We start from the raw sequence: 72,089 nt of genomic DNA, 5'->3' as shown, positions 1-72,089 counted from the left end.
CCATGGCGGCTTTAAAGGGGGGAAAGGAAGCAGTAACCAGTGACCTTCAACTTAAAGTCACAATAAAATAAAGAAGAAAGCATTGTTCAACCACTTAACCGTATTTGACACTTTTTAAGATATTGTTCGTATATATTTATACATTCATACAAAGAATAAATGATGTCCATTATTGGTATCAGACAAAAATATCTATTAAACAAATATATATCATGTAAAATAAGTAACTGCATAAGTATTCACCCCCATCAAGTCAGTACTTAGTAGATCCATCTTTGTCTGCAATCACAGTACTGAGACTGTGTGGATATATCTCAATCAAGCTTGCAAATCTGGACACTGCAATTTTTTTTTCCATTCGTCTTCCAAGCACTCTTGGATTGAGGTCTTGGCTCTGGCTTGGTCGCTCCAGAACATTCACCTTGTTGTCTTTAACCTCTTAAGCCCTAGCTGGACCAAATTTGGTCCTACTTGCCTTGATCCAAACAAACTTGCTCTGAGCACTCTATTTTTGCACAAAAATAGCCATGTTACACATCAAATTAAACAGGAGTAGCTCAGCTACAAGCCAAAATAAACCATTTTTACCTACACTATATCCAACTCAAAAAGGTGTAGTGCTACGTAGCCAGACACTTCCGCCTCCTATGGGATGGTGCCTGGTACTACAGACACAAACATGGTCTTTTTTGAAAGCTCAGCCTCTAGTGAAAATTGTAGTCATTTTTGTGCTGTTTCCATATGTTTCAACAGTTTCTTTTAGTTTTCTGTACTTTATTTGTGTTGTTTTTTTGTGAAACTGGAAATAAATCTGCTCCTCTTGGTGTCAAACTTTAGTTCCTTTGTAAGATTTACTTTGAAAGGGAACTATGTGGAGCTCTGAGGGATTTTTTGGGAGGGGGATTCTATGATGCAGTGACCACCTATAATGGCATATGAGTAAAAAAAGTTTGATACCTTTTTTTTTTTTTTTTTTTTTTCAAATGGCAGAGATAGTGCCAAATTGTGCCCAAATGGCACAAAGAGGGGATTTCGCCTGGTTATTTTTTTTTACTAAAATCTCTCTCATTTTGTCCTGATAACCCTCTAGTGGCATGAAATTTGAAAATTTGAAAGAGTTAATGTCAAAATGTGGTGCTTTGGCCTACTGGAGAGTTTTGGACTTTAACTGCATTATTTCTATGAGACATACAGTGCCTAACAAATTTATTAGACCGACCTAACCCTAACCGAAGTAAGGTTTATGCCACAGCTGCCCTAAATTAACAGCATTGGTAATTACCAAAATCATTTTTTTATGTTTCTGCAATGGTTAATACACAAATATGTAGAAGCTCTTTAACCCAAATGATATTTTTAATGCTAAAATACAATTATTGTTGTTATCCATGAATTTTCAAATGTACTGATTTACACACAAAAAAATGAAAAAATAGTAAAGCACATTATTATTTCTTGATTTATATGTCAAATTATAGTTATTTACTTGCATTCCTGAAGAGAAAAATGAGTTTTAGTGGTTGAATGTTATGCTTGATTAATTTCTGACTTCTTAGAGAAGCCCAGTGAGCCGGCTCAAATTTGGGTGAATTCAGTTTGAAATTCCTCATTCCTGTTCAAAATGGTAAAACGTGGAGAGCTCACTGAAAATGAAAGAGCCGGCATTAAAGCACTTCATGATGCTGGATGGTCTCTGAAACAAATACGACAGGTGGTCTAATAAATTTGTTAAGCAGCATATTTGCTTAAAAAATAGGCGAAAATGAAATTTTTCATTTGCCCACTTGATTCTCTCTGATCCAGTAACATATATACACATATTTACACTTCTGAATACATTTCACAAGTGTCCTCTTCATAATGGTACCTTGATCATTCAAATAGACCTTGTATTTACTGAGTTATACTCATTTAAAGATGGGCTGGAAATTTCGAGCAGTAGCCACAGTAGCCACTTCTGTGTAGCTTTCGCTGTATGCTTTGGGTCACAACCTTTCTGGGAAACAAATGTTCTAGCCATAGATGAAGTAGTTGGGTGTAAGGCCGCCTTTAGACTTTCAGCCGTTGTCTCTGTTGACTATCACATCCTCTCCATCTCTAGACTGCCTCTACCACGTGTGAATGCTACATTTCCTGTCCTTGTTGTGTTATTCTTTGAAAACATGTGCAGTCAATGTGTCACGCCAATCCTGTAGACACGTGGCAGCCATCATGTATATGTGTATGTGCAATGAACAACAAATATAACTCCAGCCCAAGAACAAACTGTTAAATCTGTTATTATTTGTTGTGTGTGAAGTCTAACATTTTCAGAGTTAAGATTTAAAAAACTGTAATGTTTGCAGGTTGTTTCCTTCATCTCACTGAGTTTAGTAAAAGAATCATCTCAGTGCAGAGTCAGGTGTGAGAGACTAATTGTTCCTGATTCAGACCAGGTGTGGGAAGCTTAATCGTGCATGTGTTCAAGCACTCTTTGCTGACTCAGTTTCACCATTAGATGGCTCATTCAGTGTTTTCTCTGTGTGTCTGAGTCTGCAGAAGCATTAAAATAACCTGTCTGCATGATCTGCTCACTATTTCTAACTTCTCTTGATTGAGGATTGTTAGCCCTTGGTGTGTTTTTTTTTTCTAACCCAGACTTCTGTGTTTCTCTTTTTTCTGGCAGTCCTGGCAGCCACTGTGTTTAGTTTCAGAGTGTTCAGGGTGTTCTTGGTCTCTCTGGTTTCTAGCCAGCTGCTTGGCAGCAGTAGTTAAGTTTTCTCTTCTCTCAGAGTTTTAGTAAAACAAGGTTGTTTTGGTATTTGTTATTTTGATACATTTTCCTTTTCCCTAACTTACCAATCTTGGATCATTTAAAACGTCCTTTTCCACTCCCAGCCCTCCGGTGCAACTCCTTCTGCTTTGCCTTTATTAAATCAATTAGTTTGGTCTGATTTTCAATGTGAAAGCTGGTGTGCAAATATTTGATAAAATTAAAGTAGGCTTTTATAACGTCTTCATATGTATTTGTTGATGCCATAATTGTACTTCTACCACAGCTTCTCCAGAGCTTTGCATTCTCTTCAAACTTTGAACATTCACTCTAACATGGTGATGAACTACTTAGAATCTGGAGTTTCAAAGTCAACTGTAAATGTTTAATGGCCTTTTTTTTTCTTTTTTTTTTTTTTTTGTCTGTTTGCTTTTTGCTTTTGATATGATATGTCAAGGACATTTTGTGAGCTTTTCATCAATGTATGCACAATATTCACTCCGATCCAAGAATAAATTATATTGCTTTTGGCATTAGGATCAAAGGTCAAGGGCCTTGGGTCTCATGATGCTTTTTTTGCTTGTGAAAACAATACCACTGAGGCATTTCATTGGATTTTATTCAACCTTAAAGGGGACATATTACGCACAAAAATCACTTTTTCACGCTTTTCTAACAAAAATATGTGCCCCTGGCCTGTCTACAATCCCTTCAAGTACCAGAAAAATCAATTCCTTACCCCCTCTCTTTCTCCACCATTCAGAAAATGTGTGCAGAAACAAGCCATTCTCAGATGTTCCCCTCATGATGTCATGCGGAGAGTTAGCCCTGCCCCCAGGTTTGGTTGGCCCTCCCCGCTTGGAAGAAAGTTCTTCCCTCTTCTCCTAATCAGGAGAATCAGGAGAGCCACATCCTTAACCCCTTAAAGCCTGTAAACACAAATAATAGCCAAAATATTCTAATTTTTTGGAACTGAAATATTCATTTAACTTTCTACTGAAATTTAAAAAATCCAAATTACCATAAAATTTAACAATTATATTTTTAATATCTCATTGTATTCATTAGGCGTTTTTGGTAACTGATGATCCACTTGAGGGCATTTTTATCATTTATCAGATTTTATTCAGAAGTTTTTTTGAGTAATTTGCTGAGCATATTAATTATAGAGGTATCATAAAAGTACGTATCAAATATGCGACAACAGGCGTTAAGGGGTTAAGCCACATCTTTTTCTTGAGAGGGGCGGAGTCAGACAGCTCAGTAACATTTAAAGTCACAGAAACAGCTCATTCTGAGCAGGGCTGAAACAGAGGGGTTTTTGGGACGTGCAAAAAATTTTGAGTGTTTTTTTTGTTTGTTTGTTTGTTTTCAGAAACAGACCTCACAGGCATGTTTTGGGGACCCCTGAGACCAATATAAACATGTCTTAAAGGGGTAAAATACATCCTCTTTAACACAAATATTCACCCTGACTCAATGAATTGAATAGATTTTGAAGGCAATATGATAAAGGTCTAGATCAGATAGATGAGCAAACAGTTTCTTTAGATTCCGAGCTGCCTCCCAGTATATATCTCTATGTCTGTGTGGCTTCTTTGTTTTTAGTCTGTACTCTCAGTAAAACCCAAAGTCAAACTTTTAAGACTTAGAGAAGATGTTTAATGTACCAGGTTGCCTCCAGTTTACCTTGCCTAACACCTCATCTTTCTTTCTATACTCCCCGACTGGCTCTAAATCAACAGCCTCTGTAAGAAACTCGACTTCTAAAACCCAACTCCGAGGAGAGTGTCAGATGGGGAGGGAGTCACCCGTTAAGACCACCAGACAATGAGATTATCCAAAGGCAATTAAACTTGGGGGCCTTGTCTTGAGAAGTCTCCAATCCAACCCGGCTCCCTTTTCATCCTTACCTTTCCTTCCCCTCCTCGGCACCCCATTGTTGTGTGATTAACTCCCGAGCACCAGCGGGGGAGTCCACATTCCCATTAACCAGATCTGTAGCGGGGACAAAACATTTACTAATCACCAATCACAACTAGGAGCAAGGCACTCAAGTCTGTGCCAGCTCTATAATGTGAGTGATGTGCTGCCAGCTCCTTCTGAGACTCTGTTCCTTTTCTGTTAAAGCTGCACTCAACACTTCATAAGGAGGTGCTCAAATGAATTTTAGCTTCAGTTGCCATGGCGCTGTAGCTTACAAACCCCTGGTTTACGCCGTGAACATGAAATTGGCACTTTATTTCTACAATATGATTTATTCTAAGAGCTACGGGGACAATAACTAAAGCACAGACAAGATAATTCTATTTGAACGCTAACACATCACTATGTTCACATTTTACTGAGTAGGCTGTGTTTTGTTCTCACATCTGTATTAGACAGATGGGAAGACTTATTCTTTCTTTTTGAATAAGTTTCCAGCACAGCTTCTGCGTCAAACTTTTCTTTGTTTACATAAAAGTTCTCTTTTTCCTCACATATATTCAGAATTTAACAAAAATTGATGGGTGAGTCAGACATAGACAATTCTGTGACAAGTCTGAATTTGTCAGTGAGATATCTGCTTGTTTTCACACTTATATTTATTTTTTTCTGATCTGTGTTCTGGATTATTATTATTATTTATTATTTTTTATGATTGCACAATCACCAAAAGTCTGATCTTTGCTCACATGGTGACAGTTCCAACCTGACACGTAACTGGCTTTGACCGCGCAGAAACCACCTTATAATTTCAAAATGGACAACATGGATGTTGATGTTGGCTCTAGTCATCAGTTTTTAAATTGTTTGCATTTGCATTGCCTGTGAAATAAATCTTTCCCAAGCCGTAGTTCTTTTGCAGACTGACTAAGATCGTCCTACAGGATGCTCCTATGTTTCGATGCATTCATTTTACCCATTACCTTTGCAAGCCATCAAGGGCCAGCAGCTGAGAAGCATCCCCACAGCATGATGCTGCCACCATCGTGCTTCACAGTGGGGAAGGTGTGTTTGTGGTGATTTACAGAGTTTGGTGTCCACCAAACCGCTCTTACTCTGATGGCCAAAAAGCACCACCAAAGAACTTTATAGCCCAGGGCGATTCAATTACAAATTCAGTTGGGCCAATTTTTAAAATCAAGAAACATAGCTGGGCATGTTTGGTGCTCAGAAAGTAGCTGGTAATGTCAAATTTGGAACCAATACAGATAAATTTGATGAAAATAAAATGAAATTCTGTAAAAAATTTGGCCACTTCTTACCCAGGCATAGGCTGCATAAAAACTAAACTTGCACACTTGTAGCTACAGTTGAAAAGGACATGTTTTATACTCGGTACTTTGGGGCTACTTCTGTCGATTTGAAATTCTGTGGGAATTTATGAAAACTTCAAAACCAGTTGCCCTCTGCATTTCTGGCATGACCACAGGCTGGGCCACTTGGGGGTTGGTTCTGGGCCGCATGTGGCCCCCGGGCCTCTAATTGAATAGGCCTGCACCAGCCCCACGTTATAACCATGCTAGGTATAATCATTATATAAGAGATATGCCACACACACACATGACAATAGTATCACCTATGACGTAACATTAACTAATGCCCTGTAAATTCACATTTGTGGCAGAGCTGCAGAGGTGGTTGGACACATAACATCATTTATCACTGACACAACTGTGCCTTTACAGTCTGCAAGTTAAAACAGAAATTTGAACTTATATGTTTAGCTAACCAGCAGTGCAGTTGTTAGCTTGTTTAGCCTACTCACCATAATGTGCTTTCTTAAGCTTGATGTATTGTTGAAGCTTGAGATTTCCACCGTTTTAGGTAGACACAGGAGGCAGCGCATTATGTGGCTGTTGTTCCTCATCATTTGAAAGGCAAAGAGTCTTGATGCTGGAAGAGGGATGAACATGCTCCTCTGAGGGAGACGCAGGTATTACATCTCCAGCCATTATCTCCAACTGTTGATAATTAAGGGGGAGGGGTCACTCCTCTGTTTACTCTGTGGTGCTGAGGATTTTACCTCAAGCTGCTGTGAGAGTTCAGCTGAGTGCAAAAAAATACTAAATAAAAAATGAATGATAATAATAATTTCTTGAATTTATACAGAGCCTTTCAAGAAACCCAAGGATGCTTTACAAGAAAACGTAGACAAGGACAAACTATGTGAGGGGAAGGAAGAGTGTAAGGGGTGGTTTAGTGAAGACTGTATGCTGTGGTGAACAGGTGGTGCTTGAGACATTTTTTTGAAAATGTCCAGAGATGGAGCGCTACAGATGTCTGCAGGAAGAATGTTCCAGAGGGTGGGAGCTGCAGCACTGCAGGTTCAGAGTTTGGTTTTGGGTACGGAAAGTAGGCCAGTGTCTGAAGACCGAAGGTTGTGGGATTGTATGTATGGATGGAGGAGATCAGAAAGGTACTGAGGAGCCAGGACATGGAGAGATTTTTTTGTGAGGAGGAGGATTTTGTAGTTGATACGGGACTTGATAGGGAGCCAGTGAAGGTGGATGAGGGTTGGAGTGATGTGTTGCCAGGGTCTAGTGCGGGTGAGAACTCTAGCAGCAGAGTTTTGGATGTACTGAAGCCTGTCCAGGGTTTTGCTGGGTACCCCAGACAGGACACCATTACAGAAGTCAAGGCGGGAGGTTATTAAAGCATGAATTAGTGTTTCAGCCACAGAATCAGGGAGTGATGGTCTGAGTCTGGAGATGTTCTTGAGATGATAGAAGGCGGATTTGGTGACAGATTTTATGAAATGGAGTAGAAGTATCATTTTTTAATCACAAATGTAACGGAGTAGGAGTAAAAAGTACTCTGCTCAATAACTACTCTCAGATTAAAAAAAAAAAACCAAAACATTAAAGTCCATGTAACGGAGTAAATGTAACACGTTACTACCCACCTCTGATGACAATAAATCTATACATCAGTGATCACCACATTCCATACTGCCAATAACTGATGAGCTCACACTGCTGTGACTTATATTCATCTAAGGCCTCATTTGTATTTCAAAACGTGCGTTTGTTAATCCAAATAACAGGGTAATGAGAGTTTTAAACTACATCAATTTAGCTGGAGCATTCTTAATTATGATATGTAATGAAAATCATAATTGATGAATTGACTAGTAGCTTAGTAATGAATCACTTTCCATGCACATTTTATGCCAATTTCATTTTGACTAAGAATAAACCCTAATTATCTACATTAGTGGAAGTCAATGCCTTAATATTTAATAAATCCTGGATAATCCCATAGCAATCAATTTAGATCAAAATCACTCTCCTCCAAAGGTACAAATGCTCTGCAAACTCATCCACTGCAACCCATAATGATGTCTATTTATATGCGGGAGCTTTGTCAAACTGCAGGATGGGTAATTACTTTATTTACTTCTAATCATGTCAATGAACCATTGTGCAAGGGTTAGACTGGCTGCGCTCATTATTATTATTTTTTTCTTTTCAGTATCATGTTATGAACTGAAGTCTGACAAAAGCTGACTTTGAAGGGATTGACCAGTGTACAATGCGACAGCTCTGCATTACATTCACATTGTCAGGGGATCCTCTAACTGACTGTGACATCATTTTTTAAATCACATTCATCAGCGTGGGCTTGCAGACAATGCTAAACAGTTTTGCATGGATTGGTAAAGTCATGTCAGCATTTGGGTGAGACAGAGCAGGAAAACGAATTAGTTTTGTCTACGACTGCAGCAGCAATCCTTGATTAAATGCAAAGAAAATGCCTTCAGTTTATTGTCGTCCAGTGATTTTCTGTTTGGCACTATTTATGCAGCTAATGTTTCAGTCAATAATTATTGAATTTACTTTGGTTATTGATTGGGAGGTTTTGCAACACTGCCAGAATTCATTTGAACAATATCTAAAGCAAACATGCTCAAGCTGCAACCCACTATTATCTGCTAATGATCTTATTGCTTTATCCACACTATAGGAAAATATGGAATAATCATTTATTTAGTTTAACACAAAACAGACTGAAATCCTTTAATTTCTCTACTATATAGGTAGACAATTTAAAGTTAAATTACTCTTTATTTTCCAAACAAATGAAATATACAATGCCTAAAATTTATATTTGACATACCCATATTCAACTTTTGAGATGGTCTCTGAAGCCTAAGTAACTGATATGAACTTTGCTTTGGTCAAATAAAATGTAAGTCATCAGATGAGTTTTCTGACCCTGTATTTTTCTCAAATCAGAATCAAATCATTTATTGTCATTATAAAAAGGTAAAACGAAATTGTTTATAAATGTTATGGGTGTTACCATTAATATAAACTCTAGTGCCTCCAGCAAGAAAAATAAGGACCGATCATAGAAAGATTTAAGCTCAGAAGCCGTGGATTGAGATAACAGGGGAAGAGCAGGTATTATGATAATAACACTGATTGTGACATAAGAGTGCAGAATTACAATGAACTGTCAGAGTTTGTGTTTTCAGATGAAGGTGGACCATGACCAAAGAAATGTGACTTATTTAACATGTTGTGGGTTGTTGGAAACTCTAGGAATGCCCCTTTAAGAGTCAGGGACTGGTTAATAAAATCACTATTGATTATCAATTTTCTTCATTTTCACTGCCCAGTTAAGATAATGATGAATCACTGCTGCTCTAAAACACAACAAAATTCTGAAGGTTGGGTGTACTTATCTATCTGAGAATAATACCCTAAACTTGTTGTCCAATGATTTTGTCCAATTTTCTCCAATTTTAAGATTATTTTCTGAATATTCTACAGGGTTTCAGGACCAATACTAATGAGCAGTGTCTTCACTTATCATCTAATTATCTCATTCCTGCATCAAAATGTGCCCATGAGAAGTTAAAACTCCACTTTCCTTTAAACTTAAACTCACTGAAGTACTTACACTTTACACATTATTATGAACTTAATTAGCGTTTTAACATCAGTGCTGAAACTTGTGCTCAATCCTGCAGCCATTTCCGTCCCAGAGGAGGTTTAAAGCTAAAGATCCTCTGACTGGGATCCTCAACGTCTGCATACATTTCCTAACCCTGTACTTTTTTGTGACTGACTTCCTGCCATTCAAGAAGAAGCAGAAAAGGTGGAGCGCTGCTTGTGGTAGGCTTCCTATTGAAATGGAAATGGGAAATGTCAAATCCTTCTTAAAAAAAGCCTAAATGCCAGCAACACATGAGAGGGCTTTCAGGTGACATACACTTTGTAGTGTCGCCATATTGGAGGTCCTCATCTGTAAGCCAGCAGCAGCTGTCATGTCAGTGATGGATGACAGTTCTCCACAATAAGGCTAACTGCACAGAATAGGCACGCTGAAATTATGAGCCTCTGACTCATTTGTTTGTGTTCTTTAGAAAACTAGATTAGGGGGGAGAAATGTTGCAACATGCAAGAGGAAGATGGGAGTCGTGGTGTCCTTTTTGTCACCTTAACTTGGTGCTTTCCTGGAGTGCTAGATTCAAGCTGTGTGATTCTTTTTGTATACCAGTGTTATTCAACCTTTTCCACTCAGGAGCCACTTTTAGAAATATTTTTGCAACAGCCACAGTGACAAAAAAAAAAAAAAAAAAAAAAAAAAAAAAAAAGGACTTTTTTCTTCTCTGGAAACCGTTTGCATGTATGAATAGAGACAGTTGTAATTTAAAGGAAATAAACAGTGATAGTGCTATTAGGAATGAGAATTGTTCATTATTAAATTATATGACTGTAATGAGTTCTTGCTAATATCATTATGGACATTTTTCTTTATTTGGTGAAAAGACTATATTATTTTACATTTTAAACAGAGATGAAGCCTAGCGTTAGTTTACGCAAGACACGGTAGTCAGCTGATGGCCAGCTGATCCCAGTTATCACCTACCAGCTCCCATAGCCAATCACAGCTCTTCCTCTAAACTAAGAGATGTATTTAGATCCATACCATGGCCTTGGTGAATACTCAATTCTGATTGGCTCTTGAAATTCCACTTGTGTCCAACCTCTGATATATGGACGCCATTTGAACTTCACAAGTAGTTCTGGTCAAAAAATCATTACACTGTTCCAAATTAATGTGCAGCAGCCATTAGATGGTAGGAGTAACTATAGCAACCTGAGACAGTCATATTTTCTGAGCAGGCAGCACAGCGTCGCCAGCCTAAGGACCCTATGGACCGGCATTTACCGCCACTTAACTGACACATAAAATAACAGTCTCCAGGTTTAAGACCAGTTATGTAAAATGATCTTAATCTCCTATAACCTTGTTTCCAGGCTCACCTTAACTCTGAGAGGTGTACATCATAAAAAAACTCACTTCCCTCCTGTTCTAACTGCTATAAACTATTGTCAGAAGATTTAAATGACATAAAACGAAAGAATTTAAGCCATTATTTTTTGCAGAGCCAAAGGAAACACTTCTGATAAACCGGCATGATAATATCTGATAAATATTGACGTGTCTCTAACGGAGAATCAGCACCTGCAGGGCATGTACAGCTCCGTTTCACGTCTGCGACCTCGTAATGCAGAAGGAGGAATTATTCTGTTTATTCAAACAGCTGGTCTGCTAGAATTAAGCTTTCTTTCAGATGACTGTTCATGTTAACGTACAGGTTTATAGTCTGATGACTCTCCGTCTCCCTCGTCTTCATGCCTTTTCACTGATAAATCCGTTCAGAAAGTGCGCTGAGCGGACTAGGTTTTTTGTTCCATTGTGACTTCGTATCTATGGCCCGTCCTATTTACTGGAGTACTGAAAAAAATTTAATTCCCTAAGAACGTTATGAGATTGGAATGGCTATTCCAGTTATTAGTCAAGCCCTCAGGTGCTGCTCGAGGAAATGAATTGTTATTTAAGTAAAACTTTCTATTTTGATCACAGAACATATGAAATTGAAAATTAGTAGTTTTATTAATTCTTTTCGTTGGCAAGTGACAATGGTATAAGCAGGTTAATGCCCTTCTAGGTGTCCAATTATCAAGGATAAATGGACTCTGCGGAAGCAACCGTCTGACACACAGCATCAGGCCTCCACGTCGTTGATTAATCCCTTATAACTGGACACCTCGTCAGGCATGGACTTCTCACTAATCCCTGCTTGCATTAATGCTGATGCACCACACTGCTGCGGGCAACGCTTAACCTCCTCCACCCCAGCCCCCTCCTTCATAACATAAAGCACCCTCATATTCAGATTTATGCCACTATGGATACATTTCTTTTGAAATTGTCTTCATTACACGTTGTCACAAATGTTTCTATCCTATATGGGGGTTTCTAGCCATGTGCTCAATTGAAAGTCAAAGCATGCTGCCTGGCTAACCCAGGGAGCATCTTTAGAGCAGAGCCATCTCCGGCAAGTAAAACTGTATCTCCATTTTGCAATAAAATGGTTAAATGTATGACCAGTGTTCCTGAGTGAACTGCTGCCACTCTTGTTTAAAACCACATACTGCCTTAGATAAAAGGAGACTCTGTGCAGCTCTTTAACTTGATCTCTTCAAAGCTGTCATCACAGTCAATCATGTGATGCTCGTAACAAAGCTTGACAAAATGCATACAGTTGGTTCAAGAGGTACAGTATCTAAGGGGCAGATAGCAGTGTGTAGCACTGGGAAATAGAGAATCAGAATTTTTTACATTTACAAATGGTGTTCCACAAGGTTCTGTTCATGGTCCTTTTCAATTGTTATTATATAATAATTCTGTTTCTATGAAACAATCTTGTATTGCACTGCTGAAAGGGCACAGTCTGCTATATATTCTGAATGCAATGAAAACACAATTCATGCTGGTTTTTGAAAGCTAAAACATTGATTTTGAGAGTCACATCAGCACTTCTAATGGTGGCACCAATAATGAAAGATGACAAATATTTCTGCATGTGGATTGACGAGAAGATGACATTAGATAAAAAAATAAATCATTTTTCCTCCTGGATTTTTTTGTATTGTGCCCCCTACCTTTACAAGCCTTCCAGAGCAGGCTGCTAAGAAGCACCCCCACAGCATGATGCTGCCACCACTGTGCTTAACAGTGGGGATAGTGTGTTTCTGGTGATGTGCAGTGTTTGGTGTCTGCCAAACAGAGCTTGCCCGATGGCAAATAAAAATCATTTTGGTCTCATCAGACCAAAGAACTTTCCTCCACTTGACCATGGAGTCTCCCACATGCCTTTTAGGTGAACTCTCATCCAGATATTTAATCTGGTAAACAGTTGTTGTATGCAGAGTCTCTCTCATCTCAGCTCTTGAAGCTTTTAACACAAAGTAGTCATAGGTGGCCTGTCTCAGTAGTCTCCTACTTGCATGCTCACTCAGTTTGTAAGGACGTCCGTATCTAGGCAGATTTAGACATGTGCCATATTCCGTCCATTCCTTGATGATCGATTTGACTGAACTCCAGTTGTTCAGTGGCTTAATTTTTTTTGTATCCATCCCCTAACTTACACTTTGCGAAAACTTTTCCCTGAGTCGCTTGGAGTGTTCTTTTGAGATCATGGTGTAATGGTAGCCAGGAATACTAATTAACCAGGGACCAGATCTTCCAGACACAGTTGTCTTTATACTACATTCACTTGAGACACATTCACTTATTGTGAGACTGCTAGCACCATTTGGCTGGACCTCTGTTGAATTAGGTCAGTGACTTTGAAGGGGGTGAATATTTATGCAATCACTATATTTACGTCACATATTTTATTATGTAATCAAATTGCTTTGTAGAAATTGTACTGCCTACACTGAGGGCTGGCTCTGCCTACAGCATCCTTTTGTAGATTCTGGTCTCTAAACTAGCTGCTAAATTCCAAAAGTTGAAGGTGACGATTGGCTTTCTTTGAAAAACAAATATTGCTTATTAGGAGACAAGAAAAGCAAAGCACACATTTTAAATGTACTTCTGGATGCTTTGTGTTTGCATATAATTAAAGGAACAGAAATCTCTGAGGGACATTCATGATGACACCACCTGCTGTTGCTAAGAGTCTCATGATGGAACTGCAAGCCTCCAGTCATGGCTATTGACACACTTTCAACCAATTAGGCATCTTGAATGAAACTGCCCCTATACTCTATTGATTTTATCAAACATTCACACTGGTGTTCCAAAATAAAACCAGCAAGAGGTGAAATGTGTCAAATATATGCAGGTAATGAAAATATATGCTTCTCGGCTGATTAAATCCAGATTAAACTGAAGCAAAGGCAGCAGATTGGCGTCTATCTGGTGCACTGCTACTTTAACGAATGGAAAACCGACCTGAAACCAATTAAGCTTCTCAGTAGTATGACTGTCTTCCCTCTGGGGGTCTTTGTGCTGCAATAAGTTCCTAATTGCTTGGGCCCCAGTCTTTTTATCTCCCTTTTTATCTTTATATTGCAATGTTAATGTTAATTTGCAGGAAGTGCAGTTGATTAATGAGTGACTTTAATCAAGGTTGGAAATCATGGGATGCTCTTCCAAACTATGGCTATCGCTAATTTTTATTTGAATTTAAATAAGTAAGGGAAAAAAAAAACACAATTACACAGGCCTTTCTGTTCCCGAGTGAATTTCCTGGGAGAAATAAAAGCACAAGTGAGCCTTCCTTTTAAGGATAAATCAATGAAAATGTTTCCTTTGTGAAATCAGACTTTAAAAGAAACAGCAATGATGTATAGCTAGTGATATTAAATCCCAGCGGTGTCATTATTCGAGGGTACCTAGATAACCGATGTCTCTGATTTCCAAGCAAGTGGAATCCTCCGCTATCAGATACAATAAAAAAAAGACAGGAGGAAGAGGCAGTTAAGCTCCAGTCTTTGCTTCATGTCATAATCCTTCCGATCTGAAATCCAAAGTGTGATTTTCTCCTCACACTCCCAGAATTTCCTCTCAGAAAATTACCATTTACCAATTACACGGTGTCAGGAGTGATTCATATCTCTTTAATGAGAAATGACAGTAGATAGAAGAGAGCCACCTCGGGTTTGATTTCATTCTCAGTGGGGTGGGATGATCTGTTGACAGAACTACCCAGCAGACGGAGACGGAGGGAGAGGGAGCCGTCAGCAGTCTTTCAGTCGTGTCCTCACAATACAATGGGGAGCAAGAGGGCACCAAAAGAAGGTGGAGAAAAGCTTTCAATCAATTAAACCGCACCGCGCCTATGGAGAGATACTGTAAACGTGGCTACTGCAGAATAGTGACTTCATTCTACTGTAAGCATGTTGTCTGTTTTCAGTTTTAACACTTGGAATTTTTTCCTGCTTTAATGTAGACATTTTCTCTAAGAGTGACATAAAAAGTTTTTGGTCCTGTTTATGGGAGATTGTTCTTTGTGTATAATGTTTAAATCCACGTGTATACATGGTGCATATGATAGGATTACAGACAGCAGATCCACAGCAGGGTTAAATCCTCCCTGGCTGACTGATGGAGTGTTTTGTATTGAGACTGACAGGGTTCAATCGTAGAGGCGTCAAATCGTTCAATATCTCACGATTCGATTTGAAAGAGAATTAATTTTAGACTCAAATGACTCAAGATTCAGAATATATTCCATGTTTGATATAAAGAGGTGAATTTTTATCAAGACCAGTCTACTGTGCAATACAGAGCTGCAGATTTTTATTGTACTTTAAAAAGGACCCCGGGATGCAATCACAGTTATGTATTTTTTAATATGAATGATATTGGAAGGCTTAGTCACAACCAGTGAAGCTGAATGGAAATCAGTAGGGGAAGCACAAGCAAGATCATGGAAAACTGTGGATAAACCAAGGCAAACTGTTCTGAACCAAACCGGACTGCTTTGCAGAAACTGACCATACAGGAATAGTGTGTGACACAAGGCTTTGGATGTAGGCTTTTAATCTGTACCTGCTGCAGTTTTACCATGAGCTTAAAGGTTCTTTTTAGGTTTTTTGTTATTTTTGAATGTGGCATTATTTTGGGACACAAAAGTGGCTAAAGTATGTTTTTTTTTTTAATTTGTTGAATGGTTGGCACATTTATAAAAAGCAAACAAACAAAAAAAAAAAAGGCATTCTAATAGGGTCTCTCTGTGCAGAAATCACTTCTTTCCCCTCATCTAGAATTCTCAGCTCTAGCATGACATGCAAATGACATTATGCCACTCTCTCTTTTTTCCTATCCTCTTGAAGTCATTGTTTCATGGGAACACATCCGGCAACTAACCTGGGACTAGCTGTGACCTTTTGTATGAGCACTCTGCTTTTCAGTGAGTCACTTTATACATGCACTCCTGCATATCCGTGAGTCATTGTGTACATGCACTCCTGCATATCAGTGAGTCACTTTGCACATGCACTCCTGCATATCGGTGAGTCACTTTGCATATGCACTCCTACATATTGGTGAGTCATTGTGTACATACACTCCTGCATACCAGTGAGTCATTCTGTACATGCACTCCTGCATATCAGTGAGTCATTTTGCACATGCACTCCTGCATATCAGTGAGTCATTCTGTACATGCACTCCTGCATATCAGTCAGTCATTTTGTACATGCACTCCTGCATATCAGTCAGTCATTCTGTACATGCACTCCTGCATATCAGTCAGTCATTCTGTACATGCACTCCTGCATATCAGTCAGTCATTTTGTACATGCACTCCTGCATATCAGTCAGTCATTTTGTACATGCACTCCTGCATATCAGTCAGTCATTTTGCACATGCACTCCTGCATATCAGTCAGTCATTTTGTACGTGCACTCCTGCATATCAGTCAGTCATTTTGTACATGCACTCCTGCATATCAGTCAGTCATTCTGTACATGCACTCCTGCATATCAGTCAGTCATTCTGTACATGCACTCCTGCATATCAGTCAGTCATTTTGTACATGCACTCCTGCATATCAGTGAGTCATTCTGTACATGCACTCCTGCATATCAGTGAGTCATTCCTTACATGCACTCCTGCATATCAGTCAGTCATTTTGCACATGCACTCCTGCATATCAGTGAGTCATTCTGTACATGCACTCCTGCATATCAGTCAGTCATTTTGTACATGCACTCCTGCATATCAGTCAGTCATTCTGTACATGCACTCCTGCATATCAGTCAGTCATTTTGTACATGCACTCCTGCATATCAGTCAGTCATTTTGTACATGCACTCCTGCATATCAGTCAGTCATTTTGTACATGCACTCCTGCATATCAGTCAGTCATTCTGTACATGCACTCCTGCATATCAGTCAGTCATTTTGTACATGCACTCCTGCATATTAGATATTTTTTCTTAGTAGTTCTATATTTAAGAGTGTTATTGAGAGGTCATTGACTCATAAAGCTTTATATCTTTTAGGTTTTGAAATAGAGGTTTTCTGTGGTTCAGTATTTGATGATTTTTTTGTATCCTTTTCATTTAAAAATTGGCCTCTTTCAAGTCAATAATAAGTTTTTAAAAAAGTATACGTCTGAGAGTAGCCTCCATTGTTCTGTTTCAGGGTGACTCAATGCTTTGACCAGTCCCATTTCACTAGGCTTGTGTTTTATATTCTACTCTCACAGTCCCTGGGTCAGTAGAAAAGTAATATTTCAGGAGTAGAGAGTCTCTGGGGGGTGGGTAGAAACTGGGATCCAGAAACTAATACTGGGAGAGGGTTGCTGCAATCAAAACCCCAGAGAAGTACATGACTTCCTTAAAGAAATTCCCAGCTTCCTGGATAGGTTCCTGTGGTCAGAAAGAGCCATCTAACGCTTAATCAGTGAGTTAGCAATCAGAGGGTGCCTACAGTGTATGTGTGGTGGAGATGGTATTGAGTGTGTTGGTCGATAAAAGGCGATAGATGGAGTTTAACCCTGATTCATCCGGGTAAATTGACCAACAGCACATTCTTATGTTCAGCATCAGCCTGAGGTGAGAGCTGCTGGGGAGCTGCTTTATGAACACAAGCATTCACATCATAAAAGTGCTTGATACAACAGCCGTCCACCGCGCTGCCCTCTGTGCAGCTCCACATGAACAGCTCATTGGCGTGTTGCTCTTGTGTGTTTGTGTGTAAATTTATACCAATTCTCCAGGAGCTGACTCCTGCCGTGCGCTCTAGCCTTGACTCTTGATTGCTACAATCAGTTTTTTTTTTCTCAAGCTAGATGGACGCACAGCTTGCACACTCACATAAGCTGCACTTTTCTCCAGTCTCTGTGTAAGGAACAGAGGGAGAGAGAGGGCTGTTGTGTTTAAAGACAGGAGAAGATTATGATTATCACAGATGTCGATGTCAAGGGTGAAGATAAGCAGAGCAGGATGGTGACATGTTGGAACAGCACTGCAAATCACTCTGTAGAAGACATGTGGTGTTTGCTTATCTTGGTTGATCTTGTTTAGCTATATCATGTATGTAAACTTAGCCTATAATCTCTTTAAGTTCTGCATTTAAATGAGACAGAAGATCTCCTGTCAAAGCTGTGAAAGCGTCAAAATAAAACCTAAAACATTTGGCAGTGCATATGACACTCACAGCAACGTCTGCTTTTGCTTAAACCTTCAAATGTTGCAAGTTCTTGAACACTCTTTAAATGCTTTACCTCTGGCTTCACATTAGATGAATTCAGGCCACATTTTGCGGTCAATTTGACCCCACATCTTGACTGTCATAACCTAACATGCAAGACAGACTGTTTCAATATTTATGGCATGGGAAATTCATGGCACCCATCTGGGTAACAGTGTTAAAGTTGGCAGCTATTATTAATTAAGTCTTAGTCTGTAGATTTAAATGCCTTTTAGTTTTAGTCACGTTTTATAATTTTCAACCTTTAGATTTGTCGAGTCTAAGTCGATAAAAACTCAAATATTTTTAAGTCCAGGTTTAGTTATTTAAAGGTCCTTAGATTTAACTTTAAGTCAAGATAGTTACTTACAGTAAATAATTTAGTTAGCCAAATTGTGATATTAAGATACAAAAAAAAACAAAACAAAAGTGGGTCACAAAACTCTTTTCAGCAGGTCACAAATGTATGCCAGGATAAAGAAATGAGGCAGAAATTTTATAAACAATATCCCTAGGTGGAAATAGAGTACCAAATTTCCATTCTGTCTCTGGAAAATGGAGTACAATACGATATGATACAGTACGATACATTTCATTGTCCCCTTAGGGAAATTTGTCTTGGACTCAAAGATCTGCACAGAATAAGCTGCCAGTAAATAACACAGAAGTAATAGACTAGAACAAAAAGATGCAATCACATAATCCACACATATTGCACATACTCATATTGTACAAGACTCTCATAGAAATTGTTATAAAAGAAAAATGCTGGCAGTAAATAAAAATGACAAAGAATAAAATACAGCAAGATAAGATAAGGCAAAAAAGATAAGATAACACCATGACATTATTGCACCATCCGGCTAGATCTCAGCAGCAGGAGTCCGGGTTGCAAGCAGGGCAGCGCCACTGGAATTTCAAGAATAAGATGTATGCATTCATGTCTGTTACTTATAATGTACTTTTAAGTATGCTTGCTTTGCTTGTCTCTTTGTTCAGTATGTTTTATCAGTCTAGGGTCCAAAATGTTTACTCAACAAATGTGAGTGGTGAACATTTTTTTTTTTTTTTTTTAAATCTGGTCTCAGTTTCTCTTAAGGTGGTCATGGTTGGTCCTGTTGCTCAACCAGTTAAGAGCCACTGATCTAGATTCCCTATCACTAAAGGATTCAGGGAATCTGGAGATGTTAATTTTGACAGCACTTTAAAAATTAGTTTAAGTTATAGTCTTTTGCCAAAAATATCCTTAAGTTTTAGTCATAATTTAGTCATCTAAATTGTTTTAGTTTTAGTCTAGTTTTAATTGATGCAAGTTCCCAACATTTTAGTTGATGAATATACAGTAAATTTAGTCGACTGATTGGATCTCTCTCCAACTTACCCCACCACCACGCAGCAAAAGCAGTTGTGATTGGATCTCCCCCGTATCTCATCACACCTTTCCACACAGCCAAAGTAGTTGTGACTGGATAGATGCCTAACTTGCCCCTACTTTCTACATGACGAAATTAGGTCTGATTGGATAAAGTCTCTGTCAAACATTTTCGTCTCGTTTTTATTTGTTGACTAAAGTGTCAGTTAATTTCATTTTAGTTTTTTGTCCATGTGCACTTGTTTTTATTAGTTACTGTCTCATTTTCGTCAGGGGAAAAAGGCTATTAACGAAAAGTATAACGAAAATAATTAGTCAACAAAATTAACACTGGTACACAAGGGATAAGTTGAAGGTCGATATCAGATGCTTGGGATCATTGGGCCCTCAGGCGGCACTGCATTAAAACCAGGCATGATTATGTACTGTAAATCACTGCAGGGGCTCAGAAACACTTCCAGAGATCATTGCCTGTCAACACAGTTGGCCATGCCATCCACAAATGTAAGTTAAAGCAGGATCACGTAAAGAAGAAGCCGTGTGTGAACGCAATCCAGAAATGCCACTGTCTTCTCTGGGCCAAAGCTCATTTAAAATGGACTGAGGGAAAACGGATAACTGTTCTGTGGTCACATTAATCAAAATGTGAAATTTTATCAGTGGTTTACGATAAACTACGAGAGGGGCCATCCAGCTTGTTATCATTACCCAGTTCGAAAGCCTGCATCTCTGATGATGTGGGGTTGCATTAGTGCCTGTGGTGTGGGCAGTTTAGACATCAGGAAAGTCACTGTCAATGACGATAAGTAGATAGAGGTTTTAGAGCAACATTTACTTCCTTCCAGATGTCTCTTTCAGGGAAGGCCTTGGGTATTTCAGCAAGACAAATCCAAACCACATACTGCATTCATCACAACAGCATGGCTTCACAGTAGAAGAGTCTGGGTGCTGAGCTGGCCTGCCTGCAGTCCAGACCTTTCATCATCATTGAACATTTGGAGCATCATAAAAGTAAAAATCTGACAAAGAGGACCCAGGACTGCTAAGCAGCTACAATTCTCCATCCTCAGATATGACACCCTGCTGAAAGCGAGTGTTTAAACCCTATCTTACACCATGTGGAATAACATCATGACATCTACAGATCTAAAACATGACGCTGCACAGAAGTGTTGGCTTACTGTAGTAAAAAAGCTGAAGGCTCTAATGTCCAGGGTTTGTTTAAGATATTTTAAAATGGTATTATGCATGAAAATCTTATTTTACCAAACTTCCTTTTTTCCAGGTTCCTAAAACACTTGATTTTTGCCTTCCTTTTAAACAACAAAGAAAATTACAAGTTGAAAGATGAATGACATGAATGAAGGCAAAACTGCTGCTGAGCTGATCCTTTTATGCTTCCTTTAACAACTTGTTTCAGCTGAATTTGAACGAATTAAAATCTTTGTGGGGGAAAGACTCACTGAAGCACTCATGCTGTGATTTTGATACTGGAATATTTTAGAGTCAGGATCTTTGTCAGTCAGTTGACACATGCACTGTAGAGTTACTGTTTCATTTTATGGATCATGACTGGCCACATTCTGGCTAGCTGTCTACAAGCTTTGAAATATGTCTAACATAAAATATTTACTGAGCTGTCCATTGGCTTGAAAACAAGGAATAATCTTGTTTTATGTAGCGATCAGACGCTCTGTGTCAGTCCAGTGTAAAGCTGTACATCTATGAAAGTAACGGGGTGAAGATGGAGGCTGGGGGAGGGCTGTGACAGCCTGCAGGGTGACAGATTTTCTAGGGCTTGGGGTATTTACTGGATGAAAAGAATTTGTGCTGCTGGCCAAGAGTGTATATCAGCATGGCATCGTTGATTTGTATCTCAGTTTTGTGAATTCTAGCTGTGGCAGAGAGGAGTTTGGGCATGTCCTCCAATACGGAGCACATCAGTTACATGGTCACCATGACAACATGGCCATTTTTTTATACCAACATGCAACAGAATGAAGCTCCATGAGAGAGGATGCTGCTGTCAGTTCAACGTGATAATTTGACAGCTCTTGGCAAAATCATGCTTCTTTGTTTCATGTTTGTGTTCTCAGAGAATTGTACTAATTAACCTCACAGAGGAGATCAGAGTTAATGAAGTGATGAAACACTTCTGAAACGATCAAAGTTTTTAATTTAATACGTATTTACAGAACATGACATTAACGGACAAATGGGGAATTAGCACACAAGTAGGTATCAATCTTCATTACCGAGGACAAAAAAAATACTAACTTTAACAACCAATAAATGACAATGAAGAAATACAATAAGGTGCATTGTTAAGAATTGTTTCTAACTCATCCATAAATCTTCCTCAGTTATGTAAAACTCAAGGCAGAGACAAAGAGAAATGAACTTTAACAGTCATTATCATCTTCACAATCATGCATACAATCCACAAACTATTCTCTAAAAAATTATGAAAAAAAAAAAAAACAGAAAAACAGTAACATCTTCTAAATGTAGCCTGGTGAAATTTCATGTTCTCTTTTGCAACTTGGACCCTTATAATAATTAACTGATGGATTTCTATTCATTAAATCTGTTGTTTGTTATTGATCATTTGTAAATTTGTTTGCAAAATCTGATGAGTGAAAGGGGAGTAAAAAGTACTTGCTCCTGGCTCTTATCATTTATAAAAAAAAAGTTTTTTTTTTTTTTTTTTTTTTTTTTTTCAAATCTTTAAAACCCATCTACTTCCACTTTTAGTCCAAGATCTTGGACTAAATCAAAGGCATGCTGAAGATTTGCAAAAGCTTATGTAGGTGTTGGTGCACAGCAGTAAATAACCATATTAGGATAAAAACAAAATGAGGGATTGGGAATATTCTGTCCAAGGCAATTAATATGGATGGTAACGGACAGAGGGCCCAATTCATAGTACCTCAAGGAACCACCTGCTACTTGAACAGCCTGGGTTCTACCAGTCATTTAGTTAGCAAATCAATGGACAGTACACTCGGAAAACCTAGTGGCTTTAAACCAGTCCAATAAGGCAGTGGTTCTCAACCTTGGGGTCGGGACCCCCTTGGGGGTTGTGAGACACTAGGATAGGGTCTCCAGATTCCATAAAAACTATGAAAATTTGTTTTAATTCCACTGTTGCCACTTTACACCAATTTGCGAACTTTTAACCTGTTTCTTAATTGTTCCCCTCAATTTTTAACGTTTTTGCCATTAAACACTTATTTTGGCCATTTTAAACAATTTCTACCACTTTTTTTTGCCTTTTTTTGCCACTTCTAAACCAATTCTTGCCACATAAGCCAAATGTTGCCTCTGCTGACCCATTATTGCCACTATTTACCCCATTCTACCACTTTTAATGCCAGATTTTTCCCATTTTAACCACATTTCACTGTCTGATAGGCCCATTTTTGCCAGTTTGACCATTTTCTGCCAATATCTGCCTATTGTTTCTTTGTCAGTTAGCACTATTTTGTCAGTTTATAGCAATTTTTCTTCCCATTTCACCAGATGTCCACCCATTTTTGCCAATTTAAAGCCTTTTCAGCCACTTTTTAATCCCCCTTTACCACTATTTATGCTGCCACTGTAACCCATTTTTGCCTTTTGTCGGTTATTTTTTGCCATTCTTATGTAATTGTTGCCACTTCTAACCCATTTCCGCTACTTTCAATCCAATTTCACCACCTTTTCCACCATTTTTTTTGCCATTATTAACCCATTTGTTCCATTTTACAACTTTTAAGGCAGAAGTAGTCAAACTATTTTTTTGTCTGAAACCTGACTGGAAATTAGATAATAGAAAGTTGGAAACCATTTTTTTTTTTTTTTTATAACTTGATCATTAATCAAAGTTTCAAGCAATTTGGACAACACTTATTTAGTTGGTTCAGTTTAGCCGGTTTCAACATGGATTGAAACATGGGACACATTGATGCTGACAGCCCCTGCAAAAACTGATCACATACAGACTCAGATGACTTTCTGATTAAGCGCAAGTTTCATCATGAATTTCTCGAACTCAGTGTTAAAGTGTTGATTAAACTCTGGAGACAAGTAACTTCAGATAAGAAACGACTGAATCAGTGTGTGTTGTTTTGAACCTAAGTCCCCTGTAAAGCTGATAATTTGATTAAAATACTGAAAAAGAAGTGAAATAAACAAAGCACAACAGTGTGATTACCACCTCGTCATTTTCTGCCTTGGGCCCCCTTTCACAGGTCAGCATTAGATTAGCTGAGCTGTATGTGTCGTCTACTGTGAAATAGGTGGATTTAAATTATCACTATATTGAACTGCAGTCATAAATCTATCACCCTGTAGGATTTCAGCTGCTTTGTGTCAAATGGCCTTCTTTTGGTTTATGAAATTATCAAGCATGATGTGCTGGTGTGAAGTTTAATACCAGCGACCTTGGCTTACCTTATTTGAACCTCCAGTATGGCGATCGATGAATGACAGCAGGCCTGCGTCTAATACAAACATGTCACAAGCACATAAATCAACCCTGAGACCCTAAGGAACCTCATGGATTATGTTCCTATAATGTTCTATAAAAGGTCTTTATGACAGACTCACAAAAGCACATTTATATGTTCTTTTAATTCCAGGGATGTTGTCACCGTCCCACTGGAAAAGGTATTGCCGGCTCTGGCGTTGACTGCGTGCTTGTCTGCATTTGGACACAATGCTGTTCAGAAAGATGGAATATAAATGCTAATGCTAATGTACATTATGTTCCCAAGGATTAAGATGTGGCCCACCGACTTGATTTCGGAGCCCTGAGGATTTGTGTGACAATACCAACTTCATGAAACTCCGAGAGGATAAATAATCCCTGTCAGCTGTACACACTGTAGAGAGGAAGGAAAAAGAGCCGGTGTTTAAATGCAAACAGCAGCCTGTACTTCTGATATATTGGCTCTTTATTCAAAAACTAAACAAAACTTTGGATTTTTTTTCTGTCATTTGCAGGTTGGCTGATTCTTATTCCATAGGAAACAAACTTTCTTTCAGCCTGTTTTAGAGATCCAGGTTATTTGTCTTGACTGGGTGATATGAGTCAAATAAGAGCCAGATTGGTGCAGGATTGCAGATGTTACCAGACCATTGTAGTGAATGGGGAAAGAAGGAAGGTCGATACTGGTCGATTTTTATTAGAACCCTCACCTTTGGTCAGGAGGTTTGGGTAATGTCCAAAAGAATGAGGACACAGGTTCAAGTGGTCTAAATAAAATTGCTCAGTGGGGGGTTTAGACTTGACCTAAGAGAAAGGGTGAGAACCTTGGACATCTGGTGGGAGCTGCTGCTCCTTAATCTCTAAATGAGCCAGTTGAGGTTGTGGCTAGGATGGTGGCCTCACAGTGGAGGTCTTCCAGGCCTATGGGGGAATTATATATCTCATCTGGCCTGGGAATGACTCGGAATCCCCTTGGGAAGAGCGTAGAAATGTCACTTGGGAGAGGATGTCTGGGCTGACTTGTTTAGCCTGCTGCCACCGGGACCCAGCCCAACAACTCTTTATTTGGTACCATTTTTCCTTTTTTATGTCTTTAAAAACAACAACAAACAAAAAGGAAATCACCTCTCCATCAGGTTGCTGCTTCCTGTCATTTAGGACAGTTTAAACAGTCTATGTAGCAGTTTAATGGTGACAAACACTTATTTTTCATTATATTTCTTACTGTAGGTTTTCTTTTGTCCCCCAACCTGGATTTTTAGGGGGTCTGTGTGTGTGTGCCTGCAACTGGTGGCCCTCGAACCATATCTGGTACAGCAGCAATACAACCCCAGGCTGAGGAGAGGAGGGAGGGCGGTGCTATCACTGAAAAACTGATCTCTGCATCTACCCTGTTTTTCTTGATGTCCAATGATGTTTTCTTGAGTGCTGTTAATATTCTTAGTATCAATTATCAGTAATATTGGAATTAACTTTACAGATATGAATTTGTGCAGCAGAAAGTGTGACCTCATGATATGAATAGACTTTTCTCTCCACCTCCGGCTGAGACTGACTTGCAGTGTCGCTGAAATCCTACCAACAGTGGCATTTATATTGAGACAAATGTCTTATCTTAAACACTGTTTGGTGTTTTTCAGCTGTCAGATAAATCCAGATATTGTGTATTACATTCGGACCCCTTGTTTCAGCGTGGGCTTCAGTTAAGGCCACTCTTCATCCGGCAGCGATGACAGCACAGGCACTTCCTTCTCTTCAAAACAGTTTTTATCCACTGGGTTTTCGATGTCCAAGGCCACTGTCAAAAAAAACTAAACGCCTCTGCTCCACTTACATTTCTTCTCTTAGAAGCATCCGCATGTGCTGCTGTCACTAGAAATACATTTTCTTTCCTCTGTTCATCCATGAAAATACAAAGGCAAGATTTCAAATTCTTGTTGTTTTAACCCTCTGAAAGCAGACCTCCTGTAGGCCACTGCTGATGCAGAGTATGTAACATACATCCTTCACACTCACTCAAACAGAAAGCAGCTAAAATATATTATTTAAATGATATGATTAGAAAATGAGAATTAGCTGTGGCTTATGAAAGGTTAGGTTCTAAATATTCTTCAGGAACAAACATGACATGAAAATGAAATCCAGAAAAGGAGTACCGCTGTCATTGACACTCCTGTGTGCTGTGTGGCTCTTTTCATTGCATCTGTTTTGAGAATTTTGTGCTACTTAATGGCAAGCTGTCAGACAGCAGTATTGTTGACACAGACCCGCAGCCTGCAAAAATAAAGAGCATTTAGGGGCTGTCCTACCTTTACATTAGTTTGCAAGGTTTGCACTCTGGTACAGCAGGTGGCGATCTGCACATAATTGGTCTTTAATGTAGGAAGAAGAGACAACCAAGGCAACCAGGTAGTTCATCATATCTTTATGTTCCACTTCGACAATGGAGTCCACTCTGCAAACTACTTTGGATGTATAAAGTCATGGACGAAAGTATTGGCACACTTTGAATTTTTCAAGAAAATATACAATTTCTCCCTGAAACTGTTGCAATTACAAATGTTTTTGGTAAAGACGTGTTTATTTCCTATATGTGCATTTGAACAACACAAAAAAGCAGAAAAAAAAAGCCGAAACTGACATAATTTTACACGCTGTCCTGGTTGTTTTCAGACCCACATGTAGACTCTCTGACCAGATTTTTCTGCTAAATGACTGAGGATGTGCAGATTCTACCAAGATGAAACCTTTCTAAAAAGCTCTGTGTGATAACATTGTGAGCAAAACTCCAGAGTGATATAATTTCGTAGTTCTAACCTGCTCTGCCCCTCTCGATCCCAGATAGTTATAGAGGATTACTTAAGATTCTGCACTTCTTCAGTGTTTAAACTATAAAGGACTTGTTGCTGTCTCATGAATGACTAAACAATTGTGTGATTCCAAATGTTAAAGTTTACCCCCAGTTTTGTTTGATTTCTTTGGAAACATTGAGCTTAAAGCTAAAATTCCCCTATACTGCTGAACCTTCCATCATTATATGTCGCCTCCACCTGTCTCATCTTCCTCTGCTCAAATTAGCCACTTCCTTCATTTCCCACAGAAACTTTTAAAATCTCCAATTGAAGGGGTGTGAACTTGTTGCTTTCCATAAACGAGGCATGAATGGGCACATAAATAGCTTAAAAGTGTAACCATTGAACTGAGAGTTATGTATTTAGTAGACGAGAGCACAGGCAACAGTGATGCAGGAGTGCAGCCTTTGAGAGCGAGCCAGCATAAATCATGGCTGGGTGTGATTCCAGCATGATGCTAGCACGCTGGCCTCAGACCAATCTGTGCTCAAACAACAACAAAGGATTTACATATCACACCCAGAGTTTCAATTACACACATAACACTTGATTAACCTTTTAAAACAAGGCTCGGGGGTCTGGTTTTTCACACAGTCCATTTGATTGTAATTAAAACAACTACATACAGAGGCGTTGTGTTTCAAAACCAAGATTACAGTGAAGATTTTTATTCTATAACAGGCGTTGTTGTTTGCAGTGGTCTGAAATTACCTAAAATATTAACCATAAAGAAATGCAATGACATACTGTTCTCACCAGTGCTAATTTAGTGGACTAAAACTATGACTAAAACTATTCGTCAACAGCCTTTTTTCCAAAACAAAAACTAGACTAGAGCTAACAAAAATAGATCTGTGATGACTAAAACTGACAAAAACTAAGTTTAGATTTTGTCAAGATGACCAAAACAGACTAAAATGCAATTTGGTTTTCATTGGACATTCAAAATCTGTGATATTTCTCCACTGCGGGTAAATCTGTCAAAATGCAATGCATCTGTATCTCTACTGACTCTTAACTGTAGAAAGCAGGGACCCAAGGTTTTGCAGGGTGCAAAAAACACACTGCCATGATTTAGTACCAGATTTAGGCAAGAAAATAAATGCTTTGAGTAAAAGTGAGGACTTTTTATGGACTACAACTAGAATAAAATGTTTTGAGTTTTCATCAACTAAAACTAGAGTAAAACTGAAAAGGATAAAAATGACTAAAATGTGACTAAAACTAAAATGCATTTCATTTAAAGACTAAAACTAAAATTTAAAATAGCTGCCAAAATCAACACTGGGTCTCACTGATTACAACTTGCAGGATTCCATAAGGTCAATCAAAACAGGTCCAGATTCTGATGATTTAACTTTTTATTTAGAGAAGTGTTAATGAACTGTGAACTGGTGAAAGAAGTTTTGTTTTTATGATTGGAGCAACATTAGCAATTTCCAGCTCCCTAAACATCTGATCTGTGTGGATGAAACACTGACACAGTAAACACTTCTGCAGATACTCTTAAACTTGTCTCCCTGTGGACGGCCCTTCATAGTGTGGTCAGTCTGTTGGCCAAAACTGGTCAAGATTTGTACGGCACAATCTGACATGGTGCCATCATATAAGATAAAAAAATCATATAGTCAGAACTGGCCTATAACGCACCCCATAGGCTTGGACCTCTCCTGTTTATAGGAGACTTAAACCCTTTTGTTCCATTTCATTCCAAAATGACCACTTTACATCAGAATGGCCTGCTTGGCATGTTTACATGACACATTCTTATTCTGACAGGCTTTTAATCTGATGTCTACATAGCTGAAATTATAAACCTGTTTCTAGTGTTGTAGTACTCGAGTCCCGGACTCACGACTCGACTTGGACTCGAGTGCTGATGACTTGGGCTTGGACTCAGACTCAAGCTTTTACTGCATCAGGACTCAAGGATGAAGAGGAGGACTTAAACCTTTATTGCTGGAGACTATTCTGTAATATTTATTGTTTTGTGTGAGAAAACCCCATATAACTGATCGGTGTTCACGCAGCACCTGGTGCGTGCGTTCTCCTGCATGTGCGCTCTCATGTGTCTCACCTGCTGTCTGTTAAAACAACCAGACAGAGGAGCTAACAGGTTGATAGGTAGCTTAAACCTGTGGCTCTTCTCTGTATTCCCACAGTGTAATATTTACAAGAAATTAAACTAAAATGTAGCCAGCTTACCTTTGAATCGTGGTAAATCTCAATCAGCTGCTCAGACTGGTCATATTATCTGCTGTTGCTGCTGTACAGTAATCCTCAGTCTTGGACAGAGTGATAAAAACTCCTGTTAGTTAAAGTCCTGTTAGTTAAAAATATCAATCTAACGTTGAAATCTGCGTTAACATTGGCGAGATAACACTGAGATAAACAAGGTGGCATACGGTAAAATTATGATGTGTTTACAGACAGCTCAGACTTTAGAGTATCGAAGGTTAGACAAAGTTAAGATCTTTTTATGATGTGTTCAAATGTCCCACAGAGAAAATTGGACTTTTATTTTTTTGAGAGAAATCAGAATAAATCCAGTCATTTCAAAGGGGGAATATTTAGTATAATATAGATGTAAAGCATGAGTTCAGTTAAAAACATGTCTAATTTTTCCATCCTAAATACACAAATAATCCTGTTAATATAACTAATATTATCAAGGAAGGGTGTAACAGCTTCTCTAGCCCTTTAGAATAAAAAGTTGAAACAATTTATACATTAATAAAATACATCAGTGGAGCCCATCTAGAAAGCAGGAATGGCATAATTAATAATTTAGTTTAATTTCTCTAGGTTTTAGGTACTGGGGACTTGTCTAGGACTCCAACAGGGGTAATGGGGACTCGACTCATACTCGGACTCAGGTAAAAAGGACTCGACTTGGATTTTTCTTCTGTGACTCAGACTTGACCACTAGGGACTCGGGACTCGACTTCGATGCAAGGTTTGGTGACTCGACTACAACACTGCCTGTTTCTCCGAGCATTCCTGTTTCAAACTTCCTGTTTCGGTATTCTGCTTAGACTCAATGTGAACTGGCAGCAATTCTACACAAAATAGACTCTGCTGAAGTGAGCACAGTCTCTGGTACCAACCATAGAAATGCCACTTACAGAGGGTGACTTATTTCAAGATTTATCTATAGATTCTATTCTAGTTTTCCTGTCTGCCTTGGTTAAACAGCAGTTGGTTAATTTGCCCTTGTTTTAAATCCACTCTATATCCATAAAATCTACATTAACATGGTCAAGAAAACTTCTAGCTGAGGTTTTGCATGTTCTAGATATTGAAATATTCAGAAAACTCATATAAATCACTTGACAAATACCAAAAATGTGCCCTTCTTTGAAGGTTCCTCAAATTCTGATAGAAAAAAAGGGTCCTAATTTGAGTGTAGTTTAAAAAAAGAACTACATTTTATGAACTTACATAGCCTCTTTTGCTGCACATGTTTAAAGTATAATGAGCTTTTGGAGACATTCAGAGAAATGACATCACAATAAGTAAAAAACATCAATGTATGCACTTTCTGACTAATCTCCATTGCAGAGTTCAAAGAGGTAATTTGCTTTGTGAATAAAGAAAACTCCAAAAAAGCTAAACTATCAGAAAAAAAGGCCCTTTTATCAAACCTACATTTTACATAACTTCCGTATTTTAATGTTACATAAACACATTTCTAGAAAACTAAAGCCTCCTCGTGTTCATGAATAGTACATAAGAGCTACTGTGTTTAATTTTAATTGAATTGCGGAGGTGGACGGTCTGAGTCAGCACTTGTTTAAGTGAGAAGAAGACTGAGCAGAGTACTCTGCCCGTGGTTGAGTTTCCAGTTCACTGCAGTTCCAGTTGTTACAGCACATTAAACCATGGATTTCCTGTCATTCTTCCTGTCTACCTGTGTTACAGCTGTACCACTCAGGTTTCCAGAGGCTTCCAGTTCTATCCCAGCATGCACTTGGGTAGAGGCCAGGGAGACAAAGTCAGTAAAAATATACAGGATATTTGGAGCATGGAAAAAAGAGCACTGGGGGGCATAAAATAAGCTATAATTACCATTAAAGCTGTCAGTGATGTTATAATTATAGTTCGGTCCACGTCTAAATACTGGGTCTACATTGATTATTCTTGATTTTTTTTCTATTTGGGACTCCATATGTTGTCTAACAATCTGCCTCTAACAGCTGTACATAACAGCTGTAAGTGATTTCCACTGTTAATACGTGGTTAAACACTCCCCTGCATACGCCTGCACATGCAAACATTTCTGTTGTGTTTACTGACTTTAGATTGCTTTATTCATTCATATTTAGCATTATTCATGATATTTTAATCCTATGGTATTATAAAGATTATCATATGTTAATGTGTCGACGATTATTGGGTTTTATTCAAATAACTCAAAAAACTGGGCCCATATGATAACCGACACACCATTTCAGCTGTTTCACATCCATGGCATGGAATATGTTTCAACTTTGTTGGGGAAATACCGCATAGAAGGGCAGAACCTTTAAAAAAATAGTGAGGTGGCTGGCTATCAGATTTTTTTAGTGGCCAGTCCTAGCGACAAAAATACCCATTTTTGTCACAGAAGTGTGAACTACAAATCAAGACTTTGACAGGCAGCTGTTATCATTTTTCATTATCAGTGGTGCTAGAGCTTTCTCAGTTATAAATTACAGATCTGCACACAAAGCAGCTGTTTAAGCCATGTAGATACATTATCCATGCAGATGTTAGCTTCAGCTATGTTTGCCTAAGCCTACGTTGCTATCCTGGCTATTGCTAAGTACCTTCAAAAATGCTGAAATATTCCTGTAAAAGTTTGTAGTTTGCTTTTAAGTAGTTGAATGCAAATGATGCATGCATCTAACAGGATTCTGGCTCACAAACCAAGATTTTACTCTCCTATGAGACCAAAATTAAACACTGACTTCTTCCAAGTGCAGATAGCCTTTAACCAGGTATGTCCAAACTATAGCCAGTGGTACCCAGGAACAACAGGGCTCTTTAAAATCTGACTGGCTCCCCAAAACCCTGAAAATTACTATTTGCCATTAACAAGCCATTCAGGTGTATTCAGTCACTAAACATGTATTAACTTTAATTGAATTAGTCTTACTAACTGTAAAAAGGAATATGAAAGTGGCCCCACTACCCTAGTATACACTGTATTGCCAAAAGTATTCACTCACCCATCCAAATAATTGAAATCAGGTGTTCCAATCACTTCCATGGCCACAGGTGTAGAAAATCCAGCACCTAGGCATGCAGACTGTTCCTTGACATTTGTGAAAGAATGGGTCACTCTCAGGATCTCAGTGAATTCCAGCGTGGTACTGTGATAGGATGCCACCTGTGCAACAAGTCCAGTGGTGAAATTTCCTCGCTCCTAAAAATTCCACAGTCAACTGTCAGTGGTATTATAACAAAGTGGAAGTGATTGGGAACGACAGCAACTCAGCCATGAAGTGGTAGGCCACGTAAAATGAGTGGGGTCAGCGGATGCTGAGGCGCATAGTGCACAGTCAATCGCTACAGACCTCCAAACTTCATGTGGCCTTCAGATTAGCTCAAGAACAGTGCGTAGAGAGCTTCATGGAATGGGTTTCCATGGCCGAGCAGCTGCATTCAAGCCATACATCTCCAAGTGCAATGCAAAGTGTCAGATGCAGTGGTGTAAAGCACGCCACCACTGGACTCTGGAGCAGTGGAGACGCGGAGACGCGTTCTCTGGAGTGATGAATCGTGCTTCTACATCTGACAAACCGATGGGTGAGTCTGGGTTTGGCGATTGCCAGGAGAACAGTACTTGTCTGACTGCATTGTGCCAAGTGTAAAGTTTGGTGGGGGGGGATTATGGTATGGGGTTGTTTGTCAGGAGCTGGGCTTGGCCCCTTAGTTCCAGTGAAAGGAACTCTGAATGCTTCAGCATACCAAGAGATTTTGGACAATTCCATTCTCCCAACTTTGTTGGAACAGTTTGGGGATGGCCCCTTCCTGTTCGAACACAACTGTGCATCAGTGCACAAAGCAAGGTCCATAAAGACATGGATGAGAGAGTTATGTGTGGATGAACTTGACTGGCCTGCACAGAGTCCTGACCTCAACCTGATAGAACATCTTTGGGATGAATTAGAGCGAAGACTGAGAGCCAGGCCTTCTCGTCCAACATCAGTGTGTGATCTAACAAATGCGCTTCTGGAAGAATGGTCAAAAATTCCCATCAACATGCTCCTACACCTTGTGGAAAGCCTTCCCAGAAGAGTTGAAGCTGTTGTAGCTGCAAAGGGTGGACCGACTTCATATTAAACCCTATGGATGAAGAATGGGATGTCACTTAAGTTCGATGCAAGTCAAGGCAGATGAGCGAATACTTTTGGTAATATAGTGTATTTCAGTATGTGGCCCTTCGTGGAAAAAGTTTGGACACCCCTGCTTTAAACATATCAAACTAGATGATGCAACATGCATGTAGTCTAAGTTCCATCACAGAAATATCACAAAACAAGTGTCACTTTATCAGCCTAGCATAGCCTGGCAGTCAGCCCTGTCACATAAGTAACATTATATATAATCACAACAGTTGTCACATCAGTAGCGTCACGTAAGTGCTTATACAAGTGGTGTCATGTCAATATCATTCGAGGGATGTACTGTGTAGAAGGGGCATCTTATAAAGAGCTGTGGATAAAGAACACTATGTTGGTGGTGATTTGTGAATAGCATCATATCAGTTGCTTGATATTGAAAGCAGCATCACGTAAATGGCGTCATATCAGTTTCATTGCAAAAGTAGTGTCACATAAAGGCATCCCATTATAGTGTCAAAGAGTTGCAACACATATAAAAGTCATGTCAGTGTGCTGTCACTTAAGAAGTGATAAATGAGACGACACTGCGAATGATTAAATGAATGAATAGATGATCCCACTGCATATCAAACCCACTGAATGACTTTCTTGCTGTTCTTTCTTGCCTTTGTAAAGCTTGGGAGGCATACTCACTAGTTTGTTTTGGCTGTAAATAACATTGCAACACATGCCAAAAAGAGAAACCTGACATTTGTCATTTCATTATTACATCCAATCTGTTCTTGTCATACAAAGAGAAAGGCCAGTGTTTGAGAAATAAGGGGTTTTTGCAGCCATTCCAGTCTCATCTCTCTAATGCCAGTGTATTTTCTTCCTTATTAATCATTCACCATGTTGAAATGAATAGAAATGCACCATGTTGTATTGATCCCCAGACTTGGGGTTTCTTTCTCTGCAAACATTGCTGTTGGTGTTTGTACTGGATGAATAATTGTCATGTCGGACGAGGTGTCGGCAATGTCACTGTGAAATGACAGGGAGCAAAGAGAAAAAGTGCTTGAAGGCTTGATATGAGCCATCAGGGAAATGTAAAAAAAGGAGTATGCTCATGCCATATAACAACCAATATGCCCTTAAAGTCCTTTGCTGTCAGCAAGTACACACAAGTAGTCACAAACACATAGGCAGGTTGTTTTTCTTTCAATACACATCTCAGGTAGTGTAATGCAGCAGACCAACCAGGATGTATTGAACCTGACAGGTTGTCTGGCAGCTATTTTCAAATTTATTTCCATGACAAGCATTTATTTCAAACACATCATGTGCCATTGCTTCTGTTGGTATCACATGTTAAAGCTGGGAAAGCAATCTCGCTGACAGCATGTATTGATACAAACAACACGTCCTGGCAATGGGCATTAATCATACTTTGGATGATCAGCCACCATTTTTACTCTGGGTACGAAACAGAAGCTTGGACTTGTAATCCGTCACCATCCTTCAGTCATTAAGGATCTGAAAACCACGCAAGAAACAGCAAATGTGGAATCATAGAGGCTGTGATTAAACATTGTTTCAGTTGGACATAACACAAGTTTAGTCCACCTTGCGTCATTTGTGTGTAACTTTAAAGCAATGCCACTGATGATATCTTTTAGAGGGATGCCCAAGGAAAGATCAAAGCCGTTTGGATTGATCTGGTATTGTCTGAGCATCTTCGGCGCTCAGATTTTGCATTTTGATGTCTTGCCTGTATCGTCTAAAATATTACAATTGAATTGCCTTCACATTTAAGATCAATGCGTGTCATTTGCATTGCTTTGATACCGGAACCCTACCAAAAGTATTATTATACTTCTAAGACATGAAAGCCGCAGGAGAAAGCTCTTCTTAGAAGTCCAGTGGACTATTTTATATTTGCCACAAAATTTCAGTTATAAATGACTCTGTATGGGCTAAAACACTATCCAGGGTTGCATTCATTTATGCTCTGCCATTAATGTTTCAAGTGCAATTATAGTAAAAGCCACTGGAATACCAAATCCACAAGATAATCTAATAAGTAGCATAGCAAAGTAGTACATGTATGGTCTTACAAGCCTTTCTGATATTAGAGATTCTGTTGAACGTGTTATTTTAGATTCAGTCATAGTTTTAGTCTGCTTTCAAACCTGACTTGATCTGAGTTAATTTGTACTGGTGTGAAAGCTGTCCTCTGAACTCTGGGCCAAGCTTGAAAACATGGGTCTCAGTCCAATTAATTCTGAGAGAACACAAACCCACCTTGATTCCCAATAACTGAGAAAGCATTGAGCTTATTTCAATGCCAGGTACTGTAGCCTGAGAAATACACTTTATGGACAAAAGAATTTGGCTTCACCTGGTGATTAATGAGTTCATGTCTTTCAATGAGACCCGTCACAGGAGTATAAAATCAAGCACCCAGCCATGCATTTGCAAACATATGATACAAAATGGGTCATTCTGAGGATCTCAGTGACTTTAAGTTTGTCGCTGTGATGGATGCCACCTTTGCAGTGAGATGGTTTGTGAAATTTCATCCCTGCTGGATATTCCAGAGTCAGTTGTAAGTGATATTATTAGAAACTGGAAGCATTTATGAACAACAGGAGCACAGCCAAAAAGCAGAATACCACTGCTAAGGAGCATGGTGTATAAAAACCTGTCGCTGCAGGGAGATGGTGCAGTGGCTCAAGCAAAGTTTGTTGAAGGGGACAATAAAGCACAAGATTAATCACAAATACAAAAGAATAATGCAACAATTGTAGATCGTAGTTAATACTGATTAATGTAATTAATCTCAAACGCCTTACTTTAAACTGAAGTGGGGCACTTTCATCTAATCTAATGAAGTCAATAATATCTATCAGTCTGGAAAGGGTTACAAAGCAATTTCTATGGCTTTGAGACTCTAGTCAACCATGCTGAGAGCCGTTATCCACAAATGGAGAAAATTTCAAACTGTCGAACCTTCCTAGGAATGGCCAGCCTACCAAATTTACTCCAACTGACAACTCATCCAAGAGGTCACAAAAGATCCCAGAACAACATCTAAAGACCTGCAGGCCTCACTAAAGGTCAGTGTTCATGATTCAACAATAAAGACAGACTTGACAAAAACGGCATCCATGGGAGAGTTCTAAGGCCAAAACCACCGCTGACCAAAAAAGATCACAAAGTCATCTTCCATGCAAAAAAATAAAAAAAAAAATTAAAAAAAAATCCTGATGATCCCCAAAACTTTTGGGATAAAATATTCCATGGATTGACAAGGCAAAAGTTTTTTTTTTTGTTTTTTTTTTTGCAAGGTGAGCGTCCTGTTTCATCTAAAGTAAAACTGACTGGTGGTAGTGTCATAGTATGGGGCTGCTTTGCTGCTTCAGGACCTGGATGACTTGCCATAATTGATGGAACCATGAATTCTGATCCATACTGGAAAATCCTTAGGGAGAATGTCCGGCCATTAATTTGTGACCTCAAGCTTAAGTGCACTTGGGTTATCCAGCAAGATGATGACTGGAAACACTTCAGCAATTCCACCTCTGAATGGCTTAGAAACACAACATGAAGGTTTCAGAGCGGCCTAGTCAAAGTTTGGGCTTCAACCTGATTAAAATGCTTTAGCATGATCTTTAACAGGCCGTTCATGCTCAAAAACACTGTAAATTAAAGCAATTCTGCAAAGAAGAGCAGGCCGAAATTCCTCCACAGTGATGAGAAAGACTTAGTGATCGCAAATGTTCGCTTGCAGTTATTTCCTCCAAGTATGGCACAACGGGGTGTTAGGTTTAAGGGGCAATCATTCTTTTACACAAGGCCAGGTAGGTTTTAATCTCTTAAAAAATGAAATCATCATTTAAAAAATATGCATTTTGTATTTTATTGTGTTATCTTTGACTCATATTAGAATTTGTTTGATGATCCGAAACATTTAATTGTGACAAATATGCAACTTAATAATAAATCATGATGGGGCAAATACTTTTTCACAATGATGTATATTTGTCTGAAGCAAACACTCATAAATGCCGGTTGGAGGAGGATTAAATCAGAACATCTGGATTATTGGTTTAAACTGCTATGAATAAAGCAAGCTACTGCACCCTCCAGGTTCACCACTGACTTTATGAGCCCAACAAATTGGTATCACATCTTGCACCTGGCAGGACATCTTCACACCTGGACGTAGGTGGCCTTTCTGACACTAATAAGAGTCCAGGAGGGAAGAGGAAAGTGAAAATCCAGCTGAAAACAAGCCAGTAGCAGACAGCTGAGGCCTATTTGGCACTGATCTCCTGACTGACTCACTGAGAAGTTCACAGATGGCTCACTTATACGAGGCTAGGGTTGCAAGGTAAACAAAGTGCCGTGGATGCTGCTAATCTGACCCCAGCGGCGTACAGACGAGGGATGTCGAATGAGGATGTGTGATTGCTGTACATGTAGGTTCATGTAGTAAGAACTCAGAATAGGCTGTTCCATTTTTGTATTTTACACTTTAATGAACTCTTCTGATTCCTGTCATTATTTCTGCTAATTGAATTCCTTGTTGCCTTATGTTTGGTTGGGGTTTGCTATTTTTATCTACAGCACAGCGTATAGGGCGAGAATGTGGAGCTTATTAAAATGCAACATTTCCTTCAAACCATTTGCATCTAATTTTGTACAATTTTGCAAAATATTCATACAGCAGAGCATTCTATGGCCTCCTGTCTCATTGATATTCCAGCGATGTACACTGCTAAATAGCCATGGCTTGATAGACCGATTCACAATATAATGTCAATCAAACATTCTGGACACTACCACCAACAGGCACCAAAGGTATTGGGCCATGTATTATTCATACTGCTTTAAAAATTTCATTTTCCTCTGACTTCCTGCAGTAAAATAGTACAGGAATGGTTGGGGAATAAAATAAATGTATAAATGGTGGCCACAACAAACCAGTTGTAAGCAGGATGTATTTATTCAGTTCTTATCTGTGTAATTAGATTCATTAGAATAAATAAACAAGGAGCATGAGGCTTTGAATAGCAAGGAGGATGAACCTCTTCCAAGTATTTAAAGGGTTTACCGCTGTGTCAAGGCAGTTTCTGGGGTAAATGCAGAGTATTTGCAGTGTCATTATGATTGCTTTGTGCTCTGAATACACAATGACAAGTATGAACAACTCCTCATCAGGTTGAGGATGGGCTGTCTTTTTCTGCAAATTTGACAAAGAATAAATTGGCCTCTTTGTATGCTTCTTAGTGAGAACAACAAGTCTTATAATTACACAACAAAGACCAAGGGCAGATTATGCTCTTGGCTCATAACAACTTTTAAGTGTGCCTTTAGGCTATTGAAACTACTTCTTATGAAAGCAATACTGACATTTGAGTTCTCACTTGTTATAAAAGACAACATTTTAATGCTCTTTCTTTTTATACCTTTTCAGTTTTGAATGTGCAAAGTAGCACCAGTGTTTCAGGTTTATTCACCTACAAGAGTTTGATAAGGAGGTTTTCAGTCAACCGTCCTGGTGCATGCAGCGGGCATGAAAGAACCCCCCTTAACAAATAAATATCCTGTGTCTAGTCTAATCCAAAGTAATAGAAATCTAAATCAAAGTGAGGCCCTAATCTTGTTTAAAGCTGACTCTCCTTGCATTAATGATTATACTGAGAGCAACATATGAAACAGCTGTGCATCATAAAATAGACAGTAGAGGACTATTCAAGACTGTTTTCTTCATCCTGCACCCACCTACTCCAGCTAGATTTACCATTACCTACTCCTGCTGTATGTGTCATTCACTCTACACATATTGCTGTAACAACCATTCACTTTGCTGTAGCACAGCAGGTCAATTTCTTTGACGCACAGGTGTCAAACTCAAGGCCCGGAGGCCAAATTCTGGCTGTGGAACAGTTAAATCTGGCCCACAGAACAATTTCATATTTCTGTTATAACTGGCCCATCAGTATGAGGTCTGCAGATTTCCTCAAGTATAAAAATGTCAACTTATCCTTGATGATTTAAGAAATCCTTGTTAAGTCATAAAATCTGAAAAAGTAAGGAGTAAAAATATTTAGTTAAGAAGTCAGGAATGTGGGAAAAGAAATAAATTCGTGTTTTAATTATACATTTTTAATTTAGCATCTCACAATTGGGACTCAAACTTAGGATTTTGACTTTTTATTTTGGACTTTGGGCATTTCAACTCATAATTTTGACTTCTTATATAATATGTTGAGCTTTAAGCCTCATAATTCTAATTTTTAAGTGATATTTTGACCTTTTTAACCAATTATTTTGTATTTTACCTCATACTTTCAACTCCAAACTCTGACCTCTTGATCCCATATTTTCACCTTTTGGACTCGCATTTAAAATTTTGAATCATATTTTGACTTTTAATTCAATGATTTTGACATTCTTTCTAATATACTTGCCATTAAAAACATTATTTTTCTATTTCCATTTCATGTTTTGATCTTTTGGAACTAATAAATTTACTTTTCTCAGATTGTGAGGCTTTAAACTTACTGTTTTAGCTTTTTAAATGTCAAAATCATCAGTGCTAAGTTTTTTTTTTTTTTTTTTTTTTTTTTTTTCCCCCCATATTTTATTACCCGTTGAATGAGGTTAACAGTTTGTGGTTGTCAGGCCCTCAGGTTAGTCCTGAATCCAGAATCAGGCCCCTGCTGTGATTGAGTTTGACACCCCTGCTTTGAGGGATGCATGATATTTTCAGCATTATACCGGTGTCAGCAGGTCAGGTCAGGTATGGGAGCATATGCCAGTTCGGCATTTCGCCGATTAACCTGGGCTCCTTACCGCTCCATCCTCCTGATGGCCATCATCCAGGCCTGTGCCAGGCCCATGCATCCTCTCTCCAGGTATCTTCCCAGCTGATCCCTCTATGGGTGCCCCGATGTCTGGTCCAGTCTACATTTTCCTGGGCACCAAGTATGCAGTGAGCTGGATCAGGCCTGGGGAAGTGCGCCAGGTGCCAGTTCAAGTGCAGCTGCAACAGCTGACCCTCTCCCCGCTCTCCTGAGCACCTCAGAATTAGACACACGGTCTTGCCAATGATACCCGAAGATGCGCCAAAGAGAAGTTGTCACAAAAGCATTCAGACAGCATCTCTGGCCATCAGTCATCGTTCAGGCCTCACAGGAGTATAGTTAGACTTGGAGGACTAAGAACTGAAAGGCTCAGACTTTCATCCACATGCTCAGATGCCGTTAGTGTCACAGCATTTTGCCTAACAAATCCATCGCCCTATGCACTCAGCCTCACAGTTTGCAAACTGATGGATTATGGGTTACAATTATGCAAATGCTCTCATGTAGTTTTCATGTCTGATGAGTATATTTGAGAAAATCAAAGAGGTATTTATAGGGACAGCTACAAAGGCCCTGAACCTTCTGTATCCTTTAAGACTGCCAGAGGGGTCTGGCTGTACATCCCTGAAAACAGCTCTAGTACTATTACTATTTCCAGTTGAAGATTTTGTTTTTAATTAAAGTTTTTTCAGAAACAAATTCTCTCAGTAATATTCATGAAATAACAACATTGCAAACATTACAGACAAATAAACATTTCATAAATAAAACAGAGAAAAAGGTCAAAGGTGTAATTTAAGATTAAATTATGTATAGACCAGATTAAGAAGTAGATACACAAACTATGGCTCACTTTAGCTTCATAAATAAAACAAAGCTAGGCTAGCTTTGTAATCAGTCTTACTACATAAGCCAATGTAGTGAAGTTAGCTTTAGAGACATACGTTTCAGCAGCTGTTAAAGGTAGCTTAGCTGTGTAGATAAAGTATCTACTTAGATTGCATTGCTGCTTTGTGAACTCAGTTAAGCTACTTTAGCTACATAGCTGCATTAGTATAGCTAGGTAGATAACAAAGATGTGTGGCTTATACAGCTGCTTTGTGAGCTTAGCCTTGGCCAGGTTAACAATGTTAGCTGTATAGATATGTTATCTATAGCTAAGTTAGCTTTAGCATTATGAGCTATAGCAACCATAGCTAAGGCTAACTTAACTACGTAGATTATGTAAACAACTTGTTTATCTAGCTGCTTTGTGGGCTTAGCTTTAGCCACATTAGCTATGTAGCCATGTTGTCTATAGCTAAGTTAGCTTTAGCAATGTGAGTTAAGCAAACTTTGCTTAAGCTACAACAGAGATGTGTTGCCTACAAAGCTGCTTTGTAAACATGTTTGTAGCAAGGTTATGTCTATGTTAGCTATGTAACTACATTACCTTTAGCTAAGTTAGCTTTAGAGATGTGATCATTACCAAATGTAGCAAAACTAACTTAGCTATGTAGATAACAAAGATATGCAGCTTATGTAGCTTCTCTGTGAGCTTAGCATTAGCCAGGTTAGTTTCATTAGCTACATAGCTCCATTATCTATATAACTGACACAGCAAACGTATACAAGCTATGCTTGCTGTGTCAGAATTGTTCAAAGAGGATGAGCTTTTTTACTAGACTGTTTACTCGGCTTTATTAAAGATTTTGTAATCAGGTTTTGCTGGTCAGGTTTTGAACCCCTGACTTTTTGTATACTAACAGTAACCTTACCCCTTACCCTAACTGTAACCTGAGGTTTAATCTGTATTTATTTTGAAAGTCTGAGCATGTATTTCCATTCTGAGATGCACTATATTGCTAAAAGTATTCACTCACCCATCCAAATAATTGAAATCAGGTGTTCCAATCACTTCCATGGCCACAGGTGTAGAAAATCAAGCACCTAGGCATGCAGACTGTTTCTACAAACATTTGTGAAAGAATGGGTCGCTCTCATGAGCTCAGTGAATTCCAGCATGGTACTGTGATAGGATGCCACCTGTGCAACAAGTCCAGAGGTGAAATTTCCTCGCTCCTAAATATTCCACAGTCAACTGTCAGTGGTGTTATAACAAAGTTGAAGTGATTGGGAACGACAGCAACTCAGCCACCAAGTGGTAGGCCACATAAAATGACGGAGCGGGGTCAGCGGATGCTGAGGCACATAGTGTGCAGAGGTCGCCAACTTTCTGCAGAGTCAATCGCTACAGACCTCCAAACTTCATGTGGCCTTCAGATTAGCTCAAGAACAGTGCATAGAGAGCTTCATGGAATGGGTTTTCATGGCCGAGCAGCTGCATCCAAGCCATACATCACCAAGTGCAATGCAAAGTGTCTGATGCAGTGGTGTAAAGCACGCCGCCATTGGACTCTGGAGCAGTGGAGATGCGTTCTCTGGAGTGGTGAACTGCGCTTCTCCGTCTGGCAATCTGATGGACGAGTCTGGGTTTGGCGGTTGCCAGGAGAACGGTACTTGTCTGACTGCATTGTGCCAAGTGTAAAGTTTGGAAGTTTGGTGGAGGGGGTATTATGGTGTGGGGTGTTTTTCAGGAGTTGTGCTTGACCCCTTAGTTCCAGTGAAAGGAACTCTGAATGCTCCTGCATACCAAGAGATTTTGGACAATTCCATGCTCCCAACTGTGTGGGAACAGTTTGGGGATGGCCCCTTCCTGTTCAAACATGACTGTGCACCAGTGCACAAAGCAAGGTCCATAAAGACATGGATGAGAGAGTTATGTGTGAATGAACTTGACTGGCCTGCACAGAGTCCTGACCTCAACATGATAGAACACCTTTGGGATGAATTAGAGTGGAGACTGAGAGTCAGGCCTTCTCGTCCAACCTCAGTGTGCAACCTCACAAATGTGCTTCTGGAAGAATGGTCAAAAATTCCCATAAACACACTTCTAAATCTTGTGGAAAGCCTTCCCAGAAGAGTTGAAGCTGTTGTAGCTGCAAAGGGTGGTGAGACATCATATTAAACCCTATGGATAAAGAATGGGATGTCGCTTAAGTTCATATGTGAGTCCAGGCAGATGAGCAAAAACTTTTGGCAATATAGTGTATATGGTGTCTCATATGAACAGTCTGCAGTCAGACTTTTGGCTTGTGAGTGCCCTCAAGGTGAGTCAGCTCGTCTGACAGTCGTTTCATTTTGTTTAAAGTTGGCTAAAACTACTATATCACTCTCTGATACTTTAATGGCTCTTAAATCCCCATAGATTGTAATTATTGTCTAAACTGCGTTGTAGATAAATGTCAGCACTGGTGCTTTTGCTGTCTACGATAGTGAATGACGCCACAACAATCACATATCTGCAAAAGCTCAATAGTCTGAGCCTCTTTCAGAAGAGTTCTAGTCATATGATGTGTCTCTTTGCTTTACTGTATTGTGATCTTCTAAGAATATCAAAAAAGAATAACTCACATTCACTTTTCACTACCACTCCTTTTAAGCCAGGGCCCAGAGCGAGCAGCATTGTCTTGTAAACAGAAGTCATGGCAGTTTCTTCCAGACAAAATATTTTCAACTGGCTTTTGGTGATATGGTTTGAGGGCATCCTCTCTACTCCAAACCATCTAACAGCTCACTCACATTAGCCAGTAAGCCAGGATGCAAAATCTTATTTACAGCAGAGGATACAAATCAAAGTAATTCCCGCCATCTTAATTCGTAAGAGAATATTTCATAAAGACAAAAGCTCAGCAGATATGACTGTAAGCAACAAAACTTCATTATAACAGCTGGATTGAATACAATTTCATTACTGTCATTTTTGATTAGACTTTAAAAGAAAGAAAGTTCCCTGTTGTGTTTCTGCTGTTGTCTATTTATAGAGGCATTTCCTCTAATTGTTTATGCATAAATATTCATGCGGCAAAAGCTGAAAGTGCCATTTCACTTGGTATGTTTTTGTTAGAGTTGACACTTCATTAAGTAGATGGTGACTCACATTCACGTCAGGGATGACAAACCCTCCATACATGCAGCGACACATGACACCCAGGTGGAATCAGCGTGATACACTTCACGCTTAAAAAGAAAAGAGCAACACAAACACATATTCACTCACTTTTATTTTCTTTAGCTCTTAAATTAGTCATAAGAGATCAAAATGAAGGAAACTGTAAGCTTTGGTATAATTTTGTGATTTCATCCTACATCCCTGAACAGTTCATCCTACAATGGGTAATTTCCATCAAAGCATTAGCATAATTATATGATAGGATGAAATGAGCTTCAAGAAGCAAATTAACGGATTTGAAGGTAACATAGATAATTACATGTTTTGGGAAGATGTGCTTCAGTACTAATGTGGCATTTAAATAGACTTTTCTTTAATTACACTGGGCTCTTTGCTTGCAGTAACACTTTGGAGAAATACATCTTTAGTAATGATATAAAGACCTAAAAAAGACATGCAGATGTACCCAGATGGTGCTGATACATTATTGTTTGAGATGTAGCAATAAATGTCTTAAAGAGCTGCTCATGATAAACTCAAAACAGCAGGCTTGTCATGTGTATGTATGTTTTTTCCCCAAAATGTGCTCAGAGTTGAAGGAAATCAGCAGCTTTTTGCTTCTGGAAATTCAACATATGTCTCGCTGAATCCCTGCTGGAGTGAGAATTAAGGGTCGGTTTTGGGGTCGAGATGTTCAAAAGTGAGCAGATTGAATGCCAACAAGCTGCCCTCACCCTCCAGCTGTGAACCATTTCCCCACAGTGGCCATATTAAAGTATGCCACACTGTAGGTGGGAATAATAAGGGCAACGTACACCTTTGCCTTGGCTCCGAGATGCATAATGTACAAGTGTCAGAATCCAAACACTAGACTAGAATTTGGAACATAAGAAATTAAGTGGCTTTGGTTTGAGTGCACATGTGTTAAATCATTAAAGAAATCTTGTATTCATTTCCTCATTTTTGTGGTATGTCTTCTGAGGGCAAAATAGAAACAACTGCAAGAAAAAAATATGTTTTCATTCAGCTTACAGCCCTGTAACAGCATTTAGTTGAATTTTCAGTTTCTACACCCTAGAGCAGTGGTTCTCAACCTTTTCAGCCTGTGACCCCCAAAATAAAGGTGCCAGAGACCGGGGACCCCCACTGTACCTGAAGGTGGTTGACCAGCCAGGAACATTCAAGAATAGTCGTGTGTAGACAAGGCCATCCATAAGGAGTTATAAAGGGAGAGGTTTCTGGGACCCAGCCAAACTAGGGGCCCATGGAGGTCAGAAAAATCATGGTCTAAAAATTGCTAAAAATTGTTCATAATGGCTAAAAATGGTATAAAGGTAGTGAAACTGAATTTTTAAAGAACATAAATGGCCAAAATTTGAGAAAAGTGGAAAAATGACCGAATGATTATATATATACATATATATATATATATATTCTTAGTTTTTTTTTAAGGCATCTGGCGACCCCTTCTCTGTGTCTCGCAACCCCAAAGGGGGTCCCGACCCCAAGGTTGAGAAACACTGCCCTAGAGGACAATCAGCTGTGGTGATTTGAAGTGCTACCGTAGCACAACCAAAATGTAGGCAATCACCTATGATCAGGCCCGCCCACATGATTGGCTGGACCCCGGAGAATGGGCCCTACCCAGTAGTGATTAATTGATGATGTCAGTGCATGAGTGCTGAATGTATGGCATTGGTGCTAGCATCCTAACTGTTACCTCATGTTGGAGCCGGAAAGTGTGTCAAGCTATTAGGAATTATTTATTCGTATTACTTTCTACACATTTGCCACTTTTAAACAATTTTTACCACTTTTTTGGAACTTTTTTGCAACTTAAATCCCATGTGACCCCCTTTTCCCTCATTTTGCCTGTTTTTTTTTATCACCATTTGCCCCTTTTGTGCATATTTTTGCCCATATTTGTTATTTTTTTGCTACTTTTCCCCACCTTTTGCCCATTTCTGCAACAATATTTTGCAATTTTTTTTTCTTATTTTAGGTGTCTTTGGCCATTTTTTTGCCCATTTTGCCGCCAAACAAATAAAGACTAATTGATGTATTGATTGATTGCTTTGCTTTGCTTTGCTTTAGGGACATTGGATTTTTTTCATCATTCTTTTTATCCCCTGAAAAAACATAAATTGGCTACACAGAGGCCAACCTAAAGCAAAGATACCATTTATTTATTCCTAACTGGAAACCTTATTATGGCTGAAATTTGTGGGCTTGAGCTAGCCAACCTAATATTCACCACAAACTTTCAATTAAAGAAATATTAATCAAAAGCCATCGTTGCTGGCATTGCTGGGCTTTTAAATAAAACACATGATGGATCCTGTTATTTCTATTGTCTATTCAGAGTTGGCAAAGATTGATTGGTAAAATGATGTCATGTGTGACCATCAGCAGTTGTCTTTGTTCTTATCTTCATTCCAGGTAGTGGTGTCTGGTATGAGCTCTTAGATTGAAATTCTGCACTCTAATTTAGCTGAATTTGCATGCATGTCGAGTCAAGCTTTCTATTTCCCAGAGGACTTGAGAATCAACAGTGTGTCCTGATGATAATGGGATGGTAATAATGTGTCAACACTCCATAGACAGTGCTAGTAGTAGATTTTATGTCAGAAACAGCCATGTAGGCATTACAGACACTAAGAACTGCTAGTGCTGATGGCTGACAAGCCAAGACCAGTACGTCCTGTATTACACCCTTATACTAAAGAAGACAAAGAGGATGGGTGGAACACAGAAGACAAGAAACAGCTTCGCAATGTTCTAACTGACTGCTGGTGAAATGTACTCAGGACAAAATGAAAGCTAAGCATGTCGTGTTTTAGGGAATTTTGAAACAGTCCATAATCTTGTTTGCCTATGAATCTTTTCAACATCCCTACTTGGTGCACTCTTATTTTGTTGATATTAAACATATTCTATGTTCTGGTACCTCTGTTGACATCTAGTTGGTCTTTTTGTCTCCAATCTTGGCTGTTTTCTCCCTTTATCTCATTGTCTGCCACTAAAATTCATCCCACACCACAGTTCTGTTTCTACAACTTCCAATCCACCACCCCCTGAGTCATTACATCCTGTCTGCTGCTTTCAGAGACCCTCCTTCACCAGTGGGTTTTTAGGATGCCATCATGACAGGCACCAATGGTCCTCATTATGCAACCTCTTCCAATATGAAAGCTTTAAACATGAACCAGTTGCACTCCTTGTCCCCAACCATGCCCAGGTTGCCCAAATATTCTTCTAGGTGTTGGAGTTGAAAGAAACATTTAGGCAGGGACTTTCTGTTTAGGATTGCAAGGTCAGTCTGACGGCCAATCCCGCCATCTGATCCAACTGGTGGTAATCAGCGAACAGCCGTTCTTCCTTCTTCATCTGAGTCTCCAAGATGTACGGTGGTGGATCTGATCTACAAACTATCATCACCACTTATGAGCGTCTCCATGGTCAAACATGTTGTTTGTATGGGCTGTGTACAGCTAACGGAGAAGTCAAATAACAGAACACATCCATCCATCCATCCATCCATCCATCCATCCACCCGTCCATCCATCCATCCACCCTGTTCCTCTTAGGGCCAGGTTGCAGTGACAGCATGCTGAGCAAGTAAACCCAGACATCCCTCTCCCCAGCGAAACTTTCCAGCTCCTTGTGGAGGATCCTGAGGCGTTCCCAGACCAGACAGGGTATATAATTCCTTTCCTCCTTGGATGTGCCCAGAAGACCTGGACCACCTCAAATGGCTCCTTTTGATTCAAAGTAGAAGCAGCTCCATTTCTTGTTCGCTTTGATTGTCTGAACTCCTCACCCCATCTCTAAGTCTAAGCCCAGCCACCCTCCAGGGTGCTGGTATCAACTACCTCATTATATCTGTCATGAGCTTGTGACCAACCTAAAACAGGTTGTATGTAAACCATGAAAAACTATTTTTGCAGGTGTTTCATAATATCCAAACAATCTACTTAATTAGAATGAAACATGTAAGTCTGATAGTTCTATAATAGTGGGTGCATTTCATTTATGTTACCTATTTTTAACAGAAATATTAGCAACACAGAGAGAACTTAAACAACTGCCCGAAATCTCAGCACACATGTAATGCAAGTTGTACATGTGTCATTAATTTGTGTTTGCCTGAGGCTGTTATTCTGTTACACAAATAAGAAATAAATGCACTGGATAAAATAACTTGGGGCAGGTTTTCCCAGCATGCCCTTGGGCATTATGCTTTTTGCTGAAAAGTCAGAGGAAACTGTGTTTGAATGTTTATTTTAAGATGTCCTGTTGCACTAATAACTGTCATTCTTTGCATAGTCCTGTATTAGTTTCATTTTTTATGTCAGACACTTTTGCACCATGTGTGAAGTTACTCACTCAGTCAGTGTTCTTATGCCTGTAGACATGGATGTGAGGGCTGCATGACAGTAGCAAAAATAGAATCCGAAATCTCGAAATCATTTGAGTATACTGTAGTTGTTAAATTTGGGTACCATTTTTACTCTCTGGGTTGTTTTTATAGCGTAGACTAGTCCGAAATCAACAGATTGGTCCTCAATTTATGATGTCATTTAACTTCATGCCTCATGTTACTATTGTTGCTGTGGTTGTTTGTTGTGCTTCCTTCTGTCAGCTTGCTTCCTGATTGGCTATTATTCTGTTTTACATGACAATTCATTGAGTGAGTGCTCAGATATCCTCATTGTTCCCCAACACAGCAAGAATTATGACTGTAAATTCTAAAAATGTTTAATTATCTACCATTTAAAATCCATGTGGTCCTGATCTTTTTTACAGGAGATCAGGAGGAGGAAAAATCCCCCTTAACACACCTCACACCACAGGACAAACCGGCAAGATAATCTCTACAACCACCAGCCAATGCTGACTATAGTTGGAAAGGGAGAATCTGGCCTAAACTCAACCTATCTCTCTTGTAGTGTCTACCCTTGGCCCAAAACAGCCTGGTTATCTTGTAGTGTGTTCCCCTAGTCCAAACTTGGCCTCAGTTTCTTGTAGTTTGTACCCTGTGAGTGCCCATCACAGTTCTCTGTAACTCTGCAGCACTGGGCCTTACAAGTGGACACTGGTAAAGCACCATCTTTTAATTCTGGTCAGATAACTAATTGGCTAAAATGAAATATGCTCATTATAAAAGCTCACATGTGGATTTCTGTATATTGCACAGGGTGATAAAACCAAGTCTTCCACTCATAACAGGTAATAATAATCATTGTCCTTCTGAGAATAATTCAAGATTGCTGTGTTGTTGCCCCATTTCACTTTGAAGCTAACATGCAGCATTTCATTCCTTCTGCTGTTGTTGCATTGCCCCTTTCTGCTTCTTAGTTGCTCCCGTGTAACCAATAAGATTTCTGCAGACCTGAATGGATTGAAGGGAGCATGAAGAAGCGACTGAGTCTGGTGTTCACATGAGCAAAGAGCTGTAAAATAATGAGGCTAGGAGCACATTGCTTTATTGTATTTATACCCTGTTAATGACCTCCATTAAGAAAACAGTAAAGATGCCTGCTCGATCCATGTTTTTCTCACATTATGCTCATAATTGCTCGAGCATTAATGTGTTGCATCACAAACACAGGCAATGTAAGCATCACTATTTTGAACTTCATAATTAAACTCAATAAAAATAAGTTAAAGGGGGCAAAAATGGTCCCACAGTGGCAAAAATGTGGCAAAAAATGAGAGAAAACTGACTTAAATGGGCAAAAAGCAGTCAAGAGTGGCAAAATAGGGCAAAAAAAAGGAAACAAGTGGTATTTAATGGCAAAAGGTAGCTTAGATGGGCATATGGTCAAAAATGGGATAAAAGTGGCAAAAATAAGTTGCAAAAATGGGCAAAGAAGTAAGGAAAAAAGTGTTTTTTTTAACCCTTTACCTACTGAGTCTAAAAATGGTGATTTGGACATATTTTGTTATTATGGCTGTAAAATAGTCAGGAAATGCCCTAAGTCTGAGAGCTTTGGTCCCTTTCCCCGGGAGTACTTGAACTTGACTCTTCAACATCTGGTTAATGATTATTGCACATTATATGGAATTGACAGCTTTTTAAAAGAAGAAATACACAAAAATGGATTGGTTTTTCTTGGCTTTTATGAGAAGAAATTTTGTTATTACTCATGAAGTTTGATTTAACATTTGAAATGTGAACCTATACATGTTTAGAACAATCACCGGTCATTTTTTGAGTCTAGGACTCTGGGTGTGTAAAACCAGTGCAAAAGATAACTATATACATAGGTGACAATTAGTTGAAAATAAAGGTGCAAAAATGCATTCTCAACATTCTCAAGTGACATATTGTTATTGCCCATGACAGACACGCACAAATGCCACTATCTAATGCTATTTTTTGAAAACAAAACACCACTCTCGCTCACTCTCCTTTTCTCACTCGTCCTCTGCCAAAGCTGGCGTTTTTGCGGTGCTGTTTGTCATTACCATAATATATATACCACACATCATATATTGCAGGAAAGCACAGAGTCTCAGCTCCCTGTCAGCGTTGGAATTTCTTAGATTGAGCAAAATTTCCTGATGACTGAGGGAAATGTGTCCCGAGCCAAGAATTGTTGCAAAGATAATTTGTTTAGATAATCCTTAAGTGTGTAGTGTCACAGCCAGACTAAGCCATGAGATTTTCAAATAAAACTTTTCCCTTTGCAGCTTTTACTTTGCAATTGTGTACTGTCTTGAAGACTTTGCTTTTATCTTGAAAGTGATAGTAAGGAACTTCTGGTAAATCTAAATTTGCAACATTAGCTTAACTATGAAACAAAAGAGCGTGCTATGGATCTATAAACAAAGATTAACTCTTTGGGTGCCAGAGTTTTTTCAAGAAAATATTCAATTTTGATATCAAGATTCCAAAAGGCTGCAGCTTAAAAGTGATTAGAGATAAAGGTATACTGTAAATGAGAAAAATCTTCAGTATGACCCAAAGTTTGTGATGGGAGTAAATTCACTCATCTAATTTGCATATTCTGACGTCACCATGCGACCTCCGCTGCCATTGGTTGTGCATTTTCTCCTACGGCTTCTAACATGGCTGCCCCTACCTCCGCGGTGTTTTTCATTTCCTACTTCCATCTCTATTTGAGGTGTTTTGACCACCCCGATACCCCCACCACGTCCCCTCCCTCCCTGGCCACGGTGAGGCAAAGCATCGGCCTCAGTATGTGCTGCTTGTGGACTATCATGGTGCGCAGACGCGCTGTCGGTGCTCACAGACGTGCCGTCAGTCTCACCCACGGTTTCATCAGATGACTGAACATCATGTCAGAGGGTTAATATTCCTCTATTCCTCCTGGCATTGTGAGTATTCTCGCTACAATTCGCTCTCTTTCTCTACGTTACACTCTGACTACAACCACCGCTTCCTCGTCCCCTCAACTGGGGGTGGGTCTTTCAAAACTCTCTCTCTCCAAAACTTTGACTAGAAACACACCCACAAATGCTGCTGGGATTGAAGTTACTCATGTCCGCCATCTCTTGGTATGAAGTAGTAACAACATTAGGCACCATATTTGCTGCTAGAGCCAGTTTAATCCAGCAATGTAGCTTGTCATAATTTTGTGATGTTGGCACTTAAAAGGTGTAGCTGAAATAGCTACTAGCTAAAATAGCTTGCAACAAAATAGGAAGCTATTAATGTTGACAATAAATTTCTATGCAGCCCTTAGATCTAAAAGTCTCATTTTAGAGACATCATGACAAGACAAAATGCTTTTTTCAATGAAAGACAAATTAGCTTGTTAAAGAGACAAGTTTTCTTTGTCATGTATACAATGTTGTTTAAATTCCAGTGGCATTTTTGCTGTGATTCCCTTCATTTTCCCCCTACCTTTATTGTGTTTTCCATCACATGTATGGTTCATTCTTGGCATCATGTGGATTTTCAGAGAACATTCTCATATTCCTCCACCGTGTGAGGAGTAGTTGCGCTCCTGCTGCAGTCAATCCAGCATCAAGAAATCTGCCAGCTGGTTGATCATAATTACAACCTCTGTGTGTTTTTCTGGTCCAGCTTGGATCAACCGGCAGGAAAATATGGAAGCTGGCAGGTTTTTTCTTTTTCTCAACATCAAACCGTCAGTGACTGCCAAATCCATCGAGTGATGAGCCTGTCAGTCATTGTGTCTTTTTCAGGAGCATTCCCATCTTGGAAACAATTTTTTTTTTTTCCTCACGTGTAAAAACATCAAATGTATATTTACATTCAGAGATAACCTGTGGTTTGGACATTGTGAAATCAAACGAGGTGCACAGATGTTCCTCCAGCCAGATGTTTATTACCGGCTGTTGGCTTGTTTGGAAGTGATTCATTGTTTATGCATTGAAGTGGTCAGCCCATTTGTTGGCCATGGCACGGTGTGATGAATTCTTCGTTGGCAAATAAACATCTGGGATGTTTATTCATGTCAATCAGAAGCTCCAGATAGAGGATTAGAAGGTCTATTTACAGAAAATGCTGCATTTATGTGAACTACCATAGAGCTGTAATTCTTGTCACATTTACATCACTGACATGGGAAATTATGCATCATATTGTACTTCTTTATTCTATTTTAGCTTGCAGAACAGTCACTCATATAAAGACCTTCAATACAATCATAAAATTATAATAAAATGCATTAAAAATGATTATAAACAGGTACCAAATCATTGAAACCATGCTATTTAAAACATCTTTAACAATCTTTTTCTTTAAATGAGGTACATCTGGACTGGTCGCCAGTCAATCAAGCTTCAACAGACATCACTCACACTCACACCTGCGGGCAATTTCAATTTACTTATCAAGCATGTGTGGAGGTTGTGGGAGGAAGCTGGAGTACCTGGAGAAAACCCACACATGTACAGGGAGAACATGGAAACTCCACACTGAAAGGCCTAAGCTGCGGCTTACACCTGGAGCGTTCTTGTTAAGAGGTAACAGTGCAACTATGTTGGTTTTAAGACTAAATTTTAAACATATTTAAAATGCAAAAATCCTAAAGTCAAGACAAAACATGTTTTCAGCATCATTATAGCCCGACCCAACAGTTGTAGGTTTCCAAAACCAATAGGCATCCATTTAGCATGTCATCATGCAAAACAATCAAGAACACGTCTTAGACACCTCAAGACCTCCACGGAGAATGTAGCATGATTGATTTTTTTCCTACCTTCTACAGTTTGTTCTATGATGTCAATGGTGATCAGAGTGAGCAAGTTTAAAGTTGGCCTCACAGCCAGAGACTCGACTGGAGTAACCGCAGAGCACGATATAAGGCCAGGCATTCCCTGTGATTTTAAAGAGAACTGAGCCAGTCTTTAAGCCTGGCCTTGAAATGCACAGCAAAAATGGGATACAAGAAGCCAGGAAAGGCAGGGAGGGTTATAATGAGTGTAAAATGGTGAAAAGGAGCTAAAAAGTGGCAAAAATGGACTAAGAAAGGAAGAAAAAGGTGAAAAATGAGTGTAAAATATTGAAAAGCGGCTACAAAGTGGAAATAATGGTTGAAAGTGGTAAAACAAAAATGCAGAAAAAAGTGCTGAAAATTTTGTTTCAGAGGGCCAAAAATGGGACGCAAGTAACATAAATGGGTTAAGAAAGACAGAAAAGGGTTAAAATGGGTGTAAAAGGGTGAAAAGCAGGTAACAAGTGGTAAAACGGATTGAAAGTGGCAAAAACAACAGTAGAATAAAGTGTTGAAAAGTGGTTACAGAGTGGCAAAATTTTGTTCAAATATGCAAAAAATGGGACACAAGTAGCCGTGATGGGTTAGGAAAGGCAGAAAAGAGTTAAAATGGGTGTACATTGGTGAAAAGATGCTAAAAAGTGGCAGGAAAATGGATAAAATGGGCAGCTTAAATAAACCACACATGGGGAGAGCCCATTCACTGGGTCAGGGGCCCAGCCAAGTCTCTGGGCGGGCCAGGCTGCTTTTAGGCCAGATTCCCCCCTTCTGAACCATGTCAGCAAAGCCCAGATTGTCTGATGGTTCTGGGTGATCTTAACAAATGTGTTTATGTTGTTAGGTTTGTTAAAGGTGATTTTACCCTCCCCAAACCCTTGTGAGACAGTCAGAGCTGCTCTGATTTAAAGTTTAAAATATTAAAAGTTCATTATTTATGATCAGAAATCGGGCTGTGTGTAGCGAAAGCTGAGTACAGCTGAGCACACACTGGATTGTCATGCTGAATGAAGCATTTATGTTGAATGGAAAAATAACCAATCAAGAAGAAAGCTTACAGAAGAAGGAAACAATAGCAAGTGTTTTTAATTCCATGTGGACAGGAGTGTAAGCCATTTTTTTCCCTTGAAACACACCTGAAAATGAACAAATACAAAAAATATAAAGAGAGGTTGTACAAACTAATAAATAAACAAAAGAACTAATAAAATGTAATTCTTTTCCACCAGGTGTGCTCTGAGGAATGTAGCATCTGAGGCTTGCAGGAGCAGGAAAAGTTCTCTGCACTTGGCCATCTAAGCGTGAGGTGTTAAGGCAGGTTTTGTATTTCCAAATATAACACCTGAGAAAGTCTGCAGATGGCAGTTCCCTCTTTCATTCAGAGGTGTGGTATTCTTTGTGAAAGCCCGGCTAAGAGCATCTGCAACATGCTCTAAATGGAGCTGAATAAAAACTCGTATGGCCTCAGAAGCTGGCTACGTGGTCAGGTTCAGCCTGTGCTGGTGCTGCTGGGCCGAAATAGGTGACATCTACATCGCAAAAAAGCAACTTTTCTGCCTACTCCTCCTGAAAAATATGCCCGTTCCTTCTCTCTGCTTTGTTAGAAAGAATTCAAGCTCTTGGTAAGAAGGAACTGCCACCTGCAGACTTTTTGGAGATGTTATACTTGGTGATGTAAAATGTGTTAACGTCACTTTCAGCCAGGACCGAGTTGTACATCTCAACAGAATGTCTGGAGGAAAGTATCTGCTACAATCTGTCAAACGGAGCTGCAGTGGTCTACCAATTACAGCTTTCGAGAAGCGAGCAGCTGTCTCGGCTCTACAGACTTCTGAGCCGCCATGTCTCATCCTGCGTTACATACGTATTCCAATGTAAAAAAGTGATGTAGTACAGAGAGACACGGATAAAATTCAAAAGAAAGATTGAACACTAGCAGAGACAGAAAGAGGATTTCACATCCAGTGATCAGAGAGGTTCATTATAGCCTCTATTAAAATGATCCCTGGGATACTGTCTCAGATCAGGGGACAGTGTGGTGACAGTATGGGGACTCTGTGCTCATCAGACACCAGACTTTAGAATCAGCCACTGCTGTAGTGTGGGCTGAGTGCATCTCAAGGTAACTGGTGTCCAAACCCTGCTTCTCAGTGAGAAAGAGAAGAATAAAGCGAGCGAGGGGGAAATGGAGAGGGTGATTAGATTCCACATAGAAAGTGGGCTTCTTAACTTGTCTGAGCTTTTCTGCTCTGTATTTGAGGCTCAGTGGTAGGCTGCATGAAAAGCCCTTTTCACTTCCTTTAATGAGGTCTATTACAGTCATTTTAGAGCCATACAAAACTCGAATCATCACTTTGGAATCAAAAAATTCAAGTTACATAAATCACCTGAATACATTAATCTCCACACAGCAAAGGCACGGTTGAAATAAACCTCTTTTCTTTAAAAAAAAAAAAAAAAAAATTACATTTATTTGCTAATGTTAACAATGTGCATGTCCACATTAGCTAAATCATTTTGCCAGTAATGTCAGACTTTATAGCTAAGCCATGATGTAGAAAATGTCTGAATGCTAGCGAATAAAGTAGTGGGAATGTGAAAGTCTTTTATGTGAAAAAATCATAATAAAGAATTGCAAAAAGAGGCAAAGCCAGGTAAAAAAATTGCAAAAATGAGTTGAAAGTGTCAAAAAAAAATAGTAGAAAAGTGGTGAAAAGTGGATATAGAGCAGCAAAAATTGATTCCAAGAGGCAAACATGGGACACAAGTAGCCATCATGGGTTAAGTATGTAAGAGAGGGCTACAATCGGTGTAAAATGGTGAAACGCAGCTAAAAAGTGGCAAACATGAATCGAGAGATGCAAAAAGAAACGCAGAAAAAGTGGTTGCAGGTTGGCAAAAATGGATGTAAAGTAGCAAAAATGGGTTAACAAAGGAAGAAAAGGGTATAAAATGGGTGTAAAATAGTGAAAAGCGACTAAAAAGTGGCAATAATGGGTTGAAAGTGGTAAAAAAAAAATTGCAGAAAAAGTGGTGAAAATTTTGTTCCAGAGAGGCAAAAATGGGACGCAAGTAGCATAAATGGGTTAAAAAAGACAGAAAAGGGTTGAAATGAGTTTAAAATGGTGAAAAGCAGCTAAAAATGGCAAAACGGATTGAAAGTGGCTGAATGTACAGTGCTTAACAAATTTATTAGACCACCCTAACCCTAACCAAAGTAAGGTTTATGCCACAGCTGCCCAAATTAACAGCATTAGTAATTACCAAAATCATTTTTTATGTTTCTGCAATGGTTAATACACCAATATGTAGAAACTCTTTAACCCAAATGATATTTTTAATGCTAAAATATAATTATTATCGTTATCCATGAATTTTCAAATTGACTGATTTACAACAAAACTGAAAACGTTGTAAAGCACATTAATATTTCTTGATTAATATGTCAAATTATAGTTATTTACTTGCATTCCCGAAGAGAAAAATGAGTTTTAATGGTTGAATGTTACGTTTGATTAATTTCTGACTTCTCAGAGAAGCCCAGTGAGCTGGCTAAAATTTGGGTGAATTCAGTTTGAAATCCCTCATTCCTGTTCAAAATGGTAAAACGTGGAGAGCTCACTGAAAATGAAAGACTCCGCATTAAAGCACCTTATGATGCTGGACGGTCTTTGAGACAAATATGACAGATGGTCTAATAAATTTGTTAAGCACTGTATGCCAAAGGTCAGGTTTAGTCTTGTAAACCCGAGTGGTTAGGGTGAGTACAATGACTCCCCTAGAAAGGTCACAGAGTGCATGATCAGACTGGTACCACCTCTGCCTCAATTAATATCCATACATATTCTACAATAGTGGATTTGTGTGAGCTATAAGCCGTAACCATGAAGATTAAAACAACAAAGGTCTCTTAATATTTCACTTTGTATGCAATGAATCTAGAATATATGGAAGAATAACTTTTAGATTTAAACCACAAGGAAAAAAAAAAAACTGAAACATGATTTTCAAAATGTATGAAATGCACCTTGGCATATCAGTTCAGATTCCATTTTGGTGAATCTGACAAAAGTCTAACCTTGCAAAGCTGATGGATTGGTCTGATTCAATGTCTGCCATCAGGTAGATACATCATTGAATGCTCTGATCTAAAGCAGATGTGCTTGGTTTAAAAAAAACCCAGAAAAATCCAAATATTTTGAAGAGGACAAGAACACTAGGTGGTTTAGTTGTAATAAAGGGCTACCTTCAGTGAAGCAGTTAGCTTGGCTGTAGCTATAGCTGCAGTTCTATCAAAACTGGACAACATTTCTTTGTTAAAGAAGAGCAATAAACAACACTGAAAGCTTTTATTTGCTGAGAAGATGTTTTTGTTCCTCTCCCAACTGGCTTTGGCATATGTTTATTCACCAACTGGCTTCAATGATAGTAGGCGATAGTAGTACATACTGAAACTGCCCATGCCCACTACACCATTATGTCTTGCTGTTATGACTGGCCCGTAATGAATGTGACAGACAGAAGATTCATCCTGTCACCCTCTATGAATTTTTCTTTAAGGGTTACCCTTTCCACACACTTTGTACAAGCCATTGCCTGGATGGATGTATAATACAACACATGCAATACTAAACAGTCTGGCATGTCAGGTTACGAGTGACCAAAGTGGAACGATCTTTATAGCATAGAGTGGGCAAAGCATGTAAGAAATTTGGCTTCTGTTTGAACATTAAACCTATCCAGTTTAGTCATATTTAATTGTTACTTTTTTTCCAAAATAGGCATTGCAATGCTTGAATTTAATTCCATATTACTGAAATAAAAGTGCAATTCATTAAGGTGTAAAGTTTGAAATAAGTCACTTCATAATGACTTGAAATGCAATATTATTTGCCCTTGTATAACATTGAATTAGAAGTCATCTTCTAATGGTGTTTACACCAAATATTACCATTCGTTTGTGTTTGTTTCTAGCCAGTAAGTGGATGACTTCATATAAGTGTGTCATTTTCTCATATAGCACAATCTGCCCCTCCGTGAGACTGTAATTGGGTTGATCAAGGGAAGTTACTGGATCACTTATGTTGCTACTGTCCATGATTACCAGCAAATCAACATGCTGTGGTTACCTTCAGTCAATGATGAATCCTAATTTCTGTCCTAATTGCACTCCACACGCTCGCCAAGTCTGAAACTATAGAGAGAAAATCGCACTTGTGAAAGCCATGTATCAGCAGGAACATCTCAGTTAATGCATGATTACATTTTCCCTTCAGAAGCACAAATATGGGATGTTTGGCTGCTCCAAAAAGGCCCATTTTTAATGATACAGACAGTATGTTGCTAAATTAAGGTGCAGTTGATCTAGGGCACACTCACTCCACTCAGGCTGTACGTATGGGGATCATATAGGCTTAACATGATCGATCCATGTGTTGCAGTCATGCTGATGGAGAAATTGAAATTGATTTCTGAAGGATGTTATTAAGATCCAGGCTATGACTATCCTAATCTGGTTTTGGAATGTAGTTATGGGTTTGTTATACAGATGTAGATGAAGGGAAATTTTCCAAAATAGAAATAAGACATCCACATGAAGTTGCACTTACATATGCAAGATTAGTATGGCTTTTGGTACAATCGAACCTGTATTTGACATGTAGTGTTTAGAAAAAGTTTCAGAATCAGAATCACCTAGTACATTTTCCCATACAAGGGATTAGACTTGTTTTTTTTTTTGTTTGTTTGTTTTTTGGTGCAAAACAAGTAACACAGAGGAAGAGTAAAAGTACAAAAAAGACAGAAAAATATAAAATATTAAGGGATTAGACTTGGATAGATGTTTCAAGCCCTTTTATAGATTTAAAAAATCAATTATAGCCAATATGCTTTTTTAACAAGAAATAGGAAATAAACCCTCTTTAAAATCAAATTGAAAACAGATTTGTACAAAGTATAAGTGAAGTCACTATAGTCGTAAAGCACCTGTGTCTGGAAGGTCAAGTCACTGGTTAAGCAGTTTTTCTGGCTACCATTACACCATAAAGACAAAAGAACACTCCAAGCAACTCAGAGAAAAAGTTACTGAAAAGTATAAGTTAGAGGATGTTTTTTTTTTTTTTTTTAAAAAAGCTCTGAATATTTCCTGGAGTTCAGTTAAATCCATCACCAAGAAATGGAAGGAATTTGGCACATCTAAATCTGCCGAGATCAGGCCGTCCCCACAAACTGAGTAACCGTGCAAGAAGGAGACTAGTGAGAGAGGCCACCAAGACACCTATGACTACTCTGAAGGAGTTACAAGCTTCAGCAGCTGAGATGAGAGAGACTCTGCATGTAACAACTTGCACAGGCTTTACACCAGTCATGACCTGACAACCCAGATGGATTTGTTTCATACGTCCATCTGGGAAAGCTTCAATAGGAGACGTTTGAGAAAACGCAGAGGCTTTGAAAAAAAACTCGGAGTGTGATTGGATGAACGTTCTGTCTGTCACATCTCTATGGGCCAATCAGAGCAACAAAACACAGGACATAGCAGCTATCGAGCTGCGCGTGCACAGGAATAACAAGAAACATGGTGACTGTAGACATGTAAGTACTCGACTTTTGTCGTTTTAGAAAAGAAAACAACTCACTGCTGTTCTTTGTTCTTATTCAACAAAGAAATGTCGTCAAATTCTGATAAAACTTACACTTTAGCAGCATCCACCCTAAGCTTTTTCGCCATAATTGCACTGGCCTCTTGTTGCTGCTTGTTTACGTCACAACTCTGCCGTGCCTGAAAGTACTGCCCCTTGTCGCTGATTTGTCCTGTCACTTTCTAACTGGGCCCAAACGGTTCAGATGGGAGCTTAACAAGATGGATTCGCCAGTGAAAAATAAGGAAATGGGCGTATCCATCTGCTTTGCAAGGTCACACCAGCCAAGCTTTATGAGAGAGTGGCCAAGAGAAAGCCACTGTTGATGTTCACCAAAAGGCATGTGGCAGACTCCATGGTCAAGTGGAAGAAAGTTATTTGCTCTGATGAGAGCAAAATGGTGCTTTTTGGCCATGAAACGAGACACTCATCCTCACAAAAACCCAACTGTCAGCATGGTGGTGGCAGCATCATGCTGTGGGGATGCTTCTCGGCAGCCGACCCTGAAAGGCTTGCAGGGGGTAAAATGAATGTGGCAAAATCCTGGAGGTCAATTCAGTCTGCAAGAGAAATACAGTTTAGGAGAAGATTTATTTCCCAGCAAGACAATGACCTGAAACATACAGCGAAAGCTACACAGAAATAGTTTAGACAACAAGGGGAATGTTCTGGAGTGGCCGAGAGATGAGAATTTGTGGTTGTGCTTGAAAAGGGCTGTTCACACGTGGTCCACATGCAAGCTGACAAAACTTGAGCAGTTTTGCAAAAAAGAATGGAGTAAAATCGCAGTGTCCAGATGTGCAAGCCTGACTGAGGCCTATCCACACAGACTCAGTGCTGTGATTGCAAAGTTGACTCTACTAATACTGAACTAAATGAAGTGAATTCTTATGCAGTCACTTATTTTAACTTTAAATACTTTTTTAAAAATTTGATTTATATGATTTAATTATTTATATTTAATATTTTAGAAGTCTGTTTTCACTTTGACACCAAAAATATTTTTTTCATTGAAAAAGCCAAATTATATTGATTTATAGATTGATTTATAAAATTAATAAAAATGTAAAACACCTTAATGGGTGACTATTTTTTATAGTCAAGTTTGATCCATTCATAAAAGCAGACTCCAACTCCATTTGTAAAAACAACAGTTTTCATAATGTTGAATCTATCAGGAAAGGAAATTTGAGTGAAAAACTGTGATTGAGTTTATACTAATGTTTGACTATTGTACAAAGTCCCTCACTTTTCTTTGTGGATTGATGATGAATAGAATATTTAATAAGCTGTCTTTTTAAGGCTTCAGTTCCACCTATACAGACATAAAATGGGCTGTTGTACAGCCTGTTGTTTTCTTACTTATCTCTGAGTTTCCATTCTTTTCTGTTGCCCTCTCTAAGCTGCTGAAAGTTTGATCTCATCTGCCTGATCTCTCCCAGCTTTCTTCCTCCCAACTTCTTACTCCAGAGGGTTTTTGCCTCTTTTCAAAGACCAACTTTCTTCAATGAATGTTTGGGTTAAATAACTTGAATTATGAATACATACAGGACACCAAAATCAGGTGCAAATGTCCCAACTGTATCCTCTCCATTGTAGCAAGCTAACAAGCATCTTATGTGCGTTTACTGCTGTGAGGTCCATATTTTGTTTCATCATTCAACCTCTGACACTCATTAAAATTCTCTGTTTCGCTGAGTGTCAGAAATGTAATGTTTTCATGCATTATGAATGTCAGTTTAGCCACCTAAGAATAGCGTCAGGTTTACATATGCATTATATATAGGTTTGTTAGGTTGCATGCTGCTGCTGTTGTTTCCAAAGCAGCACTGCAGACATCCAGTTGATGGGTTTCTCTTTGAGGCAGCGAGAAAAACATCTGACATCCTGCTGCAGGTTGTTTGGATGCATGTGCACACTGACTGCATGCTGGGTCATCCTCAGAGTCGTCCATTCCAGGATCAGTTCACCAATTATCCAGTGGTCCATAATACTCAATAGTAAAAGTCTGCTCTCTCAATACCCACCAGGTATAATTTTGCAGAACTTAATTGGCCAGATCAACTTTTGCCTCGGGAAAGAAACAGTCTAAGCATATAAATGATGAAATTGTTTTTTATGTTTACTGGATGTTTTGAAACATAAATTAGTGCTCAAAGATGAGCAAAATAAAAGAAACACCTTTTTTGTTTTATCAGAAAACTTTGGTGTAGTACCTGCTTTATCTGGGTCAGTGAATTGGGTTATTATCTTCAAAAAAAAAAAAAAAAAAAACAGCTTTGACAGGTGGTAAAGTTGGGGTTATACACAGTATCTGTCTCATTCACGGTGGGTGTTTTAACCCACATTTTTTGATCGCGGCTGGGGCAGAAACCCACCTATTACTTATTTTTTCATGTATTTATGACTGTCTTCATTCCTGACCCAATTACCTCCTCCTGCATTGATGCTAAAATATAAGCCCCATACTCCATGGTAAGAAAAAGGACAGTGTTATCCAAGTCCTTGAAAGAGCACAGAAAGTCAAACTGAGTTTGAAGCCTCCACTTTTTACACTTCTCTCGCACTTTTGGAGTTTGAAGATACATTGCAATAGACCAGGGGTGCCCAAACTATGACCTAGAGGCCTAAATGCACCCACATGTTCATTTTAATTACAATTTATAAAGATTGAATTACATAAAGCTTGTACTTGACTGTATTGCATTTCTTAGTTTTAAAGCTAGGCTGTGTTGCTGAGTTGATTCTGTAAACATTTTGATTATCACATTAACATAGTGATAATCAAAATGATAATATCCCCATTGATGATACTCTGTTGAATGACGAATTAACAAAGCATATCCTGCTCACCGTATCAAGCACCAACACTTCTACAAACTTTGGCATTACGAGATGAAAAATCAATTTTTGTACAAACTTGTTCTCCCATCACTTTGGGACCAGAAAAGTTTAAAAACAATCATTCCATTAACAAAAAGTCTTTAAAATATTCCAATTTTTGCATAAAAAGTATTTGCGCTTTTGGGAATTTCAGACATTATTTTGTAAAGATTGATTTTGGGCTTTTTGTGCCTTTGATGATAGAGGAGGACAGTGGATAGAGTCGGAAACAGGGACAAGAGAGTGGGGGGAGACCAGCAGGAAAGGGCCACCCGCTGTATTCAAACCCAGGGCATGCCTTAAAGAGGACATATTTTACCCTTTTAAGACAAGTTTATATTGTTCTTAGAGGTCCCCAAAACATGCCTATGAATCTTATTGCTGAAAAAACACTCCAGTAAAGGATTTTTGCATGTCTAAAAACCCCTCTGGTTCAACCCTTCTCAGAACGAGATGTTTTTGTGTCTGTTGCTTTATATGGTTATTAGCTGTCTGACTTTCAGGAAATGGATGCAGCACTCCTGATGTTACAGACATTTTTATCCAAATTTTTGGACCTGACTGGGATTCAAACCTCCAATCTCCCGACCGTAGTGAGCAGGGTAACCCACTGAGCTATCCACCATCTCAGCTGGTAGCTGAGAGGATCAGTAAAGGAGGGTGGAACTTTCCTCCAAGTAGGGGAGGGCCAACTAAACCTGGAGGTGGGTGCTTACGCCCCTTGTGAAGTCACTAGATGTAAAATCTGAGAACAGCTTTTTTTTAGCACACATTTTCTGAAAGGTGGAGAAAGAGAGGGGGAGATGGAATGGATTTTTCTGATAACTTGAGGGGATCCAGGACAGGCCAGGGGCACATATTTGTGTTAGAAATGCCTGAAAAAGTGATTTTTGCATAATATGTTCCCTTTAAACCACTAGGCCATCTGTGCCCCGGGGAATTTGAGTCATTATCAAAAGCAGTTTCTGTCTGCAGAGGACCACATCACAGCCTCTCTGTATGGCTTTCTCTCTATTAGGAATCATTAAGGTTCTCTTCTACACTTTCACAATCCATGCACATATGCTGTTTAGCAAAGCATAATGTGAAGACTGAACAGCCTGCCATTGGTTGTCACAGCCCAGTTACAATGCATTCGCTAGTTGCAGGAATGATTCAAAAATAAATTATAAATGAATAAAACATTCAATATTGGAGTTACTTATGTATACTATGCTCACTAAAAAATGTTCTCTAAGAGTTATAAAGGCATGGAATGGCACAGTGATTGGCTTTATTAGCATATTGAAAGGTGAGATATAACAAACTGGCCTTGTCAACCCTTCTATATATATATATATATATATATATATATATATATATATATATATATATATATATTTTTTTTTTTTTTTTTCTGTATGGGACCTCAAGAGATAGAAAACTTTCTAAACCCCCTCTGTAGATGAGTAGTTGTCATATGTGGTCAGGGCAGACATTTCCATGGGTACAGCAAGCTCCACCAATCAGAGATGTCACTGTGACTCTCCAGGATTGTTGGTAGGGAAGTATTTCTGTGTGAGATTGTAAATAAACTATATTTTTGGACCCTCTGAGACAGTTGTTGTTGTACATGGCAAGAAGTTAAACAGATTGTTAAAAGCTAAAAAACTTTTGAACCATAAATTATAGCCTCTTACTTTTTTTATTCTCTTCCTTCGTTTCCTTTTCCTTCCAATGACGCTATCCATGCCTTCATAGCCCATACAGAGGCTTTTCCAGTGAGTCTAGAACTTGGGGGACTTACCTGGGTCTTTAAATATTAAATCCACACCAGTAAATCGATTTTGAATATCTTTTCGGTCCATCTATTTTTGATCATTTTTGTCACTAGCAGCTAAGCCAAACACTGTTTAAAATCTCACAATGCTTTGTGACAGCTTGTGACAACCAATGGCAGGTTGTTCCATCATGATGTCATGCTTTTTCTAACTGTAAAACTCGTACTCCACAGATCCTGGTAGATACCGCTTGGTGTTCTCATAATGGAAAGAAAGAGAGACAGAGAGCCTGTGACGTGTCCCTCTGTGTCACTGCAGACAGGAACTTATTTGAATAATGGCACAACAAGAGTAAATACAAAAAGTGCATGATCTGTTGTACATACATCAATATTTTGAAGACTTTTTGTCATGGAATTATTATTATTATTATTATTATTTTTCTCACTTGTTGGTCCCCAAAAGATCGGAGTACAAGTTTGTGCCAAAAAAGTGATAGATTGAAGCTCAATCAGCTCAATATTTAATAGTCCATTCTGCCATTTCTCCTAGGATTTGTAGATACAATTTGCTACACAAGTGATGAAAAGTGACATCATTAACAGTACTGCACAAATATAGCTGCCTTCACTGTAGAATCAATTAGAGAGAACAATAGAAACAAACAGCGATCCATATGTAAACAGAGAAATGCATATCAATATAAGGCATGAAGAGCATCAGAAAACTGTGGCACTGCTTCACATCCAATGAGTCCATTTGCAAAAAAAATGATATTTAATCCAATGAAATGCCTGCTTAAATAGATTATGTGATGCATTTAAAGGTACCAGTAAGGCTAAGTCCATTTATAGTGAGCTGACTGGTCATGCAGCATCACCTGCTATCCAACCCTTCCATGTGTTTGTTTCTCTTTTGGAGTTTCCGTTGACTTTTTTGTCTCCTGTAAAGAAATTTAAAATTGCACTCTATGCTATTGGCAACCATGAGAAGCAGTCAATCAGCAGAAAGTCCTCTCTGATGCCTTGTTTTAAAAGGAAACATAGTCGTGTAGCTCTGCTCTCTGTTTCAAAGGAACCTCAAGCACCCTCTGAATCATCATTTGCATTTCAATCATACTTTTCTATGCAGCATGGGAGTGTTTCCTTTAAATTTTACATTTGTCTTGAATTGTTCTCCGTGCCTGCATTTGCTCAGTCAAGCTTATAGTTATATATGATATGTTTGCTTTTACTACAGGAGCAGTTCTTGACATTGTTGTTGTATTTGCAGTGCTTTTCCTGCCCTTTGTTGCACATATTGGTTCAGAAATATCAAATCTGTTCAACATGTAGAAGGAAGCAAACAAATAGAAACATTTCCCCATGAATAAGCTCCCCATCATTCATGAGATTTCAGTTTCACATTAGTGAGTTTACCATTGTATTTGGCAGCAGACAATCAATTGCTGCCATGAGTGCCCCAGCTCTATCCACCACTCATCTGCATACAGAAGCAGCCATATTGCACATGATCTAAAAGGGTAAAAAATGGGCTGAGAAAACAGAGGGAAAGGGTCATTAAGCACCAGGTTGGGAGACAGAGAGAGACAGCTAGGGAGACATAGAGTCCCAACTTCATCAAGATTAATCACTGACATCTGGTGCCTTGGAGGACCTAGTTAGTAACCCTCTGTTTTCCCCTGGTTGGGTGTGAATCATCGATGGCAGGCGGAGACGCAGGAAGCGCAGCCCCAGATGCCTGTTGTAGCTTTTGTCACACTGGGTGACAAAAGTGTGTAATGAATGACAGTGAGGGGGTAAAGTGTGTACAAAAACACTTGTAATGCCGCCATATATTTCCATCTGTAATTCAGTAATGGTATGAATACAGTATTTATGGCAGAGGGAATGTTATATAGGGAACAGTGGCTGTCTGTGCTGTCAGACAACTGAAGATGGATGGATATTTGGATGAATGGATCTAAAAGAGATAGAAGGGTGGGTGAGAGAATAGATAGATAGATAGATAGATAGATAGATAGATAGATAGATAGATAGAAAGAAAGAAAGAAAGAAAGAAAGAAAGAAAGAAAGAAAGAAAGAAAGATAGGGCTTCCAGGGCGCTTCACAGCGTGCGACCCGAAGCAGCTCTATAGCTGGCTTTGGTCTGGGTAGACTGCAAAAACTGAATTGCCCTTTGGGATAAATAAAGTTGTCTGAATCTAAATCAGATAGCTAGATGATGGATGGATGGATGGATGGATGGATGAATGATGGATGGATGGATGGATGGATGAATGGAGGGATGGATGAATGATGGATGGACGTAGGGAGGGACAGATGAATGGATGGATGAATGATGGATGGATGGATGATGGATGGAGGGATGGATGAATGATGGATGGATGGATGATGGATGGAGGGATGGATGAATGATGGATGGATGTAGGGAGGGATAGATGAATGGATGGATGGATGATGGATGGATGGATGGATGGATGGATGGATGGATGGATGAGTGGAGGGATGGATGAATGATGGATGGACGTAGGGAGGGATAGATGAATGATGGATGGATGTAGGCTGGGATGGATGGATGGATGGATGTGTGGATGATGGATGGATGGATGGATGGATGGATGAATGAATGGACAGATGGATAAATGGATGGATGGATGGATGGATGGATGGATGGACGGATGGATGGATGGATGGATGGATGGATGGATGGATGGATGGATGGACGGATGGACAGATGGATGATGGATGGATGGATGGATGGATGGATGGATGGATGGACGGATGGATGGATGGATGGATGGACGGATGGACAGATGGATGATGGATGGATGGATGGATGGATGGAAGGATGGATGGAGGGATGGATGGATGGATGGATGGATGGATGGATGGATTACATTGATGATCCCTATGTAGAATCTGTAAATGATTTAAGGATAAAACACTAGAGGGCTGTTTCTCACATGTATATGAGGATGCTAAAGGTATCATAGATCTAGTCGTTAAAAGATAAATGTTCAGACATAAGCCACATTATTTCTTTATCTCCGTGAAAATACTTACCAAAATATGAACCTTAAAAATGACTTTGGAAATCATGATCGAGATGGTATTTTGCTTGAAGTGATGGCTCATCTGATTAAAATTTCCATACATGGAAAATTACTCCAAGGACAACCATAAATCCTGGTTTTACACCATGTATATATGTGTGTATTCATGCATCAGTTTAATTAGATATACGTTATGGTTTTCACTTATCCAGGGTAGGTCCATATAATCAATTATCATCATGGCAGTAAAAGCTCATAATTCGGTGAAACTCTGATCCATGCAGGCTGCTATACAACTGAATTAAAATTAAATAAATATATATATATGTATGTATGGGGGAGAATCCTTGACACCTATTGGTTGATTGAACAGAGACCTGCTCGCAGATTTCATGGAGGGAGATGAATTGATGGCGAGGAGAGAATAGACAGAGAAGGTCGTGCGAGAGTGGAAGCTCGAGGGGAGGGGGGTGAGAAAGGGGGTGGGGGGAGTCAGAGTCCTCTCTATTAACTGTGGGCCTGAAGGAGGCTCTTCTTAGCAGCACCCGATTCTGGCTACGCTACATTATTATGTTCAGTTTGGGCCCAGGGCTCTGGCTTATAAAGAAAGAGTGTGACCCACATCTACACAAATTCTTCAGACACACTTGTTTCTCTGGTCGTTGTGGCAGGATGGGCGAGGTTAATACAGGCAGCGGTGGAGCAGGTGAGCCACTTGATGTTAAACTGGATGATTAAGACTGAGAGGAGTGTGGTAATTAGAAGAGTGTCAAAGGGATTCTGGAAACAAGCAAACGCTTTGCTTAGAGGAGGTGTTATAGCTTTTAATGCCTCTATTGTGATAGGACAGCTGGAGATTTAAATAAAAAAATAATCCATACAAGGTATTTATGATCCGGACTGATCTGTATTAAAAAAATACATGTAAAAGATGTTGGAAAGAAATAGTAATGCATATTGTGCTTTAATATAAAATTAGAATGTGTATTTTTATTGTATTTTATGTATGCTTTGTTTATGTATTTTTGATATGAGCATTCTACATGATCTGAGGGTTAAAATAAAACACCAGGTATGAATTGTTTATTATTCATCTCATTGTTAAATTAACATGGCATCAAACAGGAAATAGAAATAACCTCAAATAAGCCTTGGACAGGGGAACTAACACACTGTTTGGATAAATATATTCTCAGGACTTCTTCTCATTTCATGCTTTTTCTTCCTCCCCTAAACCTAGCATTGATTCTTGACCTTGCTTTACAAATCAAGGTCTTGCATAAAAAATTTCCAGAGAAACTTCCAAGATCAGCTCAGAAGTTAATAAAAGCACTAATGTTATGAAGATGATCTCTTTGTCCTTGCAGGAAATGTAGAAGCTTGTAAAGTGAAAAAGCATCAAAGAGACCATCTTTACTGGATAAAGGAACAAGGTTCTACTTAGAGACTCTTACTACTCTGGTATCTAGATCATGGTTCACTCAGAGTGTTCATATCTTCAAGCCAATCAGAAAAAGAACAATGTTTGCTTTGACTTAAACACCTGTCGGTCCATTCGGTATCTTCTTTTCTTGGTCACAGCATTAATGGGCTAAAGCATTGCTTACAGAAAAGCGATCCACTGAAAAAGGTTTCAATTAGATAAAGTTTTGCATTCAAACTGCATTTCACTAACAACCTGAGCTTAACATTAACACCAGCTAAAGAATCAAATGCAGGTGATTTCAGGGATAGTAGGCAGTGCAGTGGCAGTGATATTGCAAAGTGCTAGATTGGTACCTACTTTATATTAGACTACAACAATGCCAACTTTCTGTCAGCCTGGCGTTCGATTGATAGATAGGTAGGTAGGTCGGTCGGTCGGTCGGTAGGTAGGTAGTTAGGGGGTGGGTAGGTAGGTAGGTAGGTGTTTGTCATTGCATTGTAAAAACACAACAATATTACTTTGGCAGTCTTCTCTGTAGCAGCAAACACAGTCGTCCAAGCAGTTAATAGAAATCCAAAGCCTCATGTTGTAAATCCTGCTGGCGAGGGAGAAGGCAGCAGGGAGAAAGACGTTGTGTGGGGCTGCTCTTAGCCTAGCCTGCAGCCTGGCTTGTTTGCCCAGCTTCCACCTTCTCCCACAATGCCATCTCTACCTCCTCCCCACCGGCTGTAGGGGTGGTGCTGCTCTGCGTCCTCCTCGTTTCAGTCTCTAAGCGCCCCGTTCTCTGAATAATCCCCATTGGGCAGAGATGTAAACTCCGTGGGAAGGCTGTCAGTTCTGGTGTAAGTGTAGTGCTTTGTTTTTCTGCTAGTGATGGAGTGCCAGGCTGCTGCGTTTGTATGTGTCGCCCCATGCTACCTCAACAGGTAGCATTCAGTAGTCTCCTGTTGATCAGGCAGTGTTCCATGGCACTTGTTGTTAGCTTTTAAGCTAGCCAGGAGTTGTAGTTGAGACTGGGTTCTTCTTTCTTTTCACCTTTTTGGGGTTTTTCTTGATGGAAATTTCCTGTTCTTTCTCTCAGAGGTGTCCTGGACCATCCATCTTCTTTGTTTTCACAGTTTTCAACATATATTGTCAACTTATTGTGAAACAAGAACACTACAAGTCCAAGATATAACTCAAAGAGTGCATCTATCTTGCTGCCAACTGCTCTGGTTGCCCAGCAACTAGATAACTATAGACAATCAGGATGCTCTGATTTCTTCTTCTATTGTGTTTTTTTTTTTTTTTGTTTGTTTTTTTTGGTGAACAGTCAGGGTCACCGATGATCAACAAGTTAAAGTTTGGAAAAGTAAAAATAGTTCTCTATAACCAAAATAAAGGAAAGAGGGCATATGCACTCCTAATATTGGATTCATGTACATTTTTTTTGCACTGCAGTTCCACGTGAGTGCAAATTAGAATTGTTTTTATGTGGGCAGTTACTAGCAATATTTACTGTATTGTGTTTGAGTGCAAAGCGTTTTTTTTTTTTTTCTTTTGCCCTGATAGACAAGGCCTGAAGGAACTTTATGCAACTGTGAAAAGGCTTGGTCATTATTAATCTGGGTGTGATTTGTATAAAGTAATATGGGATCCAATTTCCTTGCTATTTTACTTAGTCTTTTTGGTTATATAACTTTTGATAAATTCACCTGGCATCTCTGCATCAAACATATTCTGATAGTCCTGTTTGTCCTGAAAATAAAAATAGATGTCTATAACTTTACTGTGCTTAAAATGTTTCAGATTCTATATACATTTTTGCATTAAAACTACAGGCGGAACAAGAACTCACCATTTTGTCCTCTGAATTTTGTGCATGCAGAATGCAGTGTGGTCTTAGTGGTCAATGCCATAGGCACGTTGGAACAAATAGGGCAATGCATGAAGACATATAAAACATACTAGGCTTACTAGGCACTGGGAGGTGTCCTAGAAATGGCCATAATTATCGTTCACACTCCACGGAAAACTTTCAATTTTGAGGGCAAGCGGGTCCTGAAACATTATGAATTCCAGTTCTGCAGTAATTGTGCCCATAACCTGTGGTCTGACCTCTGCGTAGCTTGCTCTTCACCAGTACTGGTATTATGCTTTGATTATCTGGTCATATGATGGTTGTATGGAACCATGCCTGTTACATTTCCCACTGAGAGTGCGAGGAGTTATGGACCAATTGGCCTCTCTATCAGATCACTTAAAAAAACCTTGCTGACAATTTAGCATTTGATATAGTGTGAGGTACAAAACCTGGCATGTTAATCAGGCTCATACAGCCTCTATTTTCTATGGTCCCTACAAATACAATACCCCATTTGAGCCATCTATCCTCCATTTCCAAGGGCGTCATCTCATTATTGATTGGAGGAAAGTGAAGAGATATGGATATTACTACGCTGAAGGCCACCGAGGTACTGAAGGTGATTCATGGGAGGGTCTTCCTCATAATTCAGAGCCTGGACAAATAGTTCATTTCCAACAGTGTTGGCATTTGAAGAAATCAAATCCTTGAGGTGAATTTAAAGTAGGGCCAGGGGCGGATCTGTACCTTGCACTTACCTGCAGACTCCTGTGAGGTATCGCACTTATCTTTCAATTACCTGCACTATATGCTCCTGCTGCACATATAAACACCCGCTATCCTTAATCCACTGCAAGCACTGGCCTCTGTCATTTCCTACTGTTTCTGCCTAACTATTACTGTTGATATTTTTATCCCTTCCTTAGCAATCACTGCGGTATATTTCATCGTAACAGCTTCTATTGTCGGGCAAAATCACCAGAAGATTATCGTTATGCAGATGCAGATGAAAGAGTAGTGCAATTCTTTACTGCAGGGACCAAGCATTATCATTTTCCTGACCATGCCCTTTCTGGTAATTCCACTCTATATAGCCTCAACCTTTCTTATGGCTGTCAGTTGAAGAGAACCAATTAACATATTGTGTCCGAGGGA

This window comes from Cheilinus undulatus, linkage group 19, assembly GCF_018320785.1.
Source record: "Cheilinus undulatus linkage group 19, ASM1832078v1, whole genome shotgun sequence".
Lineage (NCBI taxonomy): Eukaryota > Metazoa > Chordata > Actinopteri > Labriformes > Labridae > Cheilinus > Cheilinus undulatus.
The sequence above is the reverse complement of the archived record's forward strand: the minus strand, read 5'-3'. Positions refer to the sequence as shown.